This window comes from Drosophila yakuba, chromosome 3L (assembly GCF_016746365.2).
Source record: "Drosophila yakuba strain Tai18E2 chromosome 3L, Prin_Dyak_Tai18E2_2.1, whole genome shotgun sequence".
NCBI classification, from domain to species: domain Eukaryota; kingdom Metazoa; phylum Arthropoda; class Insecta; order Diptera; family Drosophilidae; genus Drosophila; species Drosophila yakuba.
The window spans coordinates 11,351,377-11,421,837 of NC_052529.2; the positions used below are offsets into that span (position 1 = coordinate 11,351,377).

General features: G+C 39.4%; 3 protein-coding genes and 3 long non-coding RNA genes across 8 annotated transcripts; 3 read left to right on the top strand and 3 right to left on the bottom strand.

Annotated features, from left to right (window-relative positions):
- Window positions 1–4,858: 4,858 nt before the first annotated feature.
- LOC120321543 lies at window positions 4,859–6,449 on the bottom strand. The gene is made up of 2 exons (XR_005561200.1): window positions 5,981–6,449; window positions 4,859–5,441 (listed from the first exon to the last, which is right to left on the bottom strand). It is a non-coding gene; the product is annotated as an uncharacterized LOC120321543 (long non-coding RNA).
- A 6,280-nt stretch (window positions 6,450–12,729) lies between these two features.
- On the top strand, window positions 12,730–16,397 carry LOC6533693 (protein scylla). The gene is made up of 2 exons (XM_002094362.4): window positions 12,730–13,400; window positions 14,210–16,397. The coding sequence occupies exons 1-2, from the start codon at window positions 13,331–13,333 to the stop codon at window positions 15,019–15,021; spliced, it is 882 nt and encodes a 293-aa protein (XP_002094398.2). The 5' UTR covers window positions 12,730–13,330; the 3' UTR covers window positions 15,022–16,397.
- A 7,193-nt stretch (window positions 16,398–23,590) lies between these two features.
- LOC120321511 lies at window positions 23,591–32,970 on the bottom strand. 2 transcript variants are annotated; one of them, XR_005561152.1, is made up of 3 exons: window positions 32,626–32,955; window positions 23,833–28,812; window positions 23,591–23,727 (listed from the first exon to the last, which is right to left on the bottom strand). It is a non-coding gene; the product is annotated as an uncharacterized LOC120321511 (long non-coding RNA). The 2 variants fall into 2 exon arrangements; XR_005561151.2 differs by having other exon boundaries at window positions 23,591–28,812; window positions 32,626–32,970.
- A 5,364-nt stretch (window positions 32,971–38,334) lies between these two features.
- On the top strand, window positions 38,335–41,843 carry LOC120321434. The gene is made up of 2 exons (XR_005561044.2): window positions 38,335–39,694; window positions 39,762–41,843. It is a non-coding gene; the product is annotated as an uncharacterized LOC120321434 (long non-coding RNA).
- LOC6533695 (G-box-binding factor) lies at window positions 41,461–49,755 on the bottom strand. 2 transcript variants are annotated; one of them, XM_002094364.4, is made up of 3 exons: window positions 47,330–49,755; window positions 44,518–44,589; window positions 41,461–43,206 (listed from the first exon to the last, which is right to left on the bottom strand). In XM_002094364.4, the coding sequence occupies exons 1-3, from the start codon at window positions 48,125–48,127 to the stop codon at window positions 42,382–42,384; spliced, it is 1,695 nt and encodes a 564-aa protein (XP_002094400.1). In that variant the 5' UTR covers window positions 48,128–49,755; the 3' UTR covers window positions 41,461–42,381. The 2 variants fall into 2 exon arrangements, with proteins under 2 accessions (XP_002094400.1, XP_039229787.1); XM_039373853.2 differs by lacking the exon at window positions 47,330–49,755 and adding an exon at window positions 44,959–44,977.
- Window positions 49,756–66,666: 16,911 nt separating this feature from the next.
- On the top strand, window positions 66,667–68,392 carry LOC6533696 (CAAX prenyl protease 1 homolog). Its single transcript, XM_002094365.4, has 3 exons — window positions 66,667–66,988; window positions 67,053–67,376; window positions 67,443–68,392. Exons 1-3 carry the CDS (start codon window positions 66,731–66,733, stop codon window positions 68,313–68,315), a joined length of 1,455 nt encoding a protein of 484 aa, XP_002094401.1. The 5' UTR covers window positions 66,667–66,730; the 3' UTR covers window positions 68,316–68,392.
- The last annotated feature ends 2,069 nt before the right edge of the window (window positions 68,393–70,461 follow it).

Genomic DNA, 70,461 nt, shown 5'->3' on the forward strand with positions numbered 1-70,461 from the left:
TAGAAATATTACAAAATTTTAAAACTCCAAAGTGGCGAAAAGGGTCACTTAACTTAAAATGTCTTGTCTATAAAATTATTATTATATATGATAAGTGTATTTGCAACTTCGTTTGATTCGTAACTCTTTGTCTCTTGTTTTTATATAACAATAATGGAAACTAGAAAAGTGCTTTGATTTGCAAAATTGAGACGGGTAATAATATGCGCTCAGTGGAGTCCAGATAAATGCCCCAACATATATACATATAAACAGATATATATTTTTATCTTTATATACACTTGGATTTAGTGCTCCATTGAGCAAATTGTCCACAGGCTAAGGGTACAATTTCAGACAATCCATGCAAATGAAACTGTTTAAATGGATCCGCAAATGGACTGTGGTCAATGCGTTTGTTTTTTATTTACGTGCATAATGTTGTCCAGTGGGGCAAGTTACATAATGCCCCATTATTCAGAAGTGTAAATTCTGCGTTGTGGCTGGAAATATCAGTTAAGACAATAAGCCAAATGTGCACAGTTGTTATTACTCAAACGGGATGCAGAAAGTTTCTAGAAAGTTCTTTAACAAAGTCATAGGCTCAAGTAACTTAACTATTCAAGTTATGAGCTAAAAGTTCAATTAAATATGCTCATCTGATTGTTATTTATTTTTGGGGTATTGATTTCTTTATATGTACTCATATTCAGGAATCAGAAGTGTGCTTATCACCTAATGGAATTTTAAGTGCACACTTCCGCAAGGAAACTGAAAACTGCGTCATTGTTGGATTTTCGGAACTGAGTTATTAAAAAACTTTGCATGGCAACACGAACGCGAAAAAAAAATATGTCAAATTTTAAAATACATTTTTTGTTTTTTTTCCAAAATAATAATTGCTCTGTTTTGGTGGAACTGTTGTTTTGATTTCCTAATCAGCAGTGAGTTGCATGTTTCACATTTTTTCTGCTTCAATGTTTCGTATCATTTTTCAAAATCGCAAACATGCAAGTCAGGCAGATTAAAACTCAATGCAATATTAATTCTTATGACACCTTTGTTATTTATTCCAAGTCTACGTAAGCTGATGAAATGGCCAAGAAAATAGTTAAACTCTTCTATTTGGACATAGTATCGAATAAAATGTACTGCAAGTTGCAAAACGCTATTTCTAGAACGAGTTTTCGCATGGAAACAGCGAGTTGAGTCAGCGTCAGATGTTTAATACTATAGATACTATAGATAGGCTCCAAAGTTTGGGGGTATACGTAAGTGGATTTCTCCCCGGGAGTACTACTTCCACTCACCGTTTTCTTGGCTGGGTTCTTGGCTGACGTGTTTTCCAGCACGAAGCCATGATGAAATATTAAAGTCGTCAGGAGAGACACACCACATATCGCGGCTGACTAATGCGAATTCGGTTGCTATGCGCCGCACTCAACATTCAACTGGCAAACTTTCGACTAATGCAATCTGGAAACAGAGTCAGTTGCTTTCTGAAACCAACTAGATAGTGATACATATGGGTATCATAATATGCTATATTGTGGTTTTTTCAATACTGAATATTATGCTCATTTCCGCTGAAAAATATGTAAATTTTATTATACATCATGCATATATAAATTGTATTAAATATATTTTGATACATTTTCTTTTACTTTTACTTTATGCATATATAAATTATATAATATATATTTTGATATATTTTCTTAAATACATCAAGTTTCATGTATATATAAATTATATAATATACATTTTAGATACATTTAAATGTTAAATATTTTATTTAAGATTTGATTCTAAATAATATCCCCACTTAGAATTATCTTTCGTAAAAGCTATTACTCTGCCATAATTTCTAACCCTGTTGAAATACGCACTGGATGAGCTAATTGCAAGATACTTTTCCACTGCTAAAAAGCGGGGAGGCTCGACATTTGGGTGACACACTTTTCTTATCGGCTGCCATCGAGTATCGTGTTTACCCAATGATCTAATCAGTGAGCCATAGCGCTTCTTTGTTCCCCCGAAAGTTGCGAAAGAAGCAGACACTGTGTCTACGCGATTCGGGACATGTTCGTGTGTGTTGATTTTGGGGCGACCAACTGGAGGGGCTTGGGTTGGGGGAAAAGTGCAGGGCACTGCTGGAGCTGGAGGAACCACGCCATTTCAGCGTATCTGAAGTGCAAAATGTTCGCGATAAAACACGCGACCTTGCCCAGTCACAACACAGCACAGCACAAAGAGCCATAAAACGATGAAGTAGTCGGGTAGTAGAAATGGAAATGGAAGTGGAAGTGGAAGTAGAAGTACAAGTAGAAGTTGAGTTCTATACGGGAACATGACGCATATTTTCCCTGGAGCCCGTTAAATATTGATTTAATATTCTGCAAATATATTTACACAATGGTGCTGCGACTCACCTGTTACACAGTTTGGGCTACAAAAATAGCGAGACTCCTTTAGAAGTTTTGAAAAAATCATTATTACTATTCCACCTTATAAGGCAATGTATCTTTGAATTGTATCTTTGACAAAGAGCTGTATCTTACCAACATATTAAGTATAATTAAATAATAGTTTAATTGTCTGTTACTTTGAACGCAACTGTAGTTCTTCGTACTATACACATATAGTATATGCACAAAATCTGTCAGACGATTTGTCGTCGGCGAAGTGAGTTCACCTGGGGCTAGATAAGTTTGCTGGGGGGAGGTAATGGAACCACCTCAGCGAGGTAGAGAAAGAGGTAGCGATAGAGGTAGAGATAGAGAGAGAGAGAGGGAGAGTGGGGCTCTTTGGGTCAATACTGGTTGCGAAAACTGTTGACTGATACTTAGACGGTCGCAAATTGCCTTGTTTTCGTTATCGCTGTTGCTTTTGCTTTTGCTTTTGCTTTTGCTGTTGCTTTTGCTATTGCTATCGTATTTAACATCTGGTAGACAAACAGGCGACGGAACGACCTCCATGGAGAACCGATTCCAAGTTATAGGCTAACAAAGGTTCTAGTACCGCTACTTTACAGAATCGGCGTAATATAATCAATGCATTTCATCATTTAGCCGGGTATTTCTGCTAGAATTGAACGTTCTAAACGAATTTGCTACAGTTACAGATACAGATACAGTTACAGATACATTTACTTATTACCATAAATAAATCTAAAAAATGCATTATTCCATTTCGTAACGCTTTGGTGGGTTAAAAAAAAAATGGGATTGACATGATTTAAGGGAGAAGGAATGCCCGTATATTAGTGGTCCTATCTGACTTTTCCCGAACTTTGTGATCGATGTCAAAACACGGCGACCTCAACGAGCGTCGAGTAACAGCGGGTGATTTTGGGAAAACCCAACCATTAACTCATTGTGGAAAATTTGAGGATCATTTCGAGGCACTCTAGGGTCTGCTCTTCTCATCGCAGGTATAGCGCAGACATTCGAGGGCTAGGAAAACCAGAACCTGATGGGATCCTCGCATCAGGTATAGAGTTGTGATGGACAGGACGGTAAGGGCGGTACAGGGGCAGGGGGCGTGGCAGGCGGTCCGCACTTTGGGCTGATGAAATCATTTAGGCAAATGGAAATCATTTGGGAATTGAAAACATTTGGTTACAGAAACCATTTAGAAATCTTCAAAACGACTGACTGTCGCCTGGAATCATTTCCATTTCGCAACGCTCTGCATAAATTACGCTCATCAAAAGTTCGAGTCGTGTGACACTTTATACTGTTTCCATTTGTTGTTATGCTAAATCTATTCAAGTCTTAATTAAATTGAATTGATTTAGTGCGACTAAATGAACCGGGAAGCGGATTGCACCATGTTCTATTTTCGGTTATTGCACAAAATCAATCGACTCCTGACCTCGACAAACAGGGACTTCTTGAGCGCTACCTGCACTGAAAAAAATAGTTCATATATGAGATAGATATTATGTTCATTACAGTTCAACAAGTTCTTTTTTCAACGCATTTCATTATCAAATCAAAGTTACATTACAGCATTTTAAATCCCACGTTCATAAGTTCTTTATAGTTGAATTATAATTTTTCTTAAATTTTCTTAGCATGCCAAACGATTATTTCCTTTGTGCACTGTTTGAGAAGGATAAGGACTTCGAGTTCAGGACTAAAACTCAGACACAGCCAACTTTTGACCTTCGCAGCACACGCAATTTCAGGGGTGATTAGCGCTCAGATGTTGGGCACATGGCACCTACCCCCTCCCGAGTTTCCCTCTTCCCATTTCCCACACCCATTTCCCTTTAGCTATATTCCTCTAAACTCATTCCCATTTCCATTGCCGGTCGAGAGTTGATTCCATGGCTAGACGAGGGGCAGGGGGGAAAGGGGCAGGGTCAGAGTTGAGTGCTAAATTGATAAATTGCCTTGATTGGAAAGGAAGTTGCGAGTTGCTTGGGGTTGCATTGTTTTCCCCTCGCTTTCCTGCTCTACGGTTCTGTTTTTACGGTCTCCATTTCCCGTAGAGCTCCAGCTGGGCGGCCATTAAAGAGTACGAGTCTAGTCGAGTCGAGTCGATTTGAGTCACATCCCTAATTGTGAAAGGGGGTGCAGCTAAGCCATCGTTTCCTCAATCTCTGTTTATAATCAACTTGAACTTGGATGGTTACACGTCGGTGGTTTTTTTGTTTAATCCTATTTGTTGCTTCCAGACGTAATACCTTGTCCATATATGTGGTGTTTTATGGATAGATCGTTGCTATATGTGTGTTACTTCCCTACTTATGGCTCACCTGACATTAGTCACCTCTTCATTATCAAAATCGATCATTCGAGCTCTTTTACCAGTCTTCTTTCTTTCTTTAGGGCAATAAAAACTGACACACTCATTCAGTTAAAACTTGATTTGATTTGCTTGATAACAAGTATGTATTTGCTAGTATTAGAAAGTATCAAGTGCTCTTTTTACTGCACACATAATCACAATACATTGAAATGGGTTAGGGATTTGCATAATGGCATGGGGGCGGTCATCAAATTCCCAGCTGGATCTTGACATTGTTGATGGAATCAGCCATGGCACTCTGATTATATAAACTGCCGCTCTTTATCAGCTCCATTGTGGCAGGTCTCACATGACAGGTGTGTCATAGTCAGAATCCAATCCAAGCCATACATACATATATTCCCACATACATATGTAATGCTCTAAACAACGTTCCACCATCATCACCATCATCATCATCGTATCAACTGTGTGTATCAAATTTTTGCATAGTTTTCCATGGAACTAATCCACGTTCATCAACCGAAAGAGGTGAAAAATGGGGGGGAAGGCGGTGGAAAACTAGGGAAACGCTGGGATGAATGGCGGAAAAACAAAGGGGTTGAGGGTGGGGGTGTTGGATACCTGCCACCCAGAACACATGTACATGTCCAGTAATTTCATCATTTCTACGTTTTCTCCAATTTCATGAAACTTTACGTAGTCGTCTAAAAAAAAAAATAAAGTTAAACATGAAATAGAGAGGCAGAGTGGCAGAAAGAGAAAGAGAGAGAGAGGTGATACAAAAAGAAGAAAAGAAATGAAAAATAAAAGAAAAGAAAAAGAACTCGAACCCGTTGCCAAGCAGAAAATGAACTATTGATGGAAAAAAAAGCTGACGGCGAATGCACAACACAGGCAAAAGGCACAAAAGATACAAAAGATACATGGCATGACTTTGTAGCAGATACAAATACGGGCCACCTTCTCTAACCCAAAAATTTCCGAGGGCTTCAGTTACGGCAAAAGTGTTCTTTCACGTTTCATATCCACTAAAATACATACATACATAGATATACATAAATAGGCAAACTAAAATATGAAGCATTGTAGTTAATGAAGTGCACGTTGTATCTTCATTTAAAGTAGCTTTCATGCCAGTTTAAGTATCTGTTAGATAGTTTAAGTATCTGTTAGATATCTGTTTTCATCACTGGCTGTATTTGAATTTATTTTCATAATAGCTATTAATTACAAATGAACGAACATGTTGGTATCTTCCACTGCAAAGTCACACAATTATCTCCTTCATTATGCACACGCTTAATAAATTTACAGATAACAAGTTCTCCATTCTGCAGGTTAAGGATTTGAGAAAAGTATCTTTAAGATGCAGCCTAGGCAGTTGCACCTGTGTGGGTGCACGTACGTACATACGTACGTGTGTACGTGTGGGTGCATCTGTGTGCAGAATAAAACAGATGATTGCCCATAAGCAAAACGAACAACAACAAAGGCCGGCCGGGCTCCAAAGTGCTATCTCTCTCTCTCTCTCTCGCTCTATCTCTCGCTCTCTCTCTCGCTTTTGGGGGGCCCTCTCTTCGCTCTGTTGCAGCGGCGAAACAAAAAATAAATAAATAAATAACCAGCTAAAAAATAAAAGAAGAGAAAGACCAACAACAACAAGCAAACAGCAACACAAACACTTACTGCACACACTCACACACACGCGCACACACTTGCACACACTCGCACACCAGCACACCAACACTTGCGCACACACACAGTGGGGCACAAATGGGAAAGATATGAAAATGAAACGTTGCCGTTGAGCAACTTGATTCCAATGGACGCGGCTCACTCAGTGAGTGAAAATTGGCAACGGCGCACAAGAGCCGTGTGTGCAGGCAATAAGAAAAAACCAACAACAACGGCCACAAACAACACGGCAGCAGAAGCAGCAGCAGCAGCGGCGGCGGCAACAGCAACAACAACAGTAACAGCTGAGGCAGCAACAAAACCCTAGGCATAATACATATACTTACTTACCTAGCCACCTAGCTGTATCCCAAGATATATATGTGACTATCTATCCAACTTGCCACATACATAGTTGCACACAAACAGCGGGCGCCAAATAAATAGGCGCTACCCTGTTTAAACAATGGCAGTCAATAGAAATAGAATAGGTTCACTTGTAGAAAACTTTTACTTAGTTGCAAATGCATAAAATTTTAGTTTTATATTCAAATCTATATATTTACAGGGTATATTAACTTTAGATGCATTAAACTTAGATTTATAACTTTTCTAATTAATATGTTTTTGCCACCCGAAATTATTAAAACAACTGAGTGCGCTAAACAAGTTAGTCTGTTTATTAAAACACGCTAAATATTCAATAACAAACTCCCAAAGGTTGTTCCACTTGCTACCCCGTAAAAAGTAAAGGAACGATTAGAAGTATCTGCAATCAGTCGTTCTGCATTATTTTTGGATTCCTATATGTATGTACATATGTTTGTATCTATGATTTTAAAATAAAGTGCCATGCACCGATAGAGTTTTTAATCAAGAAAGGTTAACCACCCATGATATCCGTTGACCGATAATGGTTACTATTCCCAAAAAAACAAACCTGTGATTGTGAACCTTAGATTCACTGACATCGCTATAAAGTTTATTAAGTTGATATGAAAGTTTGGGATCGTAAGAAATAGTATGAGAAAGTGCAGAACCTTTTTTAATGTAACATAATAAATAAATACCAAAAAACTAAATTGCAAATGCATAAATAAACTGTTTTTAAACTTTAACTTTAATTAGTTATAAAAAATAAATAAGCCTTATAATTTTTGGTGCATTTACAACCAAGCAAAGTTAAAAAGTTAAGCTCATAGGCCGCATTTGATCATTATCAATATTATTTTGGCCCCCTTTGTACTGCTGCATGTGTGTGTGTGTTTTTGCCGGTGTGTGCGTGTGTTTTTGGGGGGCGCGTTGACTGCGCGAAACGAGTTGGAAAATCAAGATATACATATACGCACATACATACATACGTACTTACGTACGAATACATGCCTGTTTGTATGTATTTCACTGGCTGCGCTTGGAGCTGCGCTGCCCGCAGCGACGTCGGCAGAGGGCAGCGGCTGATTTTGTGTACACAATGCAAAATACACATACAGTTGCACATAGCGTTGGAGCTGGTTGGGTGCGGGGGGTAGTGGGAGGCTCGGCTCAGAAACATATGATGAGCGAAACAGCTGCAAACTCAAAGAAAGAGAGCCAGTAAAATTACTGCAAGTTTTGAGCATAGGCAGAGAGAGAGAGAGAGCAGGACAATAAATGCAAGTAAAACAGCCAAGTGATTAAGCAAACCATTAATTAACGTTGAGTGCATTCAGAAATGCAACTAAAAACTATAGTTATGGCACTTTTCAGCAGGAAAAGCCAATAAGAGAGCCTGTGCCAGTTAACTTGTTTCGCCAACCAGCTGTGAGCGAAAGAGAGACGCTGCTGCATCAGCTGTGAAAGAAATAAATGAGTGAAAGTGTACTCTTTTGATGAGAACTCAAGAGCGCCACTTACATGTGAAACGCTCTTGAGTGGTTTACAAAAACCGAAAGAGCGCACGAACGTATGTTCATTTTCACTCAAATTTAAGCAAAAGAGAATTTGAGACAAAATGTATTACAAAATACAGATTATTTAAAGCAGTAATGAAAAGTAGCGAGAGAATAGAATCTCATTTGGCACATAAATAAATAATAAATAGGCGACTTATTTGCATAGTTACATTTTCCGAGGCGAAATATAAAGTAAAGAGAAACCTTCTGGCCAGTTTTCTGCTGCGAATTCGAATTCGTTTGCATAAATCAATTATGCATCTGTGGGACACTTTTGTCCGCAGACATCTCAATTCAATTGAAATCTAATTTGTGCTCTAATTTTAGGCATTTTCTTTCCCCGAAGACGAGCTGCCAAATCATTTTCGTTTTCCTTGCGGAAAATTGTCACACTCCATCTCGTTCGCACTCGCACGTTCAGTTGGTCACGTCGCCGGTGCAAAGGAAACTCTGGCCGCTAGGTGGCGCCACGCACACCGTTTTGTATCTCGTTTTTCGGTTTTCGTCGAGCAGAAAAATTCATTTTGCACTTTTCAGTTGAAAATTCAAGGCAATGAAAGGGGATATTAATTATTTTATTAAAAATGATACTAATACTAAAAATAAACCTGGAATTAAACTGCTGATTATATAAAAATATATTCATATTTATATTAATTTAAAACAATGAAATAAAATTCATTTTCACTTACTTCTTATCAACATCTTTTTATCAACATATCCCACCACGTCAGCGATTTTTATCTGCAAAACGCCAATGATTTTCGCTTTTCAATTGCAAATCGCCGTTATCGCAGTGGATCGATCAAACACCTTTATCAAATTAGCTTATCGCCATTTGTTTCCCATTTCCATTTGGCTGTCATAAATTACTTGCCAAATTCCTTGGCATTAACTTTGCCCGACAGCCCGGAAACCCATCTATCTATCTACATACATATATATCTGTATATCTTTATATCTGTACCTAAAACTGAATCTGAGTCTGAAGACTTTGCTGGCACAATGAACTTCCCGAATTTCTGCTCGTCATAACTTTTCTACTTCTACTTGTATGTAGCTATTTTTCTAGAGCATTCCGCGAAAGTTGATCTCCCTGCGATAGATAAATGGATAATTTGCCTTTGCCCAGCGCTTCATGTTTTCCTCTTCTGTTTTTCACCTGCTCGTTTCGGGGAAACATTTTGGCAGGGCCTCCCCCTCCAAAAAAAATCAAAAAAAAAAAAAAGAGAAAAAAATGAAAACAAGCAGAAAGAAAAATCAACTTGTTCTTGATAATTTTCTTTGGGTTCTGCACACGTTCAACGATTTTCCCCGCACTTCCACATCTTATTTTTTTAATGAAAATTTATGCATACATGTGTATGTACATGGTACATTGTATGTGTGTATGGGTGTGTGTGTGCCGGTGTGAAAATGTGTTGTGTTTAGTAAAACTAATTTAAATTTACAAATTGCCTTCGAGGGGGCCACAAGAGCGAAAGCCAAAGCCAAAGCGTAAACTTTGTGAAAATTGCTTTCCCGGAAAAGCGGAGAACACACCGAGGGAAAGTTCTCTATATGTATATATGCGCTATATGGCTGTCATGTATCGCAAAGTCACAAAGGCAACAGTTGGGAAAGTGGATTTCAATCTCACACTTGATTGATTTACCTAGCGAATTTTGTTCAAATTTAAATTTGCTGCATTAAACTCGCTTGTTTATTGTTTATGCATAATGATGAAAATAAATTGCAATTGAGTAACAATTGAGATACAAATTTGATTACATTTTCCGAAGTTCTATCTATCTACTACCAACTTTTTTCTTGAAATTATGGAAATGGCCAACCAGCAGGCGTCACCAGCTATCTATTAGCCAAACAAATAAGCAAGCATATGCCCTATAAGCCAATTTATACCCGTATATATCTGTGTGTTGGCCATAAATTTCGCTGATCATTAACCCCTCGCAAAGTCGTCTGTTGGCCGACCTGAATCACAGCTCTTTGTTGTTTATTTTCGAGATACAATTTGTGTGTTTCTAATCAGGCCGTGCCACGCCCCAATAGAGTTGCTGCTGGGGGCGGCGGCTGTGGGTCGCATTTCAAAGATTGCGAAATTTCAAAGAGTGCTCAGGTTTATCAATGAAATCCTTTTCCATTTCAGAATCAGTATAAGTTGAGTTCAGTTCGGTTGAGTTCACTTTGCAATGTGGCAAAGTCAGGGGCCAAGAGTCAAACAAAAGAAGTTCTCGTTTCAATTCATTTATTATCTGACAAAACACATCTACATAAAGCTAATGTGGCACGAAAGATATCCCAAAGATACAGATACAGATACAAATCCACATGCGTGCTTCATGGAATTTCATTTCAATATGAAAGAAATTTGATTTTATTTATTTGAGCCAGCATCACAAGAAGACAAGTTGGATTTCTGCTTTTCTTCCTTAGTTCTCGTTATTTTTTTCTGTCGTGGGGCAGGGCATTCATGAGATACATTTCAATCTTTCGTTTTCAATCTACGTGCAGCATTTTCAGCTTTGGTCAGCAAACAACAATGCCGGGCAAAGGCGAAGGAAAAAAAAAATAACCATCAAGATGAAGATGGCAGGAAAATGCATTCAATTGAAAGGAAAGTTAAGGAAAGGAAAGGACACACAGCCATGGATCATGATATGAATATGAAATTATCCCCACATCCAACATACAACATTCAACATCACACATCGCACATTTTCATTTGCTGATGAAATTCTCGGGCTTGGGTCCATGAATTCATAAGAACAGGTCCTCAAAATAATCGACTGTGCGAGTTTCGTATCAAAGAGCGAGCATTAAATTGAAATTATGATGAAATTCGTCACCGAATCGGAAGAGGATATTTATAGATTTATCCCATTACTTTTGGGGGAAAATGAAAGTTCCTGGAATATGATTTTATGTACGGAAAATTTGCATATTCCTAGTGACAAAAAGGAATGAAGAATTTCTAGTGAATACGAGGAAGAAATTCATTTAAAGTGTCATTACAAAATGTAATGAAATGTTTCACATTCAGCTTTATCAATGAAATCACAGAGATTAGATAGGCGATTTTGTAAAACATGCAAGGAAACAAAGACAGCAATCAGGAAATATATAATTTTGCAATTACTCATTTATTATTGTGCTAATAAACAATGTATTGAATTAAATGTTGTATCTCAAAGATTCATTTATAAGACTCATTTCTTGAGTTTCACCACAGTTGTAAGAAATACTTATACCTATAATATTTTATTATAAAATAATAAATAACTAATTTACATTAAATGTAAATTGTTTTGTTGATAAAAATAAAGAAAATTAATGAATAATAGTGGCCTGATATTTTTCACCTAACCCACAAATGAAGGCTCGTTTTTCAAATAAATAAGCAGTTTTATTAAACCAGATAAGAATAATTTTATTGAACACATTTTGTGCATAAAAATAGCATTTTAATGATATTAAACTGATAAACATATATTTTTTTACGAATAACCATAAAAACGGACGCAGAATATTTAACTGAATCCGAATCCGAGTACGTAGCATATGAGAAACTAAAGGGAAATGCACAATGGCAGCCCTTTTATTAAATATTTAATGGAAGTAACGTTTGCACAAAAACTTTGATTTAATATTCCTCATAGGGATTTTCCTGCGACTTGATGGGTTTTCCTCTCGAGATTTACTTTTTGGTTGCTTGGTTGCTTGGTTGCCGAAGCGGCGAGCGATGTAAAATTTGCATTCGCCCCGCTTCCGTGGAAAAGGCGAAAAGGAAATTCTGAAGATACATTCGTATCTTGTAGCTCTGGTATCTCTCGTATCGTTTCGTATCTTTTTTGCGGCCTGGCAACAGCCGCTATTTGCAGCATGTTGCAACTTGCAACTGAGTTTTCGTTTTCGGAGTGGAAAATTTTTTTAGCCTGCCTGCCACGCTGCCGGCGTCGCAGTCGCCGTCGACGACGGCAGCGGCAGTAATATGAATATGCCGGGGTGGCTTTTTGTTGTTGCCCTCCTCCCTCTTTATTTTTTTTTTTTTCTCATTTCATTTCGTTCCATTGCATTTGTAGTTGTTGTTACTTTATTCGTTTCCTTGCGGGAGAACATTTCCAATTTTCATCCTTTTCGTGGTTTTCTCCCAATTCGGGATTTTCTTTTCCTCTTTTCGCGTCACGTACGCCGTTGTATCCCTCTCTGTTGCGCTCTTTCGCCGGCCGGGTTGTAGGTGCGCATGAGCGAGATGGCGAGTGAAACAGCTGTGCGAAGAGCAAAACAGCAAAAGAGAGCGACGCTCTCACAAACGACGTCGACGCCAACGGCGACAGCGGACCGCCGAGGAGTATAAAAGGCGGCGCGCCGGCAGAGAAACTCATAGTAGCTTCGAAAAAAACACTGAACACAGTAAACAAGAAAACAGACTCTCGCAGCCAGAAAATCAAATGAAGCAGCAGCAGCAAAAACGTGCATAGCCAGACTTTTTCCACTGCTTAAATATTATACAAAATCCAAGAAACAAAATTCAATCATTCAACACTGTTTCACGAAGAATTCTATGCTACTGACGTTATATTTTTAAACTAAACTAAACATTTAAAATTTGCCATCAAACAAATGCAACGGACCAACGCCATTTAAGTGATACAACAAAACAAATAAAAGTTTAAACAACATAAGTGCTGTGATTTCCACTACAAAACAACAACAACAAGCAACCAACCAACCAACAAAACCAACCAACCAACAACAAATGTTAATTTAAACTGCAACCAGAACGGAAAGAGGAAGAATTAAAGCAATCAGCAAGAAAACAAACAGCAAATTGTGATAAATTAAATAAGCTTAATTAAATTGTAAAAGTGATATACAAAGAAAGGCGTCGAAAGCCGTCGGAAAATTGCAAGCGAGCTAGCGAACGAACGAACGACTTTCGATTCGATTCGACTTTCCAAGCCAACAAAAAAACACACAGAAAACCGATGAAAATGGATGTTATTGCTCGGGAACAAATCATCTACGGTAGCCTGCAAGGATCAAACAAAAATAAAGGTAAGTTCATCCAAAATTCGAAGAGCAATACGTGTCTTTGTCTATAGGGAAGAATCGCGAAGGTTCCAGAAAGATCTTAAAATTTTAAAACTTGTGCTTCTCAAAATGCAGTCTACTTTATTTTAATTGAATATATCAAGCTTCTTTTTAAATTTTGTATGAACCTTTAAACTGTTTATTATTTTCTTGAACTTGTGTAAGAAAAAACAAAAAGAGAAACAACAATTGCTTTGCAAAGCTCCTTGAAATTTCATCAGCAATTAACTTTGTAATTTACATTTACACAAAAAAATGCATAAAAAATCAATTTGCAATTACAAAAAGGAAAAATGTCATAAAAAATCATGTTAAATTGTTCGTCACGTACGCAAATTAAAGCAACAACAAAAAACTCCCAGCAGCAATAAAAAAGAAAAAAATGATTTTTTCATTTTCTTTTGGGCTCTCTCTCTCTTTGGCCCTCCGTCTTTTCACCGTTGCCTTTGCCCATCGCTTCACGTTTGCGTGCTGCGCTTTCAACTGTCGTTCGCTGTTGCCAAGCGGCTGTTGCTCATTGCCTAGTTGTTTGTTTTTGGCTTCCGTTTCGTTATTTCTCCCTTTTCTTTTTTTGTTTTTTTACAAGATGTAGCAATAGAATTTAAGAGGTGTTTTAAGACGTGCGAACGAAACGCATTCGTTACTACGTGAAATTAGTTTGTACACAGTTACCTCAGAAGATATAGTAATAAAGAGTTAGGAAATAATTAAGCTCTTGTTTTTGGCAAACATTTTACTTATCAAACATTTTCGCTTCTTCTTAATCATTCCAGATTGGACCAGCAGACTGCCACCGCCGTCGGCATACACTCTGGACCTGATGTCCAAGAAGGCCAAGACAACTGGGGCCAGCAGCAATGGCAGCAATGCTACCGCCACATCCACATCCACAACCACATCCACAACCGCATCCACAACCACATCCACATCCAGCAGTATTAAGCACAAGCAGCCGGCGGGCAGCAGCAACAACAATGTTGGCCAAAGTCAGAGCAAGAAGACAAAGCCCAGCGGCAGCTACAATAGCAATAGCAACTACTACTACTACGCTGCTGACGAGGAGGAGGAGGTGGGCGGTAGCAATGATAGCTCCTCGCCGATGAGCAACTACGATAAGAAGGCCGTCGAGGAGCTGTCCCTGCGACTGCTCGACGAACTGAGGGCGGCCAAGTCGCGTCATTTGACCTGTACGGAAGTGTCGCTACCCTGTGATCTCACGCCGAGCGTGGCCCGCGAAATTATACGCGTGTCGGAGAAGGAGCCCCGCGGCATACGCGGCTGCACCATCTACATTGAGTTCGAGGATGAGCCGAAGAATTCGCGTCGCATTGCCTCGATCAAGGTCGATCCGGATACGGTGTCCACATTTGAGGTGTATCTAACCCTTCGTCAGGATCATCGCGGCTGGACGTCGCTGTTGCCGCAGTTCATGAAGAGTTTGGCCCGCACGATCACCATCAGTCCGGAGTATACGATCACCAAGAACAAGTTGTATTCCGCTGATGGTTTGGGTGCACGCAGGAGCTATAGCTTCGGCAGCCACGCCCACAGTCCCAGTGCGGCCATCGCCACGCCCACCAACTAATGGTGATCAGCAAGATCTGTCAGATATGCATATATCTTCTCGCATATATGTGTCTGCGCGAAACAAAAAGCAAAAAACACCACCCCTGTGATGATCGAGAGCAGTAGTTTGTTGCAATTGAAGTGCAACAACGAAGCAAGTATTCGAAGCCACCCCACCTACACCACACACACTCACACACATACACCTTTAATACACACACACCCACACACATAAACACACAAACACACATTAGGGTACGCCAACCACACTCTCATACTAATACTATATATGCGGACCGTAAGGCCCGATTTTTGTAATTGTGACTCTCACCACCATTTTACTTAGATGCGTAGTGCTATAACAAATAACTAGAGTTTTAAGTTGTTTCTCCTTTTTCAAAAACGCAAAAGCAAGAAAAACAAAAGGCGACAAGAGCGAAAAGAAAAGTAAAGAAAAACCAACATGAAATTCAAAGACGGCAGCCCCACGAATCAATCCCAGAATCATATTTCTGGGGCCTTCGCTTTGGGGCTCGCCGGTCGACAACTCATGAATATGTGATACTGTTTAAGATGCTAAGAGTTTTCTGCCGGATGCACCAAAATCCGGCAAAAGACGTTGATAAAATTACACATAACACAAACACACAACACACAAACACACCACACAATACACACAACACACCCCATACACAAGAAAAACCACAATACAAAAGAACAGATTTTTTTTTAAAATTGTATGCTATATAGTAATAAACAAAGAAACCAACAAAACAAACAAACTTGATCTTGGTAAATTTAAAATTTAACTTTAAAACTGTGAGAGATGATGAGGGCCTCTAACTGTGAATGAGGCAGATGAAGAACACACGCTCCAATTTTAGTTAGACGCAGCTTGCTGCAATAAAAATTTTTTAAATTATTAATTAATATTAATTAAAACCAACAAATTTTAGGATTTTAACAAATTTTTATATATTATTAAATGTATAGCGCGTACTACACAAAATACAACAAAAAAATAAAAACACAAAGAAAATCCACAACAAAAAAATACAAATAAAAATTTAAACTAAAAATGAGAATAAATTAAACTTAAACAAAAAAAAAATCAAGCATAAAATTTAAGGCAATGAATATCTCAGTAAATGTGAAAGCGTAAAAAATTTGTAAAATTTTTTTGTCTGTGTAAAACTCCCAATGCGATATGAAAACAAAAACTTAAATGTAGCAGCAAAAAACAAAAATCAAGAAATCGTCAAATAAAATGTGAAAATTTAATTAAATGCAATGCGATATAATTTGTAAAAATTACAATTAACGTAATGAGGAAAACTTAATGTTCTCACAAATACATTAACACACCATTCACACATCCACACCAACATACAAAAACACACACACGAAAGTATCTATTACCAGCAAAAAGTATCTATCAAATCGAAAAAAAATACCTATTTATTACAAAAAGAGAGAGAAAGAAAGAAATAAACAAGCAAAATACGAAAAAAATACATGTATTAATTTTTTATTATTAAAAAAGCAAAAGCGAAAACAAAAATATATTGTATTTAATGTTAAGTTTTTTTATTGCGTAAAACAACAAAATAATTGTGAGAAATTTGTAACCAAAACAAAACAAAACAACAACAAAAAAAAAAACCAACAAAAGCAAAAACATTTTGTGAAAAAAAAATCATACCACACATACAGAGCAAAAAACAAAGGCAAAAAAAAATTACAAAAATAAAAGCATATAATTTTTCCTGCGCTAGCGGAAAATAATTGTGGAAAAAATTAAAACAAAACAGCTTTCTTTTCTGCCAGCACTGCTGCATCCCAGGGGCGCTCCAAAGGGGCGATGGGGCCGGGGAGTGTGGGGGTGGGAGGGGCAGGGGCGGTTCAGCTTGTTGCGGGTGCAACTTTCTTTCAGCAGCCACCGAACCACTGAAAAGCGGCAACGCCGCTCGCCGCACAACCCGTTACTGCCACGGCCATGGCAACTGCACTGCGAGAAACTGGGCTCTACCAGGCACTGCTTAGCAATAGCCATACGGCTAAGTTATACACTGGAAGAAACTGAACGCACTGAAGAGCGGAACATGTTCAACAAAGCCATTCGATTCAAATCAACATGACATGGATGTTTTTGCAGCAACTGAAAACATATCAATAAATGTAGGTTTTCCATTTTAATCTAAATGATATCTGAAAATTGTAAACTTTTGTTTTAAATTCAATAAATTTATTGAACAAATAAATAATAATTCTTATTCTTAAAGCTTAAATAAATTTGCTGGCTAGTTAAATTTCCATAGATCCATGTATACCTGCAGCATTGGAATAGATATAGTAGGCTTAACTTTGAAAATAAGCGCTGTGTACATCTAGTTTCTTTCAGTGCATAGCTGCAGTAGTTACACAAACGGCAACAATCGCTGCCTCGCGATCAGCAGGGGAAGACAATTGGGCAACCAGTTTGGGCTAGGCTTACAACTTGTTGTTGTTGCTGGTGGGCTGCGATGGGTACTATGAACTTGGCTGAAAAGCGGCAACGCTGCAGTTGGCCAAAACTGGCTGAGGTTACCAACCAGAAGTGCAGCAATATGAATAAATCTCAAAGACTTACGCTTCACTTGGGTATAATCGGCTATAAAAGTAATCTTTAAAGGTCAAAACCTTTTAAAGAGGTTTTTTGTAAGAGGAAAACAAGTCCATAGTAAAGTGTGTATGTAAGATTTACTTTTATTATATATTGAACTATATTTCCTTGAAGATAAAGGCCTAATCCAAACCTTGAACTGAAAATATACATGCAAGATACAAATATATTTATTTGGTACTAGGTTTTTAAATTAATGATATTTACACTTTAAATGTTTAACTGACATGCAATTTATATATGCAATATGACATGCAATTAATATATTTTTAATAAATAAACAAACTGTGATTAGCAAAACAAGTGCTGGGCCTCTCAAAAAAGACGTTCCGTTGAAAGAACATCTTAATTTGTATCTCAAAGATACTTCGCAACTCGCCTACCTCAATGAAAGTGATTTTCGCCTAATTCGCATGCAAAGTGTAATTGCGGCAAGACGTGTTCCATATTTCGCCAGAACATCGAGTGTAGAAAGTCATTTAGAATGCTGTCATTCTTCTTGTTATGGCGAACATCTAGCATCTACCTCAAGTCATTACCAAAAACGAAAAGGAAAGCGGTCCAGGGGGCAAAATCGCCAGGCATTTGACAATATTTTCTTTTGGTTTTTTTTGGACCCATCGCAATATTCGGTCATTTCCGAGAATAGAAAACCGAAATGAAAAGGGTGCAAGTGTACGCGCGAACCGTTGACAACAATATTTGAATAAACAACACTCAGTCTACGTACATAGATCGTATGGGAACGCAGAGATATACATAGGTATATATAGTATATAGTATAGAGCATATAGTATAGAGTAGTACGTGTTGGTCGAGATGTACGCGGTGCGGTTATTGTGGGGTTTGATGGGGCGAAACTACAATCAGTTCCAATTAGATGCGAAAATAGAATTCAATTGTCACGTCATAAAAGATTTAATTGAATCAATTTCACGTCACAATTCGTTCGCATTTTTTTCGTTTTTTTTTTCGGCTACATTTCGTTATATTTTTAAGTGAGTTTCGCATATTTTTATACATTTTTTCGTATTTTTATACGAATTTTGAACCTACGAGACTCTGGTGCGCGTCTTTTGTTTTTCCGCCGAGTCCGAGATGCGAGATTCTCAAGGCAATTTAATGATGTCTCATGACGCGACTGGCGCTGATAATTTCCTTGACTTTGTAATTTATTGGTGTTTTTAAAAATATTTTTGAGTGTGTGGCTAGTGCGGCCTACTACTAAAGATAGTTTTCGCATTCACGACAACACGTTTCGATTATGGACCACACGCGTTTCCCAAAATTCCAAGCTTACCACATTTTCGCTGCGTGTTTTCCCATAGTTTCCTTTATTATCTGTTTTTTTTTTTAAGTTTAGAATCCAGAACATCTAGCACACCTGCACGGTATTCCCCACAAAAAATTCCGAACTTTAAGACGATGTCTGTCGCCTATTTGCTGTACTATTTAACTTAACTTATTGTTTGCTTCAGGCTTTGTTTTAAATTTCTCCTCCTTTTTACCCGCTCGCTGTTTTCCCAACGCGTTCCATTCTAAACTGAATAAATAGATTGGTGTGTCACTTTTGTCAACAATTTGCATGCATATTCTCCAATGCGGAATTTCTGTTATTGAAGCACACAAATGTATCTATATTTGTAGACATTAAGAGAAAAAAAGTGGCAGCAAATAAAAATGAAAACAACAACAAAAAATGGCTCAAAACACAAAAAAGATGACAAATATTTGGTCAAGTCCTCTGGTTTTTGTTTTTGAACAATTCCGCTCTTGGAACTACACATCCCACATTTGTTGGCTAATTAATCTAAGTTTTTTCCTCAAGCTTTTTCTTTCTTTAATTTTTTTTTGGAATTTCTGGTCATGGAAAGTCTGCAGCTTTATCGGATCTTTGGCACGTGTATTACCCCATCCAAAAACCAAAAATCGGTTCGATTCAAGAGAGATTTGCGCAGTCTAAGTTTTTTGGATTTGTCACATCAACTGCGGTCGTAGGTGGACTCGTTTTGGACGTGTTCATTATTATTTTTTTAGCGGCACGTGGCTAAGAGAAATTTTCGATCGTTGTCCGGGGTCTTAGAAAATGGGAATATGTTCTTGCTGTCAGAAAATCCATAAAAAAAAACACAAAATAGTATTCAAAATGTGTGTTATTAATTAATTTCCTTAAAGCGTCGTTCTGGCTTTGGTCAGGGTGAAAATTGAAAAAGCTTTTCCAAGAACTGGCGTATATTTGGACATTTTGAAAATACACATACTACTAAGAAGACTTCAAATTGGCTTTTTGGCATAGCTAATCAGTTTTCTTATACACAAGTGACAGAACAAACACGATCTACTTATATACTTAGAAATTGATCAGAACTACAGCTGTTGTAATCTAAAAACTGCAAGATAGTTCACATATGATCCTTCGTTATAGGTAAGAAAGAAAATATTGTTTTTTTTAGATTCCTTCCTTAATTACCTCAGCTATTTTCCGCATTTGTGCAAAAACCCAAGCCAGAAAGAAAAACCTGCAAGTCCATGCCCACCTGACTTGACCCAATTTAGCTCGAAAAAAAAAGAAAACCCTAAAACCCCTAATCCGAGACAATTGTACTGGCAATCTTCTCTTATTACTAAACCCCGAATTACAGCCTGCTCCCATATTATAATGCCATCAATTCCATTGTAGTCGATTGTTAGACGCTGATGTTTTGTTTCCCCTGCCGCCCCTCAAAGTGTCATTATTCCCACAGTGAGCGAAGAGAAAAAACTTGACCCGTCCGTCCGTCTGTCCGTCCGTCCGTTTGTCCGTCCGCTGACAAGCGAGCGGTAAAAGATTTGGGAAAATCGGAAAAACTCTAGGGGGAAAATGTGCCAGAGGGCAAAATCCTCAATTGTCATGTTTCTTGACAATTTGTCTATGGGCAATGGGCAATCACATCAACCGATTCATACCATTCATATGGATTCATACCATACATATGTACATCCCGAGCATCCATCTCGTCTTTGACAGTTTCTATGACCTTCGAATCTTTTCAGCTCTGCTCATTCTTTTCGTTTCCCTTCGCCCAGCCTCTTTTCTCTTCTTTGTTGTAAACAGACCGCAAATAGATCTTACAATATATTATTTCGATTGGACACGGCCGCTCCTCAGATTCAGATTCAGATACAGATACAGATACAGATTCTTCCTCTCGCTCTCCTATTCCCTCGCACTCGTCACCTCTCTCTTTCACGCCCTCAACCATTCCAAGCTGCAGAGGAAGATACCTTTGCTTGGTGTCCAAGTTCAGTGGGCACCACAAGTGCCGGCGAAATTATAGCAATCTTAATACCAGTTTTGTATTTGCTGGACGTCGATAAATAATGTTTACGAACTATAATTTCAGTTGAGTTGCGGGGCCCTCAAGTTTTTTTAACCTAGCCTAGTCACGACTTTCCACCCTAATGGCGAAAAGTATCTTTTAAGCTAGGAGTATCTTTAGATAGCATGATAGAGATAGTTGTATATGGAAATGGAAAGGCTTATATTACTTTAGAATAACTTATTTAAATATATATATATATATACATATATTTTTTAATACAGTTCTATTATTTTGGACGCAGCAGTGAGTGTAACAAGTGCCTGTGTGTGTGTGTGAGTATCTGTGAGGTGTTTGCCTGTTTGCATTACGAATTTTGTTTTTCAATTTGTGGTTTTTGGCCCTCCGCTGTGCTTGTTGCTGTTGGCTATGTTTTTGTATTTGTATCTGTATCTGTGTCTGTGACTCAAATGGTTTTCGGTATCGCTTTAGATTTGGTTGTTTTTCGAAAACTGATAAGCGGCGTTGTTACCAACTGTGAGCCAAACCGTCGACTGTGACAAACAAATGTCGGCCGACGACGAAAGCGGAAATGCGAAACCCGAGCAACAACAGCAAAATTATGAAAACCCAAAACAACAACGGCAGCAAAATAAATGTCAACAGTAATTGTAGCATTTCCAAGGTTTTCACAATATGAATGATAGCTGCACGCACACAATTACATAAACATGTATGGCATATGTAATTACACTGGCAGAAAATCAGACCGTTTCCATTCCAATCTTTATAAGTTCCTGTACAATTTGTACCTTAAACAGTAATGGAGCTTGTAACACTTTTTGTATGGAAATACAAACTATTGCCGTTGAACCCAGTGACTAAATGCAATCTAAAACAATTTAAAATCACTTTATAAATGTTACAACAACATGAATTTTACATTTTGAACTTGCTTGACTTTTGTTCGCTCTGCATGACTGTGTTCTCGTATTTGTTTGTACACTTTCCATTTGTACCTGGCTTGGCAACAAAGCGACAATCACAAAAGCAGAAAAAGCAACAGCACAACAACAACAACAACAACAACAGCAACACTAATGAACAGCGAAGGTTTCGTAAATCGAAGCAACAACAATACAGCACTTAAAACAAGCAACAAAAGTAAAACACCAGCAGCAACAAGAACAACAGCAGTGGTGTAAAAATTGTGAGTCATCTGCAAGTCGGTGCATTTTATTCCAAGATGTGCACAGACGCGGGCAAAACAATAGTATCACACGATACATTTACTCCAAATGAATTTGAATTTCATTTTAAATTAAATACATATATTTTTACTTATTTATTATTACTTATTATTATTAATATTATAATATTACTTATTATTATTAATAATTTTTCAAAGTGCTCAATTGGCTTGTTCATGTTTTGGATCTTTTGCTTTCTTTTTTTAAAACTAAACAGGTTACAAAATTTGTTTTTTTCAATGAACCCTTCTAGATATACAAATGAACTACCTTCAAGATAACATAAATTAAAAACCTATTTTTTTGACCCCGTCTGTGTGCGAGAGTGTGCGTGTTTCGTGTTGCCAGGGGCTCGATTCATTCAATGAGCCAACTCCAGCGACGACGTCAGCAGCAACAACAATGGGAACAATGCATAAACAGCAACAATATCAAGCAACAATAGCAGCAGCAACAACAGCAGCACCAGCAACAACAACAACAACAGCAACAACAGCAGCAACAATAATATTAACAACACTAACAATAACCATGGGCCACATGTGCAAAAATTGTTTAGCATAGAAACAAAAGATAAACAAGAAGCAAGTGTAGCACAAAAGGAGCGAAGGTAATAACAGTTGAGCTCTGGGAAAGCAGATAAGTGGCAAGAGTAGGAAGAAAAGTCATCAGCGAGGGACTTGTGGAAAATCGAAGTGGAAATGGAGGGGAAGGAAATGAAAGGAGGGACGACTGCGTACGTAGTATGTATGCGAGTACTACTGTACGGTGATTATCAGATTAGAGCGGCAAAAATATCCGTAAGCCCCCTGGAGACCATTTCAACGCTTGGCAAAAATAAACAAATTTCCCGAGAACAAGTATCCGGCAGATACATCTGAATTGCCACGAAGTGGCCACAATGCTGCGGCATTGGATCTTTTTTGTTTTGCAGCAAGAGCAAGTGGATAGGCAATTATTATGCGAATATTCAGGCAATAAAAAATGTAAATTTTTTTTTGGTGTGTGTGTCTGTCTTGCTTTGCTGCTTATCTAGCTGGTGGTGCTCCTATTTCCCCGCCCTCGACTGTCGTTAATCCCCAGAAGATGAGCAAAAAAGATACAAGATACAAGCGGCATGCACTTAAGTACATGCCCGAGGGCCAAAAGCTCAACGCTAATTAAATAATAGCAGAACATTCGTTTTCTTGTCTAAGGTACATTGTATGCGATGTATACGAGTATATTTGTATCTGTGAGATACGCATACGCGTTTATCAACAAGAGAAATGCTCAAATTGTATGCGAATTTTTAGTATTCCTTTTCGGTGAGTCGTTTGTTTTCACCATCTTAGTTTTTGTCACAGTTAATATGGGAATGAAATGAAAAAAAACAGATTCGTGACTGAGGGCAATTTATTTAGAAACTTCCATGGCAAAAACTTAAAACAAAAGTAATTTCTACATATAATAAGATACTTCAGCTCGATTAGATATTCTTCTCTTCATTTCTTTCGCCTTCAATGCGGGAATATCTATTTTCGTTCAAAAAAAAAGGGAGGAGATTATCATTCGCACAGTCACACAATTGGTTGTGTGTGGCATATTTGTCTTGTGCGGATTAAGATTTAAGCACTTACTTTGTAATTAATTATTTGCTTATTTACACGTCCCAACAGATATCGAAACGAGACATCATCTGCATAGAAACCCGTCAGTTCTGTCAGCATCCCGGCTCTTATGATTGTAGATTGTTATCTCGGAACAGGTTCCTTTGTGAGTAATTCGTTTTTTTTTTGTTTTACGGATATTTTCGCTCTCAGGAAGCATTGACTCGTCTGAGGTCATTCTGGATGTATGAATATATATCAGCTGTACTCGCATTACAATCAGGTTATATCTCCGATCGATGCATTCAGTGGGATAATTACCATGTTCGTTGAAGGAATCATCACAATCCATTTAATTTCTCAAGTTAACATTTAATATATCTGGGACAGCTGGTTAAAATAATATTATTTATTGTTTTAATAAATACTTCAAAAGAATTTCCAATGAACGTTATCTAAATTTAGGTACGCTTATTACTAAAGAGTTGTATGTGTTTCGTGCTTACATCCATTAACAGAAATTAAATGGGTTATGTTTTTGTATGATCTTACATATTTCCCAGTACTTGTATAGATGGTTTAGTTACCAGTTAATTATTACAGAATGAAAACTCATGCTGAACTCGAATTTTCCATTATTAGTGACTTCTAGGAATCCGCTCGAAACAATTTCAGTTTCAATTGCTGAAATTAGTGCTCGAGATCATCTATCGTGACTGAATCACAATTTGAAATCCCTTAGCAACCTTTAGTGTAATACTGTGATATTTAGATGGCGATGGCGATGGCATCTTCCCGGGAATTCAGATAGCATTTGCACAGCAACTGCACCACTGCATCAGTGCATCACATTGTGTGCACGCGGCAATCCACCAATGCCGAACCACTGAACCACGCAACCACCGAACCACTCGACCACACTCAATGACTTTATTTTAATTCGAAATTTGCCTCGAGTTTTTTTTTTTGTTTTTTTAGTTTGCCCATTGTGTCTTGGTTTCCATCGGTGAGTTTCAGTTTTTCAGTTCTTCAGTTTTTTAGATGGGCATTAGTCATCCTCAAAGCCACTGTCATCGTCTCCATTCTGCTGTGCAATTTGTCTTTTGTTTTTCCTTTTTTTCTAGTTTTTTTTGTTTTGTTTTTTATTTTATTTGCAATTTTCATTTCAGCTGCTTAAGTGTTAAGGTTGCCGATTCTTAGGCTTCAACCTGTTGTCGTTTATTGTACTTGACAGCAGCCATCGAAAGGGCAAGCAAACACATATTTCGCAAAGCTCATTAAGTTTGTTTTTTCCTCCGGCTGTTTTCTCTCCCCCCAGACCCCCCACAAAAAACAAACTCCTCCCCCCAGACTTTTGGATATTCGAACCCGAACTGTGCTAAATTTCGTAATCGAAAGTTGTTTTGATGGCTCGGCTTTTGGGTGAGCAGCGCTTAGTCAATGATATTAAGTAATACTTAGACACGACTGTGTACCGCCAAATGCACAAACATATATATATTCTTTTTTTTTGTGTGTTTTTTTCTAAGCTAGTACTGGATACTTGGGGTACTCGAGGCCTCATTTGCATGGGCCCGTCCACTTGGAATTGAAATTATATATTCTGAGCCCCCCAGCGAGCGTAAACATTCGCCGCAAGTTGTTTAGTTGTTTATGCAAGCTGCTGTTGGCATTAGTCATACTTTGGCCACTATACAGATACAGATACAGATATAGTCCATATAGATGGAACGAAGTTCCAGTTGCAAAGGTCTACTTATTATACTATCTTCCGATAGCGAGCTCAACAGGGAACTGTTTGAGAAATTCAAGAGGGAATCCAAAACCAGGAAGCCCATTTCAAATAGGAAGCATTGGCGAACAAATGCGCGTAGCAGTGAGCATATTTAAGTAGGTAAATATTTATAGGAAAATTGGCACTTGTTTCACAGAAGGCTTAGGAAGTTTAAAAAATATATATTGTAAAACAAAAGAAGAAAGTTGACTGTGCAATCTTTGCAGTATTAAATGCATTCTACAGAAAATGCTGAGCCAAATGTTTCTAGTTATTACATTACTCGAGTTTTATAAAAGTTGCTTAGCTATTAAAAAAAATGTTACAATCAACTAGTAATTTAATCTAGATGCACGACCTATCCCATCCATTAACTTGAATTCCCACATCTGCAGCACACAAAATCTACTTAAAGTCGTTACTTTTCGCAATCGCAGCAATCTTAAGTACAATTATATATAAATTTAATTCATCGCGTAATGAGAACTTTTTAAATCGGGCGATGATGTCAGCTGAATTTCAGAGTGAATCTTTTCCTCGTTCATAATTATTTGAAAGCAAATGACTTTCATATAATTGCCATATAAGTATGTTATGCACTCACACCGCCGACTGCCAAGTGCAAAAAATATAGGTCCAGTTGGTATCAGTAGACGCAATTTTTGAGGTGTCATGGCCATGATGCGGCTATATCAATTAGCAGCTCCCCTACTTATCACTCGTCCAGTTTGCAATGGCTAATGTAGGAGTGAGTTGGTGGGGAAATGTGGGGCGAGAGCGCCAACGGAGTCACATGGCGAACTGCACTAGGGAATGGCCAGTCAACCGAGTGATCGGTGCAAATATTTGCCCAGGCAACTGCAATCGTCTGGTTTTTGGCTTGGGTCAGGTGGAGTGCACTTGGCACGTGTTATCAGTGAATCAGAGGTCTGGATGTGGATATACTTGGCATGCAAAGCGCATGGCGGACCCACCTTTATACCGCCCTTAAAAAAACAAACCGCCAGACAGATAGAAGCGCGCACAATTGCGGGCAAGCTAATAGTAACGCAGCGGTCGTAATCTGGAAAGTAATTCCAGAAAGAATAGAACTTCAAGTTATAATGTACATTTAATAATAAAGTAATAAGAGTAGTCCTATTACATATATTATACATATATACATATATTATTATATTATATAGTATAATGGTATTTGAATGGTATTCTACTTATATGGAAATGCTCTTAAAATTCCATTTTAAAGGTGCAATACAATATAATGTTTATAACGTTAAGCCAATTCGAAGATAAGTAAATACTACATAAATACTACACAAAGAAAATAATTTGTTTAATATATATTATTTTTTTTTCTTTTCTACTTTAAATTTAAAATTTCAAAAGCCCCCAAAAATCAGTTATAAATTGAAGTATTTACATATGAAAAATGAATTTTATTAACACTTAAGCATGCCATGTAATTATTAGCATAATGATAAGTAGATAAATTTCTAAAAATAAAATATGCCAATAATATTGTAAGATGCTAATTTTTCAGCCATTGCTGTGCAGACTTTAAAATAGAACGCACTTAAGTTGAGTGCGAATTGTAGAGCTCCATTTCTGCCGGCAAACCAATTTTCGATAGACGTTTCTGAAACTAGACCCCTCTAAAAACAAACTTACCAACGCGGTCTGGAGGTTCTTATCAGGCGTAGAGGGCCCTCTTATCAAGCTGGCTAGCTACTCCAAAACACTAACCGATTATAATTCTTATCAACATTCGATTTCTCATGGCCGTACTTATTTTCCAGACGTTCCGTCTTCTGCGAATTTGTTTACGCCGAAACAGAATTTGGTCAACAAAGCTCTCAATTGTCTCATTGATAGCCGAAGAATTTTCTTTCATATTAAAATAGAAATTCACTCGAATTCGAATCATTTGCAGAGATTCACAAACAAGTAACCCGATACCACACACTCACTTTAATCAGTCAGATCACGATCCAATGCAATGAATAATCGAAACATTATCGAACGGAAACGATGTTGTGATCACTGATCAATGATCATTCAGTGGGAAGCCACTGAAGTGTGGCAAATTCGAGAGTGGTTTCATTTACACAATTTGTTAATAAGCACACACAGGGGTATAAAACAAACTAAAAGTAAATTAGAAATTTTATCAAAACATAAAAGCAAGGCGTTAAAAGCAGAGCTAATAAACTAAAGCCCAGCTAAACTAACAAATAAATGTAAAAGCGGATAAGATCAAAAAGTAGAAAAGATAATATAGGGGGCCTCAATACACTCGAGTACATTAAGATAAGGCAAGCAAAGAGTTTGGGCAAAGGAAAAAACAAACATGGATAAGCCTCAGCCACAAAGGTGGTACAACAACGAAGAAAGCAACAATGAAAGTCATTTATAGCCATAGATAAACAAGCATTGTGACTTAGAGCACTTGATAGACACGATTTAAGCTAAATAATACTTACATATATCTTTTATTTTCGTTACTAGATCGAAATCGCGCGATTGATTGGCCCGCAAGGCCAGACGGTTTTATAATTTTAGATTCCAAAGATAGACTTCTAATGTGGGAATTACCACCACTCCTTAGAGATAACATCAAAGTACAACCCGAGGAGCATGTTTGGTCATACTCGTATGGTGGTGACAGCCCAAGTTGGTTGGGATAAGATAAGATTCGGGATGTTTTGCTGTCTGGCCCACTGATGTCATAACTCCCCAGTTTGCAAATCTCTGGATGCGACTTGTTTTCGGGGTTTTCCAAGTGATCTGTAGTTCACTAGCGACTGCTGGGTGACCCAGAGCAGGTTAATAACTTTCAGCTGATGGGCAGCTCTTAACCCCGAAACGCCTCGGATGTCAGCTTCTTAACCTTATGGTTCTTTTGGCCATAACTCGCTTACATAACTAATATGCGAGCCACGTTGTTGTCACCGACGCCATATAAAAATGTCTTGTATAGTTAGTCTCAACCGCCTTTTTTCTTGCTTTTCGCCCCTTAAGTTATTGTCGGGCTTTCAAGAGTACATGAGCACTGTTCGGTTTTTTACTTTTTGTTTTCAGTTTTCAGTTTGCTGATTTGTTTTTTATGATTGCTCTGCGACTGCGAAGGCGGCGACAACTGATGACGATTGTTGCTGCTGCTGCTGCTGTTTGCATTACATGAAAATGACCTACAAATAAGTGAAGCTCTCAAGTCGTTGATGTCACTCTTGCACACCCTGCAATCCATTTAAATATATATATATGTTATTATATAATAATCTCATCTCAAAAAAATAGAATATATTAAACGTATCAAGTTTACTATATTTTTATATAACAAATAGCAATCCATTTGAATATATACATATATGTTATTATTGAAGAATCTTAAATCAAATTTCTATGTACCATAACAAAAAAGTGAATTTATTAAACGTAACAATTTTACTATATTTTAATTTAATATTTAATATTCCGAATGTTTAGTTTTCAATTTGAACTAATAAGCATAGTTTTCAAACGCATTCTAAACTTTTTTTTAGTATTTACATGTATAGCACTACATTAATTTAAAATGCCCTTACGATTTTAAAGGCCTTTGTTTAGTCGCAGCTCACTCAGTTATTTAATTATATTTACTGGTTGCAGTGCAGCAAAAGTTCGTTGGAGTGAGTAACGCAGCGCAATCCTGATGCAGTTCCTCTGGCGAAACATGAGGAAAAGGCAACGGAGCAAACAATTTGCATTATTAATTTAATTGAAAAACTTGTTAAATTAAATATTTAAATTTCGATGCAGCTTCGCAGTCGCAGTTGCAGTCGCTGTCCTCGTCTCGTCGGCAGTTTCAGTTTCAGTTTCAGTTGCTTGTCGACGACGTCGAACAATATGGCAAATGATAATATTAATATGAATAAATGCAAATTGAGTTACATACTCGTACTCGTACTCGTACTCGTGCAGCAGACCGCTGATTGTGGCAAACAGATAGATAGATAGTTGCGGCAATTGTGGGGCTTGGCATCCACTGGGGACATTTATAGAACATTGCTGCAATTAATATGCTCGGACATCGACTGTGGGCAGTGGAGCCACTTTTGTGGCAAATGTATGTGTACACACAAAGCGAGACTCTCTATTGAGTGTCGTGTTGTGGGAATGCACATCAAGGGAAACAGGTTCAGGATTACATTTGCATGGATATTTAACATTTAATTTAGACACAATGCTGTTGGCTTGTTTAGAGTTTAGTAGATAAGTTTTCTTTGCTTCCATCCTAAATTTAGCTCAACCTGATTATTGATAATACGCACCAGAAACCGCGTTTCCTTGTCTACATTTGTTGCCTAAATGTTCTTTAGGCAACCTAAAAAGAGGTGTTGTTCAATCAAGTTAACAACTCCATCATAACGCGAACAATCAATCTCGCCCGCTGCTCCGTGTGCCACACCTGTCCCCTCGGCGACGTTCCAGATACAGATACAGATGCATAAAAAGATACAGATACATTGACTTGGAATTAGCAATTTACGAGCAGCCTCGCCCGCTCCAATGGACCCCCAATGAGAATCGATCCCGGCACACGGTCTACTGATCAATGTCGTCTCTACTTTTTTGTTATTTTTTTCACCATTTCTAAACATTTTTATTGCAGTTTTCAATTTTCATTCGCGAGGTGTTGTCGCTGCCATTTAGGATTTAGCAATTTACGATCGAGACGGCTAGACGTTAGTATGGATAGTTAGATACTTGGATAGATAGAATCCAATACGTAACGAATCGCAACTGGCCCAGCCAGACGAGACGTGTGAATTTCAATAGTGCCACTTGCATTGGGGCGATAAGTCGCTATAGTACACTATATATGTCCCACATATACTCGTCTATATGAGGCTCAAAACTATTTTTTTTTTTTTTTTTTTTCCAGATAGGGGGACCAGATGCCGATGGAACGATGGGGTTAGGCTGGGATCGTTGGGTTGTCTGGGGCCTAAATAGAGGGACGGCTTGCGTCCAGGTAGGTTGTACATACAAACGTATGTATTTATTTAGATCTCTGCTCGTGTCGTGTCGTGTAAATATTTGCAATTGAGTCTACGATTTTTTACTATTTGTTTACAGACGTAATCAATAAAATTTCTAAATAGCCCCCAACACACACACTCACACTATCACACACTGAAACAAACTGGGCACGAGCACGAGCATACTTGAAATGGAAACCCAATTATAGAATGCAACTACCAGACGCAACAAAATAAAAAAATTTAAATTTAAATATTTATGAGTTGTTGTCGTGCCATGCTTAACGTCATTCTTTCTTATGACTGCTGATTTTATTATTATTTTTATTTTTGTGTTTGTTTTCGCATTTGTTTTCGTTTCGGGTGTTCGAGTTTTGTTATTATTCCAATTTTCGAGCCAGACGCAATTTATAGTTTTTTATGCTTAGAATTTTTGGGTTTCGGGGTAAAGCCGGCCTATTGGATACTCTGCATGCATGTATTTTTATCAGTATCGTTACTTTAAATAACAAGTACAAAAAGTATGTTCAAAAGTATGTTCAAAAGTTTCTTTCAAATAGTTTTTTTCACTACAGCGAAGTATAAACCAGTTATCATAAATATTGCCTATGATTTGTTCTGCATTTTTGCGGGTAAACAATTTATTTTAAAAGCAAATATCACAAATATCACAATAAATTATATAAAAAAAGGTTGATAAGAACCTTTGTATACAATTTCACTTTCAAATATCCAATAAGCATTCGCAGCCTTTGGGCTAATCTCCCAAATGGCTCAAAAGGATTTTTCACTGGGCTTAACTCTTGAAAGTTTTAAAAGCAATATCTTTAAGTATTCCAAGCGAAAGAAAGTTTTCAATTCACATTCGAGATCCCTGGACAACCTTTTCCCCTCTACCCCCCTCCCATCCATCGTAATTGAATTTTTGAATATTCTCAAATCCAATTGGGGAAACGGGACAGGAAAAGTGTTTTTCTGCCTTTGCGTTTTTGGGGGCCAAAGGTTACAAAATTTATCAGCTCAACTGGAGACCCCAAGCGAAACTCAACTTTGATGACTTTTTGTTGTTTATAGTTTTTTGTTTGTAACTTTTTTTCATTTTTTTTCTACGCCAGCTAAACAGTTTTTGGTTGTATTTTTCTGCTTTTGGGTCTTGCCTTAGAATATTTCTTTATTGCGCGTTGGCGGGGACAGATAGCGAAAGAGACGGGTATAGGGGGCGGAGAAAGAGAGGGAGGGCGGTGGGTCGACAAAGACGACAACATGTTTCGGCACACCTTTTGCCATTACTTATGGATAAAGTGTGTGTCTGTTTATGTGTGCACAACTCATAAGCATCGATGTGTGGCCCAGGTGTGTGTTTGTTGTGTGTGCGAGGAGTGTTTGCTTATCTCGGCTGTGTGTCCCCATAGGTGTATATATATAATATACACACACACACACACACGCGCGCATTGCATATTGTGTGGTGGGCGGGAGGCGTGTCAGTGGGCGGAGGCCGTATTCTTTATTTGCATAGCAATTTTCGTAGCTGCTCTTCCACTAAGGCGACTTCTTTTTTTCTTGTTATTTTTTATGTGTGTTTATTTTTCAGTTTTATGCCGATACGCGAAAACGAGAGCGCCGAAAAGTAAAAATATAATCATAAAAAATAGGCAATGCGGCTCGTGGATGAGTTTGCACCGAAAGAAATCACAAGTGGCTTACTAGTCAAATACTTAATTTAGTTCTGCTTTCAATATTCATATCCATAAGATACTTTAACTATCTGCTGTTCAAAGATTTATGAAACTCAAAATACATACAAATCCTACAAAAATGAAAGGTTTTCCAAACAATAAAAAGAAATAACTAATTGAACTAGCATTTTTTTTTTAATATTTCATTGTTTGTTCCTTGGCATAACGAATTTCGCACTCTGACAATAATAAACAATTAGTGTTGAGCATTTTTTTGTTGTGCAAATTATTTCGGGGTGTGTGCCGTGTTTCAGTTCGTATAATAAGTGTAGTATTGTATAGTACTTACTATATGCTCAAACTTGACCTAGGCGGCATTATCAACATCGCACGTGTCGTGTTCGTCCAAAGGAGAGTAGGGTACTCACACCTTTTCCCATGTATCTACATATGTACGTATATATAGATTCCAACATTTATAGCACCCCCAACCCCAATCGAACGCAGAATGCGCCGCCACCTTTGGCCATTCGTAATATTTATAGAAATAATCAAAAATTCAACACGAAATCAATAATAAACGTAGAATTTCATGCCTTTCCTTTATTGCTTCCTCCCCAAAACTCTGACTCTGACTCTGACTCCCTATAAAAATCCCCCCACCTCCCCCCTTCCGATTCACGTTTCGCACTCTCTCCCGACGACGATTGCCGTCCCTTGTCAGCTATTATTTATTGCGTTGAAAAGTTTCATTATCAATTTTTTTTTCCTCTCTTATTTTTTTACAATTTACATAAGGCATAAGGTCTGGGACGTCGACAGCGCTGCCTTGCAACTTTGTTGCGGCTTCCAGTTTGTCTATATAGATATGTATATATGAATATATATACTCTGTATATACAACTGCGAAGCGAGTTGTAAAGTTGCCACTGCCACTGGATGTGGCATCAGTAACACGAGGCACACCATCAACAAATACAGCAACAACCAGCTAGCAACAACCAGCAACAATGACACAAAATGGCAGTGTAAAACTTTTTTTTTAGTGATAGCCATAGATATTACCAATGGGCACTGTGGCTGCCAACGCGAGTAATAACAATTCGACGAGGAAAGGCAACATATACTCGTATAGTATTGCTTTGGGGGTAAAAGGAGTTATTAAGTGGTCTTAAAAGCACTTGGAAAGATTAACTGTTTTACTTTATGATAAACGAGAGGCTTTTTTTTTTATGGAAGTAACATAAAAATTACACTTTAAAGGTGCTTATTATTGGGGAATAGAGTTAATTTTATTGCACAACAATTAGCTGGATAACATATGGTAATAGAAAGTGGCCAAAGATTTGCAATAATGGGAGGTAGCCAAAGTCATTTGAATGCGCACATAATGAAATAAGCGTTTCTGAACATATAGTATAGTATTAAAAGTTAATGTTATTGCTATGGCTAATAGTGTAGGATATAAAATGATTTACACTTAGGAGCAAATGGATCAAATGCTATAATTGATACGTTTCAGAATTTTTTCTAAACTAATTTGCAAATAAAACGGATATTTTGAAGAGCTTTATGTGCACTTAGGACAAGTGACACAGACTTTTTGTGCCCACTGTGGCTAAAAACAAAGTTAGCAGAGCACAGCGAGACCACAAAACTGAAAATGGTGGGGAGGGGGAATCATCTAGTGGGGGGATGGGAGCTTGGATGGGAAGTAAGGCAAACAAAACAAATGCCATGAAACATTTTAAAATTCAAATCAACGCGATTTCTGCTGTTTCCTTATTTTATTTTGCACAGTTTTTCGGGGTCTGGTGTAGTTTTCGTTTTTATTTCAGCCAACCCAGTCAGCCAGCCAGTCAGCCTGCCTCTCCGCCTTCTTTATTGTTATTATTATTTTTTGTTTCTTTAATTTCTGGTCACGTATTTGTTTCGTTTCGTTTCATTTTTGGAAACAATATTGTGTGCCATGACAATAATAAGAGCCGTGGTCGGAACGGGACGGACTTTGGCGTTGCTTTCTGGCTTTGGTTTTGGGTTTTTGGTCTGGTTTTCTGGGTTTGAGTTTGAGTTTGGGCCTGGGATGTGTTTTGAGCCGAGCTCAGGGCCTGAATATGCGGTCGGAGCTGAGTTTCTGTAATTTGAGCCAATTACTGGGTGTGGGGGCTTTTGGTTTTGCGAACGCTATATCCCCATATCTATATGGATACATATTATATATGGGGAATTCTGCGGGGAAGTGCAAGGTGTATCAGTGTTTAGATGGAGATGGACGGCAGTAGGACAGGACGATGGAGGGATGCGAATGTGGATGGGGCTGGGGATGGGGATGTGGATGTAGATATGGATGCAGATATGGATGTGGACAAAAACCAAAATTGAAATTTATTTTTGGCCAACGGAAAGGGCCACACTCAGTCACAGGCAGCACACTTGTTTTGTTTGCTACACTTTTGGCATTAGGATAATGCATACCCTATACTTTTAATGGGGCATATTATAACCAATAACTAAACTGAACGCTTAATGTGATGAATGTTATAAAATGAAGATTGCAACAAAAAGGAATGTGAGCCTTAAAATATATTTCATTGCCAAGTTAATACAATTTATTTACGAATATATTTGTAGGAATTTGTTATGACTAATAGTATTAGACTGTGGCAAATTCATTTAAAAAAGTGCTGATGTATTATAATACATACCACCATGAAAGTGGAATACCTGATTAATCGTTTTATTATATATAGTTCTATATTATATACGTATAAAATATGAGTTTAAAACAGCAAGTATTATGTATTAATATTTAAACAAACGTTTTTCACATTAATATTTAATAAAGTATTTATTTAATATTTTATGAATAATATATTAGTACTAATATTTGAATTTTCTGTTTATGCTAATTACAGAATCTACACTAATTTCAATAGATTTAAGGGCATTTACAAGTTCGAGTCTGCGCTCTGAATCCTCTTCTGATTTCACGTTTTCATTTCGCAGCCTGTGCCTGGTCGCATAAATCGTGGTCCTTCTATTGTGGCCTGCATTCACGCCCCCTCGACATCCCCTTCACCTTCACCTTCCCCTTCCCCATCACCATCTCCATCGCCCCACATGCACCACATATACCATACTATATATCCCCAATCACCACTCCGCCATCCTGACCGCCTTGCAAAATGGGAATACGTGATCTTCGCATAATAATTACTCCTTGGCATGGCTCTTGAGTCTTTTTTATTTGGGCATATAATTCTTAATGGCTATGGCACATTTCTCTCCCATTTCGTGCATTTAATGATTTTTTATTATTTTTGCTTCGTTTTTTTTTATATTTTGGGTAATTTGATTTGACTGTTCTTCATTCGTTATTGTTCACTTTTGTTGTTTTCCAGTGCTGTTTTGCTGGTTTGTTTCTTTTTTTTTTTTGTTGCTTAGCCCCCTGACTTTAATAGGTTTTTAATTATTTTTCATATTTTTTGAGGGATTTTTTTGTGTGTTGTTATTAATAACGAAACCAGACAGCTGCGGGAAATGAAAACGCTGAAGAGTTGAGTGGAACCTTTGTTCGGTTGGCAACACGAAAATCCGTGCAAAAATGAATTTTTTGTCTCGGAAAATGAAGTCAAGGGTATTCATATATAAAAACAAACAAAGTGTTTTGTATATATGTACATATAAAAAAATCACAAAAATATTTCCGGACGTTGTGCCAAAGTGCATCCTAAAAATATAAAAATCCGGTTGGTTTTATCTTAAAATGATTTTCTTATTAAAATGTGCACATAATTAAATGTATATTTAAGTGGTCATGCAATTTAGCAAATGTATAATAAATTGTTTATTATCTGCGCGGCTTAATTATTTTTAGATCAATATTTTGCGTGAGTCCAAATATAAAAGTTTACTGCAACGAATTTAACCGAATTAAATTGATACAGATTGCCACACTTGCTTACTAAAAGTGTTCGATTTTTATTGACATTTTCAGCAAATGGCTTTTTGATTGCTTGTCATTATAAATAGCTACAAATGAACTACATCCATTTTCTGATTGGTGAATGGCAGCAACACCGAAATGGGAATATTAAAAGAAATGTAACAAATTACATTTTTATAGCTCGTCATTTATTCCGTTTCGAACATGGAATTTATTACTATTATTATTCCATTAGTTTTAAAGTTACGTTAACCAAATAAAAAACACTGATTTAATTACTTTGTTACTTTTAAATGTTCTATCTATACATTTTTACGACTTTGTGTTACATTTTAATTGGGTTATAAAGAGTTGCTCGCCAAACGAAATGCTTACTCTACAAATTAGTTCCAACTCGATTGGAAGAATAATAGCAAATAAATTACATTGGATGGGAAATTGAAACGAAATGCTGAAGAAATCTCAAATGCGTCAGCATTTTGGTAATAAATTGCACTTGCCCAAGACTTCCTTCCATCGAAAATAGATTTATTTATGAATGTAGCCCGGATGGATGGACAGCGAGGAAGAACGCGCAGAACTTGCAGCCATTCCCATCTGCGTCTCACCTGATTGGTGTCCCATTAGGGCAACAAATTAGCTCTTGGCCAGTTCTCTTGGCCATTCCAGCCAGGGCCAGGGTTCCGGCCGGGTTATTTACGACCAGGAGATGCAATCCCCAAGCAGATCGAACAGCATTTGTGCATTTTGCTTTGCCATAAATCATAATGGCAGTGCATGTCCCCCAGTTTACTACTTTTATGGAACAGTGCACAGAAAAAGTAGACGTTTTATGACCAAATAAAAACCTAAATATTGAAAAGCTGAAAGGTAGTCGGGGATGTTGAAATGCACTACATTTTAGTAATTTTCAAATATACTTTTACTTATTATAATACTATTGTAATGTAATATTGCTTTAGTAAATGGTAATCATTTATACCTTTTAATATGTTTATATAATAATAGGTATGATATAAACATTGCTAAACTTTAATATCTTCAAATTATGTAAATATAGGTAGTGCTAGTGATAAGTAAAACTTAAGAAGGTAATAGAGAGTATTATATTCTCAATTTTTCTGTGTGTAATGCGCAGTAAGTTGTCTTACTTTCAACTGGCGGCGAAGGCTTTTGCCTAATTGATTTACAACACTTTCCAACCTTACTCAATGCCGAAGTGACAAATGCAGGGCTCTGGTGCTGGCTTCTCTTATTGTTATTATTATTATTGCCATTACTAGTATCTTTATCTGGCGACTTGCGGGATATGTTCTTGGAGGCGGAATGGGTTGCAAAATGGGGTTGCCAATGGGTTGGGGATGGTCGGAATGGGAATGGGGATGGGGATGGGGATGGGGATGTGGATGGGAATGGGGATGGGGTTTCGCTGGGGGACTTGCTCAATGCTCGATTGCGCGACAATCGCAATGGGACCATATATATGTGTTTCGCAGCTTATCATGCCCAGCATATACGTACTAAATGTGAGTATATACATATGTAAGTATGTGGCTGAGTGTGTGTATATGCTGACTCCCTGGGGTCGCATTGGAGCGTGAGCATTTTGCAAAAATAATTTATGGCAAACTGTTGATTGCTGACATGGGGCCCCCAGAGCAGCAGCAGCAGAAACAACAGAAACAACAGCAACTACAGCAACAACAACGAAAACAAGGCACAAAAAACTAAAAACAAGACTAAAACAGAATTATTAACAGATGTAGCAACGCAAGAAGATAGGCACAAGTGCTATAAAAAGGAAAAACAATGATACCCGAGCAAATTATCAGCAATATTAAAAGAAACAAGAGCAATGACAGCCCCATCAGATAGCTAAATGGTATCAACAACTCCAGCAAGAGCAACATCAGCAACTGTAACATTGGCAAAAGTAACATTGGCAAAAGTAACATTGGCAAGAAAAGCCACAGTAACATTGGCAACAAAAGCAACAGCAAGATCTGGAACAAGAGCAACATCAAGGGTAACAGCAACATAATTAAAACAAAGCACAAAAACTAAAAAAATCAAAAACAGAATTATTAAAGATAAAAAAATGGTAGCAATAATATCCAAACAATTTATCAGCAATATTAAAGGAACAATAGCAAGGCCAGCAACATTAGTTAGCTAAATGGTATCAACAACTCCAGCAAGGGCAACATCAGCAACAGTAACGTGGGCAAGAGCAACATAAGCAACATCAGTAACAGCAGGAATAGGAACAATAGCAGCATTAACAGAAACTGCAGCTTCAGCAGCAAAGTAATAGTGCCAACAGTAGCAACAGCAACATAAGAAACAAAAGCAACATAAACAGCTTCAACTGTAATATCAACATTAAACAGCCCTAGCAGCATCAGCAACATTAAGAACAACATTAAGAACCACATTACGCAGCAATACTACAGCCACAAGACAATACCAATGCTTTAATAGACTAACAAAGTAACAACAGCAACACATAAAATGAAAACCAACAACACTTTTAAATAACATTATGGCCAAACAGCAGCAACAATAGTTGCTACAATAACAGCAGATACAATAGTTGCTACCATAACAGCAGCAACATTGTGTCTAAGTAGTAGCCCTCTTTTGGCAGTGTCTGTACACTGAGAAAACTGTGGCTAATTCATTTGTAAAAAAACGAAATATATTTCTATTGAGCAAGTGTAACAATTAACCTGCTCAATTCCATTTAGTTTTTTCGATTTATATTTTACTAGTGCACCCATCAGTCGCATTATTGTTGGGTACGCGGCTAGAATTTATCATTAGTTTACTCGATGTACAAGCATACAAAAACTATATTTGTATATGGGATTATATGCCAAATAGATTAACAATTGTAATCGCTGTTGTTGTAGCTGCTGCTGTTGTTGATTTTGCCAAGCGAATCGAAACACAACGAGCAAAACAATAAGCTAACAGCAACTGTAGAGGCAGCGACAACGGACAACTCGGGTGTTGATGTGTTTTCGAAAACATTGCGTCATTTCCAGATGGCAAGCTTTAAGCCAATTGCTCCCCCCCAGCACAGCACAGTACCCCATCATTCCCCCACAACCACGCCCCTGTGCAGCGAAAACACAGAGACCAAGTGGCAGACGATCGAGTTGAGTTCGTAGAAAAACTGCGCCAATTCTACGAACTGAACTTGGGGATGTCGACGCGTCTATCGGAAGGCAGCTGGCAGTGTGGATACTGACACGTACACACATATGTACACACACACATGCACATAGTATTCGTGCGGGGGGAAGGGGAAAGGGGTGGTGTGTGTGCCTGAACATGATTGATATTTGCCTGCCATGATTACTCGTAGTCACAGCCCGTCAAAAGTGGTGATAAAACGACAAACACAGCTCGAGATACTTATCGTGTCGCGAAGGAAATTACACAAAAGTTGTCGGCTGCAACTTACAGGGTATGCGATAACTGTGCTGCGTTGCCAATAAAGTATTGTGTATATTTTTCTTCAATTTTTAATGTAGATCACACCTTTCTATTATCACAGTCTGATTATTGATTCTTTAGCAAGTTTGGATTGGTTTGCACTTGCCACTTTTGGTTGAACCTATAAAATACTTATTAATGCTTAAAATGTTTATAGACTAGTAGCATGGCATATCTATGCCACATCCGCAAGTGGAACCTTTGGAACGAGCTACGAAGTGGATGAGCTGAGCGTAATCTGCATTTGCAGACAGTTGGGCGACTTCTTGGAGCTGCAGCAGAATGTTTTCCTGCGCTGGGGGAGATAACTTACCACTGAATGCTGAATTGCTGTGGGGTAGGGCCAGTTGAAAGATGATGATTAGAAACGACCTTAAATAACCTATGGATTGTATAGAGGAGCGCTGGTATAGTATCGTCTGGAAAGTGTGTTTGCCTTCGAAACGAAACTGATTCGAGTGCAAATATTTACCATGTGTTTGAGCTTTTCTTTGATCACCTAAAAGCAGTAGGTGGTTGCTTTTCTTTTGGAGGCGGATACCTACGTCAATGCGGGATCAATGGGCTTAAGCACTGCCATTGTATTGCTCCATTTATCACTTTTAACACCATATAGTGCAAACAGACTGTTTGAGTTATAAAAGGAACTAATTTATCACTTATCGCTGTTCAATGGGAAAATGAATACAGCGCAAATACGAGCGAAAACCTGCGGCTTTTCACAAATATCACAAAGTACATTTGCTCATCACAAATAATAAAATAATCAAATTCAAACAAATTCAATAAAATTCAGTTAATAGTCAATAGTACGATAAAGATTCGTCATTTGCCTAGCTGTGCAGTCATGGACTATTTATATTTAGCAGAAATTTAAGTGTTGTTAATTGTGAATTAATAACTATTTATCTATTAGATGTGAAAAACGAGTATTCCATTTGCGTCATCGGTACCCATCGGTACATTCGCCCAATTGCGTTAATGATTAAAATCCAACCTTAGAGAGCCATTAAAAATTAGTAAAATCAAACAAAGATCGGAAGTCCATTCCATCAAGAACTATCAACAATAATCACTTTTTCAAAGAACCATTTGGATATTATCATTTATTCAAGGCAATAATAGCGCAGCGTAAACAAAATGCCCTAAAAAAGTGAAAATTTGCTTAGGGCAATCCATAAAAGATAAATTAGTTATTATCTTCTTTTTTTTTGTTTTTGTATATTTTTGAATTGTTTATTTAGCAATTAATGTTTGCTTTGTGGCCCCTCCTTTAAATTGCCTAGTTCTTTGATACAGTTGAGAGCGTTTGTGATTTATGGACGAGACCCTCGACGCGCATGCGAGTGTAAATGTGAGTGTGGATGTGAATACGACTATGAATATGAATAATCGCACCGAAGGCGAACAACAAGCCTCATTGTTCTGGGCGGTAGTTGCTCAATAGGTCTGACAGTCGGCAATACAATTAGGCAATACTCACAACACAATCGAACCCTTTTACATGATGGACTTGCCAAGGAACTTGGATCGTCAGAACTTATACATTACCCCAATTTGTTGGTTTATAAACAAATAGATTTCGTCCTCTTACTATATTAATTTATCTGTTATTTATTAACCAATGCCATGTAAAAAATCATCAAATTGATCAACACAGAGCACCCATTACTCTATGAATAAAATTTCATTTTAATGAAAAATCCCAGGAGTGATAAATAAAATTCCTTTGTGTCATTTTCAAAATGAAATTCAACATTTCTGCATTTTTATTTGGAGCTCTTCGCTCGATTCAAATTAGTTATGCATAACAAAAATTAAGATTTGCACATTTCATGTTTCATTGTTTTCTCCTTTCCATTTCGCTTATTTTGTTTTTTTTTTTCGACTATTTACAGTATTAAGTTTATACATATGGATTTGCATATGCGATAAAAAGTTAATTAAATTTACATGTTGTTACGGCTTCATTTATTTGCATTACATGTAGACACTTTTGCAATCAATTCGCGTTTGTTTGCTCTTTCCCTTTTATGCATAAGATAACAAGGCTTAATTGACTAAAAAAAATAAAGGCACCTGAGTTCAAAGTGTTATTGCCAAATGTAAATATAATAAAACGAAAATCAAAAATATAACGCTCTTGCTGGAAATCAAAAAACGATAATCATAAAAAATTATATATATTTATAACCGTAGCACATAAATATATATATACATATATATATATATATACGTACATGTATAGAAATACACTGTTTAACGTAAAGCATTTATAATAAATTCAATTTAATTAATGGTATGTTGTTTGTTTCACCCCTACTTCAACTGCACTCCTTTTACTGACTGACTGACTTCGGATATACTCACTGATATCGTTCATGTGTGTTTATAAATGTATATAGATAAAGTACTTAGATGGTCATTGTCCCTGAATGAAATGCTCGTTTCCCCCCCGCTAATTAAACCCCTTGGTTCTACGAATTCTTGGCTCTGGTTTTGACCAATTGTTGCTTTGCTGACTAGTGCGTTGGTTGTCTCTTTCCCACCCCATTTCCCCCCCTATTTTCCCCCTCGTAGTTTGTCTATATATTTCTTTTTGTTTTTGGTCGGATTTAGCCAATATCCCAAAATCCTGACCCATGGTATTTGCTAGTTTCATTGCATATTGTACAGCTGCGGTGGCTCCTTGCTGGCCGGCATCCCATGATCGTACTTCCCGAGCTCCGCTTCATAGAGCAGATTGTTGATCAGGTGCTTCACCACTATCTTCGACTTGGACGTCTTCAGTTTGCGTATGGTTATGGCCACGTATTCCCCAAATACTCCATATTCGTCTACATGATTGGCACTCAGGCCGCCGCCCCCGATGAGCGGCTTGGGGGGCGTGGCGCTGCTGTTGTTGCTGCTCGAGCTGCAGTTGCTGGATGTTGCAGTTGGGTCCAGTGAGGTGTTGTTGTTGTTGGTGTTGCTGCTGTTGCTGTTGCTGCTATTGCCGTTGCCGTTGCCATTTGACGTTGAGAGATCACGATCACGATCACGTTTTTGTGCCATGTTACTGGAATGTTGTTGCTGTTGCTGCTGCAGATGCAACGCCTGTTGTTGCTGCTGCTGCTGATGTGGCTGGTGCTGTTGCTGCTGCTGCTGATGCGGTTGCCCGTTGCAGTGGCTCAGGCTGAGACCGTGATTGTGGCTAAAGTGCTGCTGGAGCGCCTGAAACGCGAGCTGGCTGTGGTTCATCTGCTGCTGTTGCTGCTGCTGCTGTTGGTGGTGGCCAGCGGAACTGGCAGCACCCGCACCCGCACCCGTCGCACCGCCCACCACCTTGATGGGCGTCAATGTCAAAGCGCCCACAACGTGCTCCACGCCCATCGCCTTGCGTTTGCGGTGGTTGTACGTCAGGTCCGTCGGCTTGTAGTAATTTATGGGCGACGGCGTGCTCGTCCGCCGATCCAGCATCCCCAGCTCCGATTCGTGTTCGATCTGTTGGGATTGGACAAAGGATGGATAGAGTGTGTTGAAAGGTGTGCACTGGGAACATATCTTGCAGGCTAATATAGAAATACCCTGTACTAAACCGCTCAGATTTATGATAGTAAATAATATTTTATTGCTGGCTGTACAGCCCTTAAAAGCTAGATTCCATCTATGTATCTTTTCTTTTCTTTTAATAATTTTCTGTGCATTCTAAATGATAGAGATTTTCTCCTGACAACGTGGCGAATGATGAGCTTTTCCCTTCGCAAAGTAAAATCCGTTCAACATTTCATCAGCTTCATATATTATTTTGCTAAAGATGGGCCGGTCAAAAAATGCCGGAACCTGTTTCGCTATACTTATATACATTTATAGTATCAACGTCTGACGAAATCAACGCTGAGTTGTTTCATCAACTATTTGCTAGAAGCGCATCGCTTAGTATATATAATAATATAAACAATTCGATTTGTCGGTTTGCCAAAGTGCCTGAAGGGAAAGACGACTGGGACATGTGCTTACTTTGATAAGCCCCCCGAGTCGGGTAATTAAATTAAATTGTGGGCACAACCTTGTCTGGGAAAGTATCAAATAGTGAGAGCCATCCCAGTCAGGCCATTTTGCAATCAATGCAGCTTGGGAAATATGTAAAATTCATGAAATATAATTTGGGAACTCACTGCATTCAATTGCTAAAATTTGAATCGAAATTACCAAGTGATTCACACGCCTTTGACTTTAAAAGCTTATCAATAGCGATATACGGATGTACTATAGTATATCTGCCTTAGCAACACCAATGACCTTCGGGAACTCAAAAGTTTCGACGGTCAATGTGCAAGTTGTGGACGTCACAGAGTGATAAGACTCGTCATCGAATTAAGTTAGTTACAGAGTTTTATACACTTTCGCCCTATCAAGAAAGTAATCTAATCTTATTATTTGCGTTAAAACCTTTAATCGAAAATAAAGAAAAAGAGGTGGAATCGTAAGTTGCTGCCACCTAGATTATATCACTGCGTTTAAGTAAGTTCCATTCTTACTTAATAAGTACTCCAAATACAAATATTACATTTGAGCTCAAAAAATAGATACTTAATATGATCATTATCGTGATTTCTACTAATTCAAAAGACATTATTCAAAAGTGATCCCGTGTCAAAAGTGCTTTTCTAATTACACCCACGCACCACTTGAAATGCCACTTCAGGGGTTGTGATAAAAACAAAAAAATAAGGTAAATTATCCCCCCAAAAAGTAACTTCAAACTGTCAATTCAATTAAAGTGCGATTAACAATCAACGGGGGGGTACTTACAATTTCTGTTTTCACATCCTCGGCGCTGATGTTGCAGTAATTCTCGCCATCCAAATCGGAAGAGGAACGTGTCTGCGAAGATCGAACAAAAAAATGTTAGAATTAGCGTAGACGGTAGAGTCAATAACAAATACAATTATGGCAGTGTGGAGAATTTGCCAGACAAATAATAACAATAAACACAAAAACAAAACATAACATAATAGTAGTGGACAGACGCAAAGCGAGAAACGCGAGAGACATAGAAAACAAATTAGAATAATAATAAAAAGCAAACTCAGGCACCAAAATACAAAAACACAAACACACAAAAGTCGATGCAGACTCGCAAGTCGAGCCGCTGGCGATTAAATTAGTCACGGCGGTACAAGGTGCCAGGGGGCAGGGGGGAGTGGCTCAGGGGCGGGGGCGGTACGGGCGGGACAGCAGCCAAGTCAATACCAAAGTGGACCAACGGGTGGACAGACTCACAGACGGACGTGAGACGAGTGACCAAAAAAATGACAGACGAAAAATAACACAAATTATGGAACGAAATCATCCGGACGTCGACGAGAGAATACTCTATTTCGCAGGCTTTAAGTATGTAATTTAGGGAAATAATTCTATTGTGTCAGTAAGTTCAGTTTAGTGGACATCTTATTTAGTTAAATGCATTTAGTTCTTATATATTATACTAATTATATTATAATAATTATTTATTACTTTTTTGAAAAATATTCGAAACTAAAAGGGAATTTTTTGAACACAAAAAAATCGAAAATAATACTTAAATATTTTCTTAAAACACTTGGGGAAAAGTACTTAAAGAAATCCTAGCTACTTTACTTTGGAACTCGAAATAGTGCTAAAGGTGGGATATAATAAAATCTAATTCCTGTGGGATTGTAATATTACAATTACTTACGAAAAGTACACAAACTTTATATGATTATACTGGTCAAGGGCGCCTTATCTCAGACGCTTAGTGGGGCGCACAATGTGACTAATGCAGCTGATTGCTTCAATGTACGTTTAGATAATAGTGCATCTATTATTAATTATTTAAGATTATTTGATTTCCGGGCGGCCAATCGCACTACATACATGTGTATGTAACTAGTACATATGTAACTAGTAGGCATCTTGGCAAGCGCCTCTTCTTCGGAGCTTCGGGGAAAGCTCGCCGCTTTAGCTGCCCAGCTGAAGTTGCCCGCTTGCTGTTTGCTGGACGGGCGGAGCTTCTGCCCAAAAGTCTCGTAATTTTTATTCGGGAGAGAATCGGAATCAAATACAAAACCGAACGAGCGGGCAAGGCGACATAGGAATAACGAAACGCAGTCCGGCAACTTGCTATATTAATATTGCTACGTATATATGTAGTATATGCATACATACATACAGAGAAACATGCATATGTATTCATATTGGAGCTACCGCTGCTTGGGGGCGGCGGAGCATCGATGCGGGGCCAAGGGGCGTGGCTCGGTGCAAAACGTGGGGCCGTCGATTTCTACGGCTGATGCAACACACATGTGTATGCATAATGGATATACATACGTACATGTGTACATACATATGTGCATTTGTAGGTTTGGCGGTGTGTACAGCAGAAGCGGCAGCGCAAATCAAAGCCAGTTGACACACACACACTGGCACACTAACACCAATACTGGCTTATCAAGCGCAACGCAATAGCAGCTACCGAGCACAGTGGGCCTAATCAATTCCGTGCAAATTACTTAAATAAATAGTGCCTACTAAACACAGCATCTCAATAACTTTTGGAGAAAAAACATCAAATTTAAAATTATACAAAAAAAAATAGTAAACATTTATAAACATCTCAAGAACATAAGCAAAAAAAAAAAATTTTACCTTAAATGGAAAAATTTATTTATTATAAAAAATTACTAATACGTCACGTGTTCTTTTAATTCTAAAACCCTTTTTATATTTACGATTGCAAGTCAATTCTCACATATTTTAGATTTAATCAACATTATTTGAAATTTGTATTATTTTAAATAGGCATTTCAGCGCATGGGATTGCTATTCTAGTGATTTAAAAAAAATTACTCATACGCCTAGTGACTCAATAATAATTCGTCAAAGTTGTAAATATTTAGCTCTAACTCTTTTTGAGTATTGTTGCTATTTACAATAGATTTCAAGTAAGTAGAAGTTGCTTTACATTTTATGGGTTTGAAAACAAAAAATACGCATACGCCACGTATACCAACCGAGAATTGGTCACACTTCTAAACCTCATTTGCCCTTCTAGGTCGAGGTTTCTGTACGTATGTGCATGGTAAAACAAAAAGTTGTATTACTACAATTTTTAATCAAGCAATGGCAAAATAACTAATTTTTGAACGTATTACGTATACGACATGTTGGCCCAGTTTTTGAATGCTGATATGCGAATACTTTTGAAATAGTTATGTTTGCTGGATCTATTGGCAAAGTTTATAAAAATGTGCCTAACCTCAAAAGACTGTCCGAAGTCTTGAAGCTTTCGTCCCACTGTGCGCCACCAGTTGCGCCGCTGCCGTTGACGAACCGCTAGACAGCGACGCCTGCGACGGCGGGCGGAGGCGGCGACAGCAGCAGCGCGTGTGCTGTGCCTGGTGCCGCAAAACAAGTCAAACCACTGGCACTCACACGCGCGCACATGCAAAGCTCCAAAGAAATACGACTAACAAAAAACAACAAAAAACAACAAAAAACAACAACTAAAGGCCGAGCAGAGACACATGCAAAATAGGTGGAGGTATACACATACATACACACAAACATAGGCCAAAGAAAAAGTAACAACAGCAGCACTTACCACAGCCGCCGAGGAGGATTCGATCAGGGCACCGTTGACCGCCGCCTCCTCGAGTTCCAGTTCGCGAGCGGCATCCATATCGCCAGCGGTATCCACATCCCGCTCCCGATCTCGAGCATTTGCAACCGCTGCTGCGGCAGCAACGGCGGCCACAGTGGCCGCAATGCGAGCGGTAAGCTCATCGTGTTGCTGCTGCTGCTGCTGCTCCACCTGCAGCATGATGTCCCTGTCCACCAGCTTGTCCGCCTTCAGCTGCTCCAGATCCAGGCTGTGCATCAGGGCCAGCTTTTCATCGACTTCCGTTTCCGTTTCGCCATCTTGATCTTGATCCTGATCGCGATCCTGATCCCGCTCACCATCGAGTATGAATCTGATGGCCTCATAGGCAAACCACATTGGCTGATAGATGACGCCGCGACTTCGTCCGCTCAGGACCTTTCCATGCTCGCGATGAAAGGAGCTGCGCAGGGATTTGATCTTCGAACGAATCGATCGTATTTCCGTGCCATATTTCTGACTCAGCAGCTTGAGTGCCTCGTATTTGGTCTGTTTGATGTGATAACCTTTGGTGTTGGGATCCCAGAGGACGCGCTGCCTCCGATAGTCCTCGATGAAGTTCAGTATCGTCGAGCGCGACCATTCGACGCGATCAGCTGGTGCGGCTGCCGCCGTTGTTGTTGCTGTTGTTGTTGCAGTGGGCGAAAGTGGGAGTGGCAGCGTGGCAACATCGGCTATCAAAGCAATGGCATTGGAGTTGGCATCGAGCTTGAACTGCGCTGCGGCTGCGCTGCTGGACATTGTTGTTGTTGTTGGTAATGGTGAAAGTTTTTCCCAGCCTGCGCGCGGGATCGGGGTGGTGGTGGGTGGTGGGTTGTTGGTTGTTGGTGGGTGGTGGGTTTGGGTTTGGGTGGCTTGGTGTACTGGTGTACTGGTGTACTGGTGTGTCGGTTGGCTGTGTTGTGTTGGTGATAGGAAAAGGAGTGTGAGAGAGAGAGAGAGAACGCAACGCAACGACGCGACGAAAAAAGCGTCCACAACACGTTGCTTTTGACTTTCGACTGGCGGCAGCAGCGGCGGCGGCGAGCGTTGAGCGTTCGTTCAGCTGGCCGTGTTGTATTTGTGGCAGCGGCAAGTGCGGCGGCGGCAGCTCAGCTGCACTTTGTGCGAGAGAGAGAGCGCGTGTCCCACGGAGAGCGAGAACGAGCGAGCGAGCGCGAAGCGTCAGTTGTTCAGTTGCGACGTCCAAAATCAACGCAAAGGTAAAGGTGTGCGACTTTGTCTTTGCCTCTCTCTCTCGCACACCCGCTCTTCTGTATGACTGTGTGTGTGTGTGCGCGCGTGTGTGTAAGTGCTGCAGCAGGCGGGCTTTTTGTTTTTTTTTTTGCGCGCGACCTGTTGTTGCTCGCTTGATAATGGCAGGCTTTGTTGTTGCTGCTGCTGCTGCTGTCGCTATCAGCTGTTTTATTGCATGTTGTTGTTGTGGTCGCCACCGATGTGCGACGTGGTGTTGCTGCTGCCGTTGTAGTTGTTGCCGCTATAGAGAGCACACCAACAAAAGGTTCAGTTGTTGTATTTTGTTAGTGCTTCGCCTCTATTGGTATAAATGTTGGTGTAATTATTATAAATGTTGCGGCTACTTCTACTAAAGTTGCTCTTGTTGAAAGTTCTCGATAGAGCAGCTATTGGTGTACCGGTTGGCGTTGGTGTAATTGTTGTTGGTGTAATTTTTAATCAGTTACAGGTGTTATTGTTGCTGTTGTGGTATCTCAAGTGCTTGATAATGGTGTTGTTGTAAATATTATTTCCAATGTTTCTATTGTTTCGAGTTGCGTTACCGTTGGTGTTGCTCTTTGTGTTGCCGTTGTGGCATCAGCTGTTGTTGCTCCTGCCGCTTTGTTGTTGGTGAATCATCTGATATTCCAGCTGGTGTTATAAGTTTTGTTTCTTGCTTTTGTTGCTGAGGTGAGTTGTGTTGCTGCTGCTTTTCTATCTAGATTGTTGTTGCTGTGGCTGCCACTGTTGTTGCCTGTGGCTTTTGCTATTACTGCTGCTGCTGTTGCTGCTGCTGTTGCTGCTGCTCTCTCGTGCTTTTCTTTTTTGGTTGTCGCCACTTCGTCGACGCTCGTTCGCCGCTCGTCGTTCGCTGTTGAAATCACGATTTGTACTAATTTCACATATTTAAACTGTGTGTGGCATGCGCGCTGCTCCAAACAGGCCGGTTGCCGTTGTTGTTGTTGCTGCTGCTGCTGTTGGCCGTAAGTTCGTCACTTGCTCTTCGCTCCCCCGCCCCCTGGCCCGCACACCTTTCCGTTCGCTTTGCTCGTGTCGCGACTTGCGATCGTTGCTGTTGCTGCTGCTGCGACTCTGCCTGCTGCTGCTGTCGTCAACAGCCCCACGTTGCACAGTGGGTCCGATCCGATCGCTCTGCGCATGTGGCAGCGGCTGCCAAACGGTTGCGACCATGAGATGCTGGAAACCAACGAGCACATACACTGGCATCTAGGCAAAAGCCTATTTTTAAACAGCGACACATGGCACAGTGTGGCGATCGCAGTTTACTTGTTGCAAGTTAAGAAGAGTTGGCAAGAATCACGTAGAACAATGTGTCTTTTATTAACAATTTAATAATATACAGAAATAGACAACAGATAATAAATAAATATACAAAGTTAATTAATAAGAGTTGTGTCTCTGTAGTGTTTATTGAAAAGTAGGCTGTGAAATCTGATTTATTTCGATGCTGCAAATTAATTTGTTATTGTGGAAAGAATTCAGAAAAAGTAAGAAAAATTAATAAACAACTTTTTTAAAACTGTCAACACGTAAGTTAATTACTGAACAACATTTTCCCAAGACACATTTAGGTGTTTTGTTTGATGCATCAAATATGAATATTTATTTCATAAAACGGCTTTTGCCCCACTGTGCTTTTGGCCGCTAAAGCTGTAAATATTGTTGCTGCCTGGTCCTCTCACTCGCCCTCTCTCTCTCGCACTTCTCTCATCAGCACGGTTGAGAAGTTGTTATCGTTGCCACTGTCGTTTTAGCTGTTGGTGTTGTTATTGTTGTTATTATTATTGCTGCTGCTGGACACAGCAAAAATAATAACAACAACAGCTGAAAGCTCGAAAACACGGTAACAAATTTAGCGAGTCAGCAAAATAACAGAAAAAGAATCGAAAAAGGAATTGCATTTCACGGAGAGTTTGGACGTTTTCGGGCTTGTCTCTCAGATATTCTGTTTCATTATACCCTTCACAAAGAGCATTGCCAGTTTCGCCAACTAAAAAGACCTTTTTATATTTACAAATTACAAATACAAATTATATTATATGATCAGGTATATGATGTTTGATTTGATAAAATGTTCAGATACTTTCATAGATTAAAATAAAATGTACATTTATATACATATAAATATGTTTTTGATGAGTTAATTATATTATTAAAATTATTTCAGGTGCTTATGCCGATAGGGTATTGTCTGTTTCGATCTTTATTGAAGTCTCTCCTTTTCGTCTCTTAATCGCAAGGTGTCGCTCACGTAGGCAGCACTTTGATTTTGCATTCCCCTGCACACACTCTTTCTCCTTCTCCAGCACACACACATGCATACATATATTCTGATTCTCCTCTGAATGGTGTGTCTTAAACCACGTGCGAATATTTTGTATAATTTCACCAAATTTCCGTGTCTCATTCGCACGCATACACACATATGTACATGCATACATAATTAGAGCAACTTAAGCGGACTTTTCTTATCAGTTTTGCATTTCGCCTTGCACAAGCGCTCTCTCTCTTTCTCGCACAGCTGTTTTGCATTGCGGAAGCTTTCGCGTCTTCTCCTTCTTCTGTCCGTCCTAACGGCTCATTATCAAGCTGCGCCGCTGCTGCAGCTGACGGCGCAGTCGCAGCGACGTGTTTGCCGCACCTACGATAACGGTATTCAGCTGACATGACCATGCACCTACCTCGACAAAAAACCGGTTCTACTGACTGCGGCATACGCTGCACCACCAAAAGTCAATAAAAACTGCCACTTCGCTTACGCTTTAAAATAAAAGATTTGCAGTAGCAATTAGAAAAGTCATAGGTGGTAGATAATAAATTATTAGCTAAAAGTTTTTTTAACATTAAGTTAAAATGAATTGTTTTGAAATAAGTTTGGAGAGCTGTTTAACATTATAATTTCTAACTTTATGCTTTCGGTTGGGGATGTTGCAATTTCAGCTCTCTAAAATATTTTTAATAGCGTTGTCGATAAAAAGAAAAAACAAAGAACATATTAAAATTTAGTTATTCATAAACTTTGCTTAGTTGATCACTTTGACAATTTTATAGATTTTTTTTTAATATTTACTAACCACATTTCCATTATTGATGAATACAACATATGTACATATAATAAGTATACGTACTTAGATAATTACTTTTTAATGATTGAACATTTATATAGATAATAGATACTTTGAAACCGCTAGGTCTCAACTTGGACCCGAGGAAATATTTTTACCAATTTAATATTTGTATACATTTAAAAATGTTACGAAAGTTAAGTTAACAAACAGTGCGATGAATAAAAGATCGCTTACTCATTAATCCCAATACGTAAGCACTTCCTTAGTGGCCTTTGTGCCAATGCAAGTGCGTCCAGGCCAAAGTAGTGTGATTAATCGCCATTAAAAGCGGCGAAAATAACATGGCCTGCAGCGTGACTGCGGCACATTAGACCCCAACCCAAATTGGTCCGAACTGCGTCAGGCAGGCAAACGAAGCGACGCGACGTCAGCGATGTGGCGCAAAGCTTTTTGCATTCAATTCTCGCTGCCAGTTGACAAATTGACGTTCAAAGTTGTTTGCGCAGCATTTCAGTTGCAGTTTCGGTTGCGTTGCCTGTTTTTCCTCTTCTTCTTCTTCTTCCAGACCGTATTCCAGCCCGTCTTTTCACCCGCTTTCCATCCGCCGATGGAACATTCAGGTTCCTTATTACGTTATGACTCTCGACGGTGCGAGAGTTCTCCCCACTTCGCTGCCTTTAAATGTGATTGTGCGATTGAGTGCGAATGAACGATATGGCATAGCACTGGCCCACAAAAGTTATCATACAGATAAAGATATTTACATGCATATATGTATGTATGTAAGAAGGAACAGCTGTAAGGGCTCTAATAAGTATGCAACAGTTAAATGTTACTTCGGGAATCGTAATATGATCACTTCGATAAATAAGTGCATACTGCTGAAGAAGGTAGCCCATTTTTATTTTGTATATGTATATGTATATGTTATATTCTTAAGTTAATATAAGCTATTCTAAATGTTAAGCCTGAAAACATTTTATTTTTATTATTAGTTGCTCACTTAAGTGGTATGGTCGACTTTGTTGATATACCTTGAAGCAAATAATGTAGAAGTATTAACATTTTATAATTAACAAAATATTGCAGTAAACACATTTCTATTCTTAATATTACTTTTGAATTTATTAAGCTTAGCCTTTCTTCAAGAACTTGTTTGTTATGTGCAAAGACGACCGAATACTTTCTATCCCCACTGTTTCGCCAAGAAATATATAAATTGCAATTTCTGTTCCTGCTGCTGCTGCATTACTGTTGTTGCCAATTCAGTTTGTCGCTGCCATCTAAAATGCATTGAGCTGTCACATTAGAGCAGCAACTCGATACGTCAGGCCCTGCCTTCCGCCCCTCTCCCCCTCCCCTAACTCATTTCCAACACCCCCCACCCAGCCGTCCATTAGGGGAGCTCAGCGTTTTACTTGCAGTCAAACACTTTTTTTTTATCAATCAACTTTGAAGGTGTTACTGCAGTAGATGTTGTTGATGTTGCCGTTGCTGCTGTTGCTACGACTGCTGCAGTTGTTGCTGCTGCGGCTGTGGCAGTTGTTGCTGCTGCTGCTGCGGCAGCAAGCGTTTGTCGTTGCGTGCACTTTGGTGGAAATGGCTGTTGACGTTGGCTATATGGAATACTTATAAGTAAAAATACATATTTTTATTCAATTTGCAACATCACGTCGGGACGTCGCCACTCCGGCATTGTCTTTTGTTATTTTTGCGCTTGCCCCTGCGCACCACCGCACCACTGCACCAGTGTACCAGTACACCACCCCCACCACCCCCTCGCTGTTTATCTGACAATGTTTTTGCCCCCCGCATTTTTTCAATTATGCATCGCACAATGCTTTTCTTTCCTTTTACCGTTCCGTTCCGTTCCTTTTCCTTTCATTTATTTCTCTTTTGCAGCCCCCGCTCCCCCGGGGGCAACTGCTCAACTGTTCAACTGTTTAGCCTGTCGGATTAGCCACGCAGCTGTCGCCGCGCTGGAAAAGCATTTCCACATTTCCCCATTTCCTCGTGCCAGCTAGTCGCCCTCCAAATGCAGTGCCAGTAAGTTGTAAGTTGGCCAGTTAATGCCTCTGTGTGGCACAGACTTTCTGGCAAAGGTATGGGAAAAACACGTACTAGAAAAGGTAAGGCTGGTAAAGAGATACAAAGATACAAGATACAAATATGTGGATGCCTTAAAATAAGAATCGAATGAGTTAAATAACAATAAGAACCAATAATGCCTTTACAATGCTTCTAATTGTTTACTAATATGATGAACGAAATAAATGAATAATGAATCAAGTAATAATAATAAACGGTGTATAAATATATAATGATTTTTGTTATTAATTTATTCATTCTATCAGCAATTACTAGTCAACAATAACAATAGCTAAAAAAAGAAAATAACAATACAATTATTATTCTCCTGCACTTTTTTAACATAGACTCCCTTACTCACTTACAGATAAAATGCTACGCTTTTTTTTTAGTTAATAAACAACTACTTATTATAGCTATGTAACTTTCTTCTCACTGATGATTAATTTTGGCTGACTGAATTATACAAAAAACATAGATTTGAGATGTAAACATTTTTGCGCTGTGTGCATTTGCTTGAGTTTTGCCACTGATGCGTATCTGATGGCCAGCCTGGTCGATCCAGTTCGGACCGAGTTGGCCAAGTTAGCCAAGTTAGCCGCGTGCTAACGGGAAGTCGACGTTGAGTGAGCGGCCAAAGGAAGTGCATTTGAATGAATGCACATCTGATAAAGCCTAATACCCATAGACAGGCAGGTCCTCCCCTCCCCTGCACTCCGCAATCCACAACTCACTCGAGTGGTCAGCACTTGGGATCTGTTTAATTAACTTTTTGCTTTTGGCCGATTTGCGAAGGCTGCCAGCCAACGCCAACACAAAACAACGTGAGGCGTTCTGGAGATTTGCGGCTTTCATTTGCAACTTTGTTTGCTCATCGGCGATTGAATTACGTGTGCTTCAAAGAGTTTGCCTTCTATCTATTCATCTATCTATCCGTAAAGTACAACAATATACATCAAGTTCTCTAAATATAATTAACGAGCTCCAAAAACAAAAAGGTTGCATTTTGTTTGGGGGCTATCTTTAAAATCGATAGAATAGAATAGCTAAAGGACATTTGAATAAATTAGTATCAATTATACGTACTAAAGCGGAAAACAGCATACGCGGGTTGGGTCTGTATTAAATTACATCATCCATGTAAAGGCCGAACCCTAATTACGAAATCCTCTCAAGATCCAGGGGTCGTTGCCAGGGAAAAGTCCGACCAAGTCTTCCTGGTTATGGCAAAGGTTCTTGCTGCGAGGATACTTGCGTCGGAAAGTTTCGGGCATTCATTTAATTAGAATCCAAATCATTTGATAGGTACAAAGCCCTTAGTCATAGTGGCTCCTGTCCCCCGGGGACTATTCTATTGACATTGTTCTCAAACTTTCGCATCGCAGTGGCAGTGGATGTGGCAGTGGCAGTGGCTCTATGGGATGGAGTGGGTTTGAGTTGTTTTGTTGGCAAAGTTTCACAATATTTTTCTGCTGAAAAGATGTTAAAGGGTTGCCCGGGTCGTCGCGAAGGTATCAACGAGTGGAGTGGGTTTTGGTAACTTGGTCCGGTGAATGATAACGGTGTATGTACAGTCGTCGTCGTCGACACCCTCTTTCAATTTTCGCATCAAACTTGGCTATTACCCAGCCCCGCCCCTAACCCCCGCCCACCAACTGGCCCGCTCATTGTTCGCTGTTTACTTTGCTACTTTAGTTCTTAGAGGAAAGTTCGAAAAAGGAGGAGGGTAGGCCACCACCCAGGAAAAACAGCAACCACAACTTGTACACTCCCATTTCGCTTGTCCGCCCTCCAAAGATCTCCACACCATTTCCACTCCCACTAACATTTCCATTTCCACTACCATTTCCATTCCCATCTCAACCCACAGCCATTGACACAACTCCATCATTAAAACTTTAATGACCTTCCTGTGGGGATGCTGATGATGAGGATTTCTTTTCGGGGATACGCTGCAAACTTTGACTCCTGATAACGCACTCATTCGCTCACCCATTCAATTTCCAGTCTTGCGTCAGCTGCCGCTGACAATCTATTACTTGTATCTTTCAGAACTATCTTCATCTGTATCTGGACACGCATTAAATGCTTTCTATTTAATGAGTTCTCGCCGATTTGCCATCCTTTCAGATTTGCACAGCGAAAAAAATGTTAACTAAATAAATAAATCTAAATAAATGTAGCATTTTTTATTATTTAAAACTTTTTGAAATATGTTTCGACTTGCTATAATTGAGTCTCTATAAATCCTTTATATTCTTTAATTTCCAATAGTAAATAGGGGGCTTTGTGATTTATCTCAGTGCACATAGTGAATTTACATGATTCGAAGTCCGAAGTCCAGGCTGTTTAATTGCCTGGACCAGGATCCGGACACGGATATAGAAACGGATGGAGCAGGATCCGGCGCATATGGTCGACTGGCCAGATCTATCACACGAGGTCTTTGACTCATTTATCATGTGTCAGAATGTTTAACTAAATGGCACTTTGCCGAAAAAGTTTGTGGGCCGGCAGGCAGTGGAGGGGGGTGTTTGCTAAGTAGTTAGTTTTAATAGTTAGCCACTCGCCGGCCAACATAAATAACTGGCCACGCAAGTGGGCCGCTGCCCGTTATGGTTTGTGACCCGCCCTCTTGGCCAAGTCAGGAAAGTGCTAACAATCTTCGAGATACTTTGCGGACGTTGTTAGCGTGATGAATGAGCCACCGAATGTGGCTGTGAGTTAGATGCAGATAGAGATAGAAACCGAAACAGGACGGGCACTTAATTATATGCAGCACCAGTCCTGCCAAGCGAATGTCTTAATCGGAATTTTCCGTTTGGTTTTCCCTTCTATGGAAGTAGCCAAAAGAGAAAGTATTTAGATAAATAAAATAGTAATTTTATGTAAATTTGATGGACAAAGAATCATGTTCTCAATTAAAACGAAATCAATCGTGTTAAATAATATTTTTACTACACAATGAACGTATTTCCCTGCTGAACTTTTATATTCATATGCGCATTGATTATTTTCAATTCAGAATGTTGCACAATACAGCATCTGGTATAATAAAATAAGTTAGTCAACCGGGCATTATACCATTTCCGTTCCATCAACCTTTTGAATTGCATCTGCATAGCCCGATATAATATATCCTCCCCTAATGATTTTGCGTTACCCCTAATGGACACGCCTCACATCCTAGTTGAAGGATTCCCGGTATGACATTAAACATCATTGATGGCTCCTCATGTGCGAAACATTCGATTGAAGTTGAAATTGGAATTGCCGGCGCTTCGAGGGCTTTAATAGCATACGAATATAGCAACCCTCATCCGGAAATCGTTAAGGTCAGGTCGCAAGAGTGCGGGGAGGGGTGAGGGGTAAGGGGAAAAGGGGAAAGGGTGGCGGTTGGTGACAACTCGCGAGCTATGGAACATTTTTCGCTGTCGGGGGTTCGCTTGATATTTGCATCTCATAGAACGGTCAATTGAGGGTTCGCATCGTTATCAGATGGTTTTGGCATGCCGGAAAAAAATACAACATTCCGCTGTGCCATTTCCCTTTGCCGTTGCCGCTGCACTGCGAGAAATAAGTAGATACCTAAAAAATGTAAAGGCATTTGGAGTAAAAAATCTATAAGTTGCTTCTTGTTATTAACACTCTTAAGAGGATTTGGGTTTCAAATTGGTTACTTCTGCTCAAAAAATCGAATTAAATTGGTTCTTAAAGTAGATTTTATTTAGTATGCAGCTTTTATGTGTATTATATTGATCTGAATATTTAAATACATATTTATATAATAAATTTTGTTTTTATATAACTATTTGTTCTTTTTCGACTTTGTGCTCAGTTTATAAACTAGGAATATGTTGTGGCAGTGCACAGTTAACGCTGTTGCCATTCCCACTGCCATTCCCATTTCCGCCTGGTGGCTCCTGCCGCCCGAATCCTGAATACCGCCCCTCCACCACCCCCCGCCCCTGCCCAGCAACCCGCGCACGTCGTTCACAGTGCGTAATATCGTAATATCCTGCTCCTGCTGCGTTTTATGTCCGCCCGGCCATCCCGAGGGTTGGGCCCAACACTTTCCGCAATAAGTGTATTTACTTTTGGGCCTCGGCGATGGGTTTCGCAATAATGGATTTCATTAAGGCGCGTCGGCCAACTATTCAGCCTCCTTTGCTTCTTGCCAATGCTGCTCGGTGTCCTGACATGAACGCCAATTCAAACTACGCCATGCGTAACAAATAAATTCATTAAGCGCAGCCAATGCCGCTCAAACATTATCATCAATGGGCAGAGGCCAACAAAAGGAGCAGCCTTCGCGGGGTATGGCGAGGGGTTTGCTATACAGGGGGGGATTAAGGGTATAGGTGGTGGGGGGAGAGGGGAGAAAGGGGAGGTCAACGTGGTTGGTTAGTGGCACCGGTAACCGGCTGACTGAATGATAATAACAAAAGCCGCTCGGCTTGCCACGCGTAATTAAGTCGCATGTACGGGCGTGCACTTAAAAAAAAGTTAACTACAATATAAAAAAATTATTTCTAAACAGTAAATTTACAATTTTATTACTAATTTTAGAGAGCAGATTGCATGTAATCCAACAAACTACTTACCATGCTGCTATTATAGGGATTTGGACCTTTAATCTAGTTAAAATGTTAGTTTTTCCAGTGCAAATGGCTTAGAAACTGAATTCTTCTGCTGACATTTTTCCGAGTGTATGATCTGCCCTTAACCCTCTACGCTGCCAAACCTGCCTGGTTCAATGTTTATGATTATGGGTAGAGCCGAAAAATAGGCAGCCACCGTGGCGAGGTCCTGTGACCAGGATTAACGTGAAATTGTCAAGTGTTCGTTGCCGTTGTTGCTTTTGTTGTTGCTGTTGTTGTTGCTGTTGTTGTTACTGTTGTTGTTACTGTTGTTGTTGCTGTTGTTGTTGCTGGTGCTCTTCCGGTGCGGCAGCGTTTAATTAAAATGTATATGAGCCGTGAGCGAGTGAAAGATGAGGACACATTCCGGCAAACAGAGCGTTTCACTTTTGGCAAGGGGTAGCGGCTAGCAGGGAAGACGACCGACCGCAGAGCAAAAGTTATGGATGCCCTGCGATCCGCAGAAGCATCATAAATTTCAAATTAATCAATGGGCTTACGCGCAATGTCCTCCGCTCCACCAAAAGGGGCACGGGGAGGGGAGGGGGGGACTTACAATGAAAATTGAAACTTACGAGGCAACCCGAGGAATGCATAAATTCCTTGAGCCCCCAGATTTGCTCCACTCATTTGCGCCGGGCTTTCTATGGCAGCCTGACACTTTTCCGCGGATGGATGGAATGCCTCTTGTGGTTCGGTTTTTGCGGTTTCCCCGCTTTTCACCGCTTTTCCAGGCGCGGGGCTCGACTTGCAAATTGTTGGCCAGTTAACAAAACACTTCTTTAATTGGGGTCTCAAGGGTGGCGAAGTCGTGCCAAATGAGTAATGGAATCTGCTGGTGACTAGAAAGTGAGAATTTTGATTGTCAATTAAATTTTTACCAATTTTAATTACATCTAACACAGCGGTAGTTTCATATTCGTTTAATTAGTTTTCGCCGACCATTTCTCTTATAAAAACCAAGAGCATACCAAAAGTTTGGCTTTGCAGGTAGTTAAACTTTATTAATTCAAGTTTTCTTACAAAGTTTCTACCCACGATGTACAAATATATATCTAGTTGTATACATTTTTTATATTTTATTTTAATTAAAAGAAATAGTAACCTATAGTATGGTAACCTATGTAATATGGTTAGAATATTAAATCGCAGTTAATAAATTGATAGCTTTTTTCCAGCAACTAACAATGCGTCGAAAGAAATAACATACAAAAAGCCTGCCGTCTTATGTTTATTGCTGCTAAGAATCAAAATATTACAGATGCTTCAAAGAATTGATACAATCTATATCTAAAGTTAATGTATAGCCCGCAGTTGACATCACCTCAAAAACTAAAGATTAAATGATAACTGCCACTCCTCAGACGCCAAGTTCCCAATTTATGCCGATGATCTAATGCCTTCAAAGGGGTTAACTGGTACTGGTACGCCTGTCTTTGGCTAATTTAGCAAATAAATTGTAATTTAGCTTAGTAATAAGCTTAAATTGTAATTTTTCGTATGCATCGTTGTTATCAGCAATTTATCTCGAGAATTATGTAATATTAAAATTTGTATTTTTACGACGCTACGCAATCGAGATGCCGTCATATTTGTGTGTACCAACTAGAAAACCGAATAACCTTTAGAATCGCACCTGGGCTTGGTCGGCTTTTGGCTAATTGCGGCCCTTGTTTTTTGGCCTGGGCCCTCAAACTGGGGCCAAAATAAATGGGCGGCTCTTGGTGGATTCATTAGGGCACAAAATTGGAATTTATTGCGGAGATTTGAAAGCCATACACAGGGTCAGAGTTCTACGCAACTCACACACAAACCGAAACTCACGTGTGCGTCGGGCCAAAACGGAAAGAAGGCAAGAAAACCCTTTGCCGGCCGCCGACAAGAGCAACAATAATGGCGTAATGGGTTAATTAGCCATATCCAAAAGGCACTGCGATGGCCCTAAAAGCCTTTCAGCTGCCCAACAATAAGTCAGCAAAGTGTTACAAATATCACACTTAACGGCCAGCACACAAACTCACCCAACAAAAATATACAAAAAAAAAAAAACAAAAAAGAAAGAATAGAAAAAAAAAAATAGAAAAACAAGACGCAAAATAACCGAAAAGAAAAACACAACTCGACCCGGTAATTAATCAGGGGTAATAAGCGCAAAGTCAAAGGTAGAACCGCTCGTATTTCAAGCGCGTATCCGTGAGATACGCAACAGTCGGCTCACATGCAAATGGCCAGGAAGGAGGAAGGCAAGTTGGCTAGCTGTCTAGCTGGCTGGCCAATACTGGATCTTGGTAATGGAAAAGCCAAGCGGCGAAACTAAAAAATTAAATGTATTTACATAACTCCCACCGCCGTCTGTGCGTTTTGAGAAATGCCAAGCGGCAATGGCCCGGATAGCGTTTGCATTTCTCATAATCATAATTTACGCCAAAAAGGTTGAGAGGCGAACAGCTGAACAGCTGACCTGGTCGTAACGGTCGCACAGTGGTCGAGAACGCAATTACAGTGGGCTCTCTATATAATTATCTCAATTATAATCGTTTCAGGCAGAGCTTATGGGCTTGGCGAAATGCCAGGACTGGCTATTAAAAAATAATTGAAACGTTTTTCTTGTAGGCCTTCTTCTCAAACCAGTAACATCACTTTTTAAAGTGGAGTGAAGCAATCATTTTGGTATCAAAATCAAAATTTAGTTTAAATATTACATAATTTGTTTACATTTTTAAATTATATATTTAGTCAAAGGATATTTTTAAATGTTTAATACTTTTAATTATTTTATTGTTTTTTTAAGTATACTACATAAGTTGGGATACTGTTTCCGAGTAATAAAAAAGTACCTCATAAATATATTTCTTCTGACTTTGAATATTAATTTTGACCATAAGTTACACAAGGACACCCACTGTGGCAAGTCTACGCATATGCGTGATAATTTCGCGCCTCGAAGGCGGCTGAAAATGTTAATTAAATGATTTTCCCAGCCAGGGTCCGAATGGAAAACAAAAAGCAACAAAAGCGACGATTGTGGCCACCGACTACTGACCACCAACACCACCATCACTTCCATCGGTCGATTGGTTGGTGGGTCGGTGGTTTTTGGTGGTATTTGGTGGTTGCCAGCGCCGGAAAAGTGGCTAGAATTATGCATTACCGAAGGCATTTGTGGCAGCAGCGGTATATATTAGCGCCCAGATAGCAATCGGGCTTAGGGTCTGGGGTTTTGGGTCTGGGGTCTGGGGTTTTGGGCTGTGGGACCGGGTCAAATGATTTTGCATATCGCCGGCCGTTGGTAAAAATGTCATGCCCAAAATGGGGGAGGTTGAAAACGGTGAGTGACGACTGACAGGGCCTCAAATAGGGACGGCTCACGCACAATCCAAGGTTTTTTCTTTGTTTTTCTCTTTTTTTTTTTTGTTTTTATTTTTGGCCAGCTAACTAACCGAGGGCAGGTGATATGGCCAGTGGCCGGTACCCCGCCCCCTGCTTCGCACCCCCTCTCTGTGCCACTGCCCCGCGCTTCACACGTCAACGCAGCAAAGCCGAAAATTAGTTAACATTTTTTGGTATTTGATGCCCTACACCTGCTCATTAGGTCGGGTCCATTTGCTCTTCCGGACAGCGTGAGAAGTGAACAGGAACGGGGGGAACCTTAATTGTATTTTTAATCCTAATTTATTTAAGTCTTATATACCTTTTACCTAAGCCATATCCCATATTGATCATCATAAATAAATGTAAAAATATGTAAAAATTTATCTACCAACTAGCTTCAGAATAAATACAATTTAATTTGGCTCTAATGGGTATTATTTCGTAAGGTACAATGGAAGTGATAACCTTTTATTGGCCCAAAAAGATCATTAGCCAAAAGATCTCAGGCAGTTGAAAGCAGGCTGCTTAGCCAACATTTCACATTTGATCGATGATCGCTGGCCTCACTTCGATGAAGTTGTCTCCGAAACAATCGTTGTAAATGATCGAAGCATCCATGGAAATGCACATTAATCTTAATTGATGGATTGATAGATTGGGAGGAGTAGAAAAGTATCCCAGGACTACTGAAGAATGTGCGGAAACGTCCTAATGCCTGACACTTCCAATGAGAACAAATTATCGGCTGGCTAATTGAATAAGTGACATTTGATGGGAATTATTTTTTGACCATGCTAACTGCAATTTAATGAAAATGCTAACTTCAAATTGTTAAAATAGAATATTGCGTAGAATTCAACAATAGCTAAGTATAAAAGATCGTGAGGCTCACATATTTGTTAGGTTTGTTTTTTCAATGCGAACGAAAGTATGGGAAATTGGTAGGTCACGTTGCGCTTTTGAAGTACATTTATAGCATATTCATAAACTCAAATTGGTTTCAAAACTGTGGGATCGTGTATGCTCACATTGTAATTGAGATCACGTCACAGTTTGAACATTTAAAAGTGTAATGCATTTCAATATAAAGAACATAAATATGTCGCTTTAAAAATCGTGAGTACCAATTATAATTATTTAAGGTTCGTATAAAAATGGTGTCTTGAGCTGCCTAACAATTAAATTCAAACCGTTTCGTTGAAATTCGTAGCTGTAAATAATTCCACATAAAAATATCCATAAAAATGTTGAGAAATTAATTGTAAATTTTCTTGGTTTCCTGCTAAAGTTAGAGTATGAAATAGTCGTTATAGGGAATCAATTTAGGCACTTTTACCCCGCCATAATTTCTTTTTTTGATGGAAGAAATGGTCAGAATTGGAGTAACTGGTGGACTGGGGGCGGGGCAGGGGCGTTAGTCGTACCCCACACTCATTATGGCCATTTTCAACTTCTGGTTGAGTTGACGAGTGACAAGGGGGTTTTGGGGGTTGGGAATAAAAAGGGGGGCAAATGGTTGGAGGAGCTGCTTCTGCTTCTAATTCCGCTGGTTGTGGCATTTTCAATTGTTGCTAATGAGTGCCACAAATTAATTAGGTTACTTCGTTACGCTGCCTCCGTCGACATTACATGACCATCAGGTTTGGTGGGTCTGCTTTTTCGGGTGGGTTGGCCATCCACGTCCACGTCCACATCCATAGCCACATCCATAGCCCCATCCACGTAGCACCGATGTTGAGCAGTGATAGTTGTCGAAAATTAGCATAAATTTCTCTTTCATTTTTTTCTTTCTTTTTGGTTTCTTTTGCTCTTGCCACCGTTTTACCTTGTGCGCATGGAAAATTGAGCAATTTTCCGACGTTTTTCATGTTCGTGCAGCAAGAGTGAATTATTAATTTAAAATCCCCTTATCACGAAACGGAAACTTCTATTCACGTTGCGATCTTATCGCGCATAATAGATGGCCAAAACGAAAATAAATCCCCACAAAGATTCAAGTGCTCTCCTCTCCAACTGAGGCCCCCTATCGATTGCCGAAGATGACGGCACACAACTTGACCGCAACCAATCCGAATTAGTTTCGGATTATCTCTTACACAATTGCACCAGATAATTGAGGTAGCAGGGCATACATACATACACATATATCAAATCACTCTCTGGAGTCTCTGAGCTGAAATATATCAAAGCCTCAGGTAAATGGTTCAACCTCTGTCTGCAGTCAAAACCACATAATTATAAGGCTAAGGATTACCTCGGCTATAATTCAACTAAATCGTTCCGTGTTTTGTGCACTCGAGGGGCAAGAAGTTGGGATTAATCCTGAAATCCCATGTTTTCATGTTCTTGAAAATGTGGTACACATCTTCTAATTGTAGGCCAATAAATCCTTAGAGCCCTCACTTAAAATATCAAAATGTTATATGCAGTAAACCTATATTTTTAGGCAGAAAGAAATAGTACTATTTCTCCTTCGAGACTTATTAAGACGATTTCCATTTGATATGGATGGTACATGGCAGAGATAACTCCTGAGCATTCTGCTATTTGTCATGGCTCAACTTCATTTAAAGGTTTTCTGTATTTATCTACCCCTTTTTTAGATGAAATCAAAAAGCTTCTTTGAGAAAACCCTGCTTGCAGGATAACTATTCACAAGGACTAACTGCAGAAAGAAAACCCAGAGGAACTTTTTTAGCCTTTGGCAAATGTGAAATGTTAAGTTTTGACTTTTCCCAAGCATGGAACGGGAATCAAAAATGGGCACAACGAATTGAGTAGCTACTTACTTACGCAGGCTCACTGGGAAAAATATTTGAAAGTTTATAAAAATACTTGAATATATATCAAATATATACAATATATATATAAACACATTTCTTGTTCTTAATGTGTACTTGCTATTTAAAAAGAAAAGATGCAACCGTATTTATTAGAGAATGGATAAGCTTATGTTTGAAGTCGTATTTTGTGACAGTGTCTTACCTTTTTCCCTCCATCTTTTGGCCAAATAGTGGGGATTATTAGGGCTTAGTTGCGTGTGTGTGAGGGTGAGAAGAGGGAAGGAGAGAAGGGGTGGGGGTGGGTTAGCCAAAAAGTGGGGGAGGGGAAGGGGGCAGTGTGTGAGGGCCAAAACAATTACACATGCACAAAGGATACGCCTAAGCGGCTTATACCAACGCATCCCGAACGGTTCGAAATGAAACCAAATGTGGCAGTCAGTGGCACGGTGATGGGAGGGGATGGGGGGAGTGGTCTTTGGAAAATGGAGCTAGTGGTGCGGGGTGGGTGCGGGGGAAGGGTGCGTGGCGGCTGTGGTTTCCGGCTTGGTAAGCGCCCTATTATGAACAGAAAAGTAACGCTAATGAGTAAATCAAGTGCACATGTGTGCCGTTGAACTGGAATACCCCTCTTAGCCACTAGCCCCTCGCCACTGGAACAACGCCACCCTCCCCTCCAACCCCCTTGGAGCACCCGCTCCCGTTCGGATCCTTTGAAGCTGCGCCAAACGGCGTGTTGAGGCATAAATAAGCGCCTTCTTTTCCACTGCCTCCTACCGCCTGCCTCCTGCTGTCTCGCTCTTCGGTCTCCTCTCTCTCTCTCGCTTGCACTCGTTTCAGCCAGCCACTTGGCGCTGTTTTAATAGCTAAATTATGTAATCATGATGTGTGATACTAACACACACGCACACCCAAACATGTCCTGGTATTTATGCAAATCCTACCGTTACTTCTTACAATAAACTTTTACTGTGTGCCACACGGCGAGAAACTAGGTGTAACTATAATTGTAGATATTTGAAGATAACGTTTAATAGCTTCCTAAGATTACGTGAAACTAGTACTATTCTTATACTATACTAAACTTGTTTTATAAGAAAGTGTTCTTTAGCAAAAGATACTTGCTGATATCACAGCTTAATTGAATTAATAGTTATGTGTGTTTAATGTTCCGGGATCCTAAGCTTTTTCATTTTTATATAAAGTGTCTATCCTATCTGAATAGTTCCTTAATGTTAATTATTTCTTATAAATATTTATCTTGAAACTAACTTCTGTATTTCTGTATTATTAATAATAACATGTAAATTGATATGTATGTAACTATTTCATTTTTCTCTGTGCAGTTTCCACTCCCCTCGTCTTTTTAATTTGGAATTTTTCATAATGAGCAGCGCAATGGGTGGAATATACGATGACTGGGGGGCGGATTGGGGCGGTTGGGGGGGTCGCAGTTCGGGACGTTTGACGTTGCCATAGTGTGAAGATTAAATTCTACTAATTAGAGATGCCAAGTGAATGTTCGCGCATATGTGTGTGTGAGTGGGTGGTTAAGTATGGGGATATATATGGGATGGTTGAGGAGGGGTGGGTTAAGTAATGGCGTTGAACCGAAACCATCAAAGCAGCCAGCTTGGCAACACAATTCCCCCTAGAATCCCTAGAATCCCGCCAAGCCCTCGACTCATTATTGATATGCCAAGCGTAAGAAGTTCAAATCCTCGAAACAAACTACAAAGAGCCATTACAACCCAAGTAAAACCAACACCATACACGCCTGCTTTTCCGGCTACACACATGTGTAATTTCTTCACTGGCGCCATCATAATCTTTGGCTTCCACTAGTCAACGGCTTTCGACAGCCTGGATTACCATGGGTTCCTTGACGAAATCGGGATTATGATGAGGATGTGGCATGTGACATATTTGAGTTGTGGTTACCACTGCTAACCACATAAAAGCGCGATTTGCACAGCAATTACACATATTGGCAAAAGTACTGCGGCTTGCTAAAAATATATAGCATACTTTCTAGAATATTTTGTAGTCGATCGTTTATAGACGCTATATTGATAAAATGCTTACTCAGTTGTCCTTTAGATTTCATTCATTTGCTGCTTCATTTTGTTTTACTTTTAAAAACCAGTTTGATTTGAAAATATGAACACTTTCGCCTTATATCAAGATCCGTTGCGTGGAGAGCGCCTCGAGATATCGGGAAATCCGATCGGCATGAGTGTGCTGCCCCGGAAAATTAGTTTTTCAGATCCGATTTTTCTGCGACACGTCCTCTGCTTGATGATAGTGGTGCACAACGGTTTTCACCTCTTTCTCTGCTGCAGGCAGCTGAGATTGTGCAAAAGGACTTCCGTGCCACCGAAGCAAATGGAGGCCACTATGTCGCAGGAAGCCTTTCAGGTGGGTTCTTCGCAGATATTTATTTACAAAATAATAATTATATAACAGTGCACTGTTGTTACAGGCTTCCAAGGATAAGCAACTCCACGCCTCATATCTGGAGATTTTCAATTTAGCAATAGATACACTGTATAGCTGCCTTGATCTGTATCTTTGCACTCTGGCGTATCTCTGGAAATCGACGGTGGGCTGGTATCGCTATGCAGATCGAACTTGGCTGAATGTCACATTTATGACGCTGTTTTCCACATACTTGATAGTCCGCAAGTTGCCTTCACTCTTTTACGAGAAACTTTTCCTGGATCCGCGTTACCATGTGGATCCTGAAAACACGCCGCCCTTGTTGGGTTTGATTTGTGCCTTGGTTTTTGTCGTCGTGTTCTTGCAGGTTATTTATTCTTATTTTAAAAATACTATACATTGTTATATCGTAACACTGTACAATTTTCCACAGGTTGCAGTCATTCCGCTGACTGCGTTTTTCATGGTTATTCACGGGCTAACCAAGTGGTACTTCACACTGTTCGTTTGGCTAATTCTGGTGGCCTTGTCCATACTGGTATTGGTATTCATTGGCCTTTTTGGAGTGCCCTGCTTGGGCAAAAGTCGCAGAATGAATAATGAAACCGATATGGACGATAACCTGAAGGCGGTACTGGCGGACTTCAAGTTTCCTGGTCGCGTCTACATGGTGCACACCTTCCATGTGGGTCGTCCCACTGCCTGGGTGATGGGTTGCTGCTGCTGCCTGCGTTTGGACATCCACGATAATCTGAAGTTTAACCGCGGTTTTGCCTCCGATGACTTCGACTGGGGTCAGATGGGTGCTGGCCTGAATGACGAGCAGTTGGCCGCCTTTGTGGCCCATCAACTGGCCCATTGGCGTCTGTGGCATGTGGCAAAGGGACTTGCCCTTATCTACTTGCACCTCTTGATTTACCTGCTGCTCTTTGGGATCTGCAACAGGTGGGTAACGCTGTTCGAGGCGGCGGGCTTTACGACATTCTATCCCAGTTCCGTGGGCTTTTGGCTGGTGTACAAGTATCTCATGCCCATATATCACGACATTTCCACTTGGATCATCTACTTTTGTATACGGCACTTTGAGTTCGCCGCGGATGCCTATGTCAATCGACGGGGTTACGGACCACCAATGCGGGCTGCCCTGCTCAAACTTTTTGCGGATGATTACGAGTTTCCCTATGTGGACCGCTGCTACCTCATGTGGCATCGCCTTCGTCCTTCGATCCTGCAACGCATCGATAATCTGCAGCGCATCGATAATCTGCAGCGATTGGATGCAACAAGCGGCGTCTCCACAGTATAGTATCTGCATTATCAGGTAATTCATTTAAAATCATAAAATAAGGGAATGTAAATAAATATCCTAATATATAACAACCACTTCCTTGACTTCTTTAAATTGTATCCTAGTTATCTCTTAAATGTAAGTCCCTTCCGTTTCGAGTTTTTCAGAAAGCGAACATCGCCTTGAAAGTCCTGCGATTTAACTTTCAGTGTACGGCGGGGAGCAGAGAGCAGGGGGAGGTGGTTTCCTGTCCCAGCCGAAACTTTTCCGTTGTGTTTTAATTAAAATTCGTTTCAAATAAGCCGCTGTCACACCGCTCCCCCCTCCATTCACCTCTCTCCTAGTGCCATGTTCTGCTAGCGATTTTTCTCTTTGGGTGTTAAAAGCCAATTTCCCCTCGGTGCGAGGGTTGCACAAACCGCATCTGAGGCTGCGAAAAGTCTTTAAACTTTGAAAATGAATATCATAGTTTAGCTTCCGAAAGTTTAGTTACTTTGTGAAGTCTTTAAGAGATATTTGGGTATGTGAAAGTTTAAGAGGCAAACTAGTGTGTGTAATTTATATCATATGTATGGCAGAAATTGATTAAATATTTTGGTTGCAGAAAATTGACATATTTTTAATCTGAACCATCTGCATCTATGGCGCAATGCGATTAGGAATATTGTTTACGGCTTTTTCGCACAGGTTCCCTCATTTTGCGGTGCGTTTTTGAATTTTATGCCGTTTTTATGCCGGGTTTTTGGTGGGAACACAGAATTTTCCACCTCACTGTGCGGCTGCTTTGAGCCCACTCTGCGTTTTCATTGTCTCGGTCATAAAAACTTGCGTGTTGAAATGCCAAAACTCCCACAGAAATTCCCCCTTTTTGCCTCGCAAAATATTGAAACATTTACCGCGCTATATGTATTTAATATTTTTATAGGTAAACACGGCTGGTGTCTATTTTTTAACGACCGCTCGACACAGAATTATATTTTATTTTTCCCTCCGAATTTATTTTAAATGCCTTTCGACGACATTAAAATTAATGTGCCACCAGACAGTGTCAGTCAAAGAGTAAGTAGGAGTAATACGATCTTCAGATACCCTTTTAAGTTGTCACTTTTGCTTCACCTCTTGTGTGCAACTCAAATTTTTACCTAACTTTATGAACTATTTTAAAAATCCTTAATTCTTTTTAAATTTAAAACTTAAATTTATACTAAAAGTGAAATACCCTTGGGTAGAATATACAAATTTATAAAAATTAAGACCCAAATAAAAAGCACCAGCAGCGATCGTAAACTTTTGGTCCTCGACACCAACTGGCAATTGAAATCGCTTACATTCGGTGGGTGGTGGTGGGTGGTGGGTGGTTTGTTGATTGCTGGGTGGATGTCTCTAGGTGGGTGGTGCTGTGTACTTGGTTTGGGGTGTAAAATGGTAAGTCCCATTTATGACCAGAACGAGTAGAGAAAAAATTGCGGATTCAACGCATTTTTTTCCAGCCATCCCCCTTCATTTTCCACTTTGCTGCCATTTTGGAACGCAACTTAATTAGCCAACGACTTTAAACGTATTGACGGTTGCCAAAGGGACGTGGTGAAGGGTATCCGAGGGGCAGATGGAGTCTATCTGCGAGCGAGTTTTCTCGCTAAATCAATTACACAATCAAACGGCTGACAATTTCCAGCACAAAGCCAGTGTGGGTGAAATTGGATGCCAGCCATAGCTGCTACACAAAAAAAGAACATATTCAAATTGAAAACTTTGAAAAGAAAAGTTGCATGTTTTTTGGGGATGCTTAAGATTATAATGACGTATAGAACAAGTAAAAGTTCAAGGGTAATATTTTAATTTCAGTCCAATTTCTATATCACAAATATGTGCACACTTTCTTTGCAGCTCTTGGGGTAGCACATTTTCGTTCTCTGCAGAGCATTCACTCACATGCAGATAAGTGAAAAATGAAACATAGCAGTGGATTGAGAAGGGGGCGGGCTGAAGAAAGGGGGCAGTGTGGCATGTGGGGCGTGCTGCAGACGCATGTGGATGGAAGAGGTCCTGGGATAAATGCGTTCTTTCACAATTCACTCTTGACAGCCGCCTGCACCGACCACCACCGCCCGTGGCGCCCCCTAGCGGTGACAAACGGAGCTGCCTCCCTGCACCACCCGGCACC

Excerpts from the sequence above, each read along its gene's own strand:
- LOC6533693 (XM_002094362.4), top strand. The coding sequence starts at position 13,331 with ATGAAAATGGATGTTATTGCTCGGGAACAAATCATCTACGGTAGCCTG. Across the intron at positions 13,401-14,209 it reads AGGATCAAACAAAAATAAAG|ATTGGACCAGCAGACTGCCA; the intron begins GTAAGTTCATCC and ends TAATCATTCCAG.
- LOC6533695 (XM_002094364.4), bottom strand. The coding sequence starts at position 48,127 with ATGTCCAGCAGCGCAGCCGCAGCGCAGTTCAAGCTCGATGCCAACTCC. Across the intron at positions 44,590-47,329 it reads AATCCTCCTCGGCGGCTGTG|ACACGTTCCTCTTCCGATTT; the intron begins GTAAGTGCTGCT and ends CGATCTTCGCAG. Across the intron at positions 43,207-44,517 it reads AGGATGTGAAAACAGAAATT|ATCGAACACGAATCGGAGCT; the intron begins GTAAGTACCCCC and ends CAATCCCAACAG.
- LOC6533696 (XM_002094365.4), top strand. The coding sequence starts at position 66,731 with ATGAACACTTTCGCCTTATATCAAGATCCGTTGCGTGGAGAGCGCCTC. Across the intron at positions 66,989-67,052 it reads TGTCGCAGGAAGCCTTTCAG|GCTTCCAAGGATAAGCAACT; the intron begins GTGGGTTCTTCG and ends CTGTTGTTACAG. Across the intron at positions 67,377-67,442 it reads TTGTCGTCGTGTTCTTGCAG|GTTGCAGTCATTCCGCTGAC; the intron begins GTTATTTATTCT and ends AATTTTCCACAG.